Consider the following 72,089-nt stretch of genomic DNA (forward strand, 5'->3'; position numbering starts at 1 on the left):
GCTCTGTAAGATAGCCTATTTCGAAACTTCTGTGCTTATGATATTAAACTATACATTTATGATTTAAATTAATCTTAGCAAGTGTTATTTTTATAACCATAAGTTTAATGACTACAATGAAGATTTATAACATAATTTACCCAATTGTAAAAATATAATATTCTGTATATTGTATATACCAGTTATGTAAGTCGACCCGCTATATTTTTGATTGCGCACTTGTAATTTTTGGTATGTCAGGTGTATAAGTTGACTGCTGAAAAAACCAAATAAGAAAATTTTTAAAACGAAAAAATATGAAAAAATTTTTTTTTTAAGTCTATAAAGACTATTAAGTCTAGAAAAAAAAAACTATTAAGTCTAGTATCTGCAAAATTTTCTTTCGTTAAAAATATTCCACATTGTACTCACTCGCATTTATGTTACATAAAATGAATTGTAATTACTGTAAAATCTAATAAAAAATGTGGAATTTCGAATTCTTTGGATGAGGGTGGAGAAAATTTTGTGTGGAACTCAGTAGTTTAAATTTGAAGCTTTATGGTATTTTTTTAAAAGTTTTTCATTGTGTTATATTTTTTTAAATAACTTCTCTTATTTAAATTTTTCTATCTGAAAGTAATTTAAAGTACGGTTTTTGAAGAAAAAAAAACTTTATAAGTAAAATTTATTGCAAGCATATTAAGAATAGTGTTGTAAAGGGCAAATTGATACAGAGTTATTCATATCTATCTCATTGAGTGAAATGCATCGATATTTCATGATCAACGAATGTCCGACTTTATTACTGGTGCATAAGTGCCTGATTTACGTCAAATTTTGAAGGTATGAAAAGCCTTATTTCTTTTATTATTATTTCTTCTATTATTTATATTTTTTCAACCTTATTTTTATTATTATTATTTCCACCATACAACTAAGAATTTTCTATTAAATGATTATTATTAAATTTTATATTAAATGAAACTCTTAAAAAAAAAATTAAAAAAACTGGAAATAATGAATGAGTGATAGCTAAAATTTTTCAAGACTACTGAAAAATGGTTAAATTTATCTTTCACTCGTAAATTCGATTCTTGAGTTATTTTTTCCACCAATATATATTTCCTTTAAATTAAATATTTTTAACTGCTTAAAATATCTAGTTTTATCTCACATTTGCGACCACTTTGAAAAATTTTCCAGATCCTGGGAACCCTGCAGCAAGTAAGATAAAATTTCCTGCGTTTTTTTTCAACTTTTTAATTTTTTAACTTTAAGCAACTTTAAAATAGTTATTGACTAACATAAAGGAAGTGAGAGATAAGTGTGCGAAAGATTTTAATAATAAAAAAAATTGGGAAAAATGCTAATTACAGTTAACCGTCTTAATAGAGTATACTACAAATAAATTTCTTAGTATAAAAAAGTCAATTTTTTTATCAATTATATTTTTTAGATATTTTAACTCTTCTTTCTTCTCAATATAAAGTTTATTCTATTAATAATTTATGCTTTCTCCAAAAATAAATTTAAAAAACCCATGTAGGAATTTTTAATACATTTTTTTTTACAATTAATCGTTTTATATATTTAGTTTATCTTTAAAACAGTTTTTCATATTTTTCGAACCATAGTTGTAGAGTTGGTAGTTGAAATTTTCGACTCCAAATTTTTCAGAAAGCCAATCACCGACCTATAATATATTGAAATTTTCATTTAATCTTAGATTCAAGACATGCATTTGTAAAAAATATTAATGCACAGTCACGCATAACAAATAAATGTCTTAACCCAAGCTGATTCTGTAATAAATATTGAAGGAAACTAACCATGATACATTAAATTTAATTTTTACCTTTAGAACTTAGCTTAATAAATTTGACTTAGGAATTTTATGAGCTGAAGGATACCTTATTTGTTAAATATTTAATTAAATAATTTATAAATATGTATTATTTGCTATAAAAATTGGTGAAATGTTAACATGGATTGACATGAAATCATAATTATAAATACATTTTTAATTATAAAAGTGTATTAGGATGTAATTATTTAAAAAGTAAGTAATTTTACAAAAAAAAAAAATATTTTTAATTATGCGTCAATGATATGAACCTATCAATCTAAAAGATATTCGTTTAACTTTGTTATTTGTAATGTATTTATGCTTTTAGAAATAATTACAGCTCCATAGACAATATTAATTTTAAAATAATCAAAATCAGGAATTAAAGTTTGTAAAAATACGAAATAGTTTTGAAAGATCGCCTTGAAAGTGAAAATAGAATGAATTACAAAGAATAATAAAAGTAACAGAAACATTTAAGTTCCCTCACCCCCCCTTTTTTTTTTATCTCAAAGGTGATTTATATTTTCGCAATTAATATTATTTATTTTCATTTAATCATAACGTTTTGCTGTTTCCAGGAAATCAATAGCTAGATTGTCCCTCAGTCTCAATAGCTTTATGTGTGCTTTTTTAATATTTTAGTAAAAAAAAAAAAAAGGCTCAAAAACGTTTAAAGATTATAAATTAATTTTGTAATAAGTAATAATTTAAACGATTGTAGTAAGATTAATAAAAGTAATATTTCTATCCTCATGATTATAAACATTCGTCTAAATCATTTTCATAATCGGAGTTGGGCTAATTTTTTTACAATTCCGATTTATAGACATGATTATTTTGAATGCAGAATTTATTGAAAAGTTAGGAAAGTCAGATTACAAATTCTCTCTACGACCTAGCTCTTATTTGATTTTTGTATTTATAAACTTTAAGAAAAGCTTTTTTTTTCTATTTTTTTAAATTTTTGCAACTAATTTTGCTCTATTTGAAGATTTAATTGTTTACACCAATTAAATATTTTTCCTTAAACAAATTTCAATAAACTACACTGCGGTCTGTAAGATATTAATAAATGCAACTAAATAAATGAACAAAAAAAAAATGATTATTTTGAAGATTTTAAATTTGAAATTTTTCTTCTTCCAATTGTCATGTTTCCAAAGAATCACCCATATGACTGTCTAATATTAACATTTCAAGTTACTTATGCTTACATATAAATCAAATGCCTTTAGTCTGAATCTATTGTCTGCAACTGGATCGCAATATTATTAGGCATGCTTAATTTTTAGTGGGATGATAAGTGGCTATGAAGAAAGTTTCAAATAAAAAATTTATGATAGAATTTTTAAATAAAAATGAAAGCTTAATGCAAGCATGACTTTTTATAAGCATTTATGGAGAAAAAGAAATTTGCTAAAGCTATCTAAATTATAGGAAATTTTGCCATTTATAATGGACATTTTAAAGGAATTATTAAATATATTGTGAGAAATGGTGTATTATATTTATATAGTATTTGACTATTTCAAAACCAAATCTTATCAATGAACACACAAAGAATACCTCCCATCCATTAATCATATGGTACTTGCGAACCTAATCCCTGCACCATGACGAAAGTGCTACAGCGGATGTTAGCAATAAAGCCCTGACCTTGGAATTTATGGTTGTTGGTTGATAATAGATAACTAAAAGTTCAATGTAGATTGTTAAAAATTAAATTTATAATTGTTATATAAGATTACAAATGAGATGAGCTAAATTATAATCATTAAGATATATAACCTGAGTTTCATGTCAAAATTACTGATTTAAATAAATTGCAAGTTGCATTTTATTTAATAATAAAAAATACTATTTTCGACTATTCGAAATATTTGTAAACATAGCATAATTTCTCTTATTGTTTATTATACTTTGCTTAGTTCAAGCCTCTATTTACAAACTATTTAAATTAAACCCCCCTCCCTCTCTCTCTTTCCATTTTTAAATTGAAAATAATACAGAGATGAATGTGCTCCGGAAAAAATCCGGGTTTCCAGATGTTTCGCTATTTGCGATCAGGAAATCCACAGTCCAGAAGTTTACAGAAATCATCGATCACATTTATGTATAAAAATTCTTGTATATTTTATTTAAAAATATTAGAACTAGAATTTATTCTTGGCATCTCTTTCATTTGTAAATATTTTTTCTGGTAGAATAATAAATGTGATTAGAGATAAAAGTAAACTAAATACATAATTATTAATTTAAATTATGCTGCATATAATTTATGTTGACTTTCACGTTGTGAAAATATCAATGATTTAAATTTATAAAGATATTAATTTTTTGAAATGCGTCATTAATGATTTTACTCAGGAAATTTGCAGGATTTTTTAATTGGGCTCACAATTACCCCTGATAATAAGAATAGGGGTGGAAAATAAGACACTACTCGTAAGTGGAATAAAACAAAATTTTTTATTTGTCATGCTGCTCGAGAATATTTCAAATAAGAAGTTAAGAAATTCTGTAGAATATTAGCTATTAGTTGTGGTGCAGCTACATTTTCTTACAACTCTGAAATCAAGAAATTGATCCTCTTTTGTATTCTTATCTGTTGCAATCGAAAATCTTCTGTTATAAATAATGTTGCTTGCTAGTTGAAGGCATCACATATGATTGTGATTTTTGGAACTTACAATAACGCTGTATGGCTAGATTAAAACAAGAGAAAAACAAGCTTAATTTCCCGATACATAGATATTAAATAATTTTTTTATATATATTAAATTGAATTTTTACTTACTGTATTGTAGATTTAATAAGATAGCTTATCCATATATTTTTAATGTTTATTAACACATCATTGTTCATTTTAATTGACAGTTTATAACAGCAAAGATATATTTCATTAATAAAAACTAGTGGGACAAAATATTACACGTACTAAGATGCAGTTTCCGTGTTTTGAGAGGCACATGTAAGATATGCAATTTAATCACTGCAGGTGCAAATAATTTAATACACGATTTAAAACGCAAAATCATACTCTTTTTTCTTACTAAACATTCCTTCAGATTTTTGACTTTATAGCTTGAGACGAATAACAAAACATTTCTAACAGTGTTTATTGATAAAGATGTTGAGCCATAAATACTAAATAAAAAGACTCATTCTTGTATTGATATCTTTGTTAATGAATATATTCGGACTTCTCTTTTTGAATTAAAATTTGCCTGGTTTTTGGGAAAGTACTGCACAATTTTCTCAGATTTTTTTGTCCACTCTTTTTGGAAAGCTTATTACGTGTAATATAATAAATTATAACTACAGTGGATACGCAATGCATACGAATCGTCAGACGTAATTTTCATCCTAGAGCCTTTGATACATCAGATACTGTTCAAGCAATTTTCAGTTCGCTTCTATGTAATAAAATAATAATAAATTTGAACTCATTGAACTTCATAGCTTCGAATTTGGAAAAATCATTTTAACACATTATTTTACCCAATATAAGATTTCTAAAAATGCAGAAAAGGAAAAGTTACGTTAAAAATACATCAGGGAATAGAAATCTTAAATACATATTTAATATCATAATAAACAAATATCTGTCTAAGAAATGGGTAAATAAAAAATGTTTTATAAAAATAAATAAACTTACCTTTCTCTCTCCTTTGTCATTGTCTAAAAATGAGAAAAAACTGTTTCTCCCCCTCTCTATTATAAAATAGCGGCTGACTTTGAAGATTTAATTTATTTATTTATTTTAACGAAAAAAACATCTTAAAATTTCCTTTAAAGAAATGTAAGGTCAAGAGGAATTTAAAAAAAATTACACAAGTGAATGAAATGTTTCTTATGAAACTCGTCTCTTAAAGAAAGATTAATATGTCATTAAATATTATTGTTTGAAGTTTTTGATTATTGGAATATGTCTCACAAAAGTGGGATACTAATTTATTTTATTTTGTTAAAAAATCTTTAATGTTACGAGATGTTTAAAATATGACTTTTAACATTATTGAAAAGAAAGCTCATTCGTTTTTACGGGACGTGGTGTAACGCATGATACTTGTCGCCTCTAACACATGATATATGAAATTGAAAAAAAAAATTAGAGATAGTAATAATTTCTGTTATATATGTCAGGAACAATGATAATTACCATATTAGCGACTTGGTTACATTTAAAACGAAACATGGAACTCAATGCGTTTTTTTATTTTTATTTATTTATTCATTTTAAATATTACGACAGTTTCAGAACTGAAAATATTCATTAAATGATTCGGGGATTTTTTTGCAAATTTTTATAAGATCATGTGTTAGAATTTTCATAAGATCATGTGTTTTGTGCTTTTATAAGATCATGTAACACAAATATTAAAACACAAAATTCTCTTTGCAATATTTAGTAATAATTTTAATTAAATCTTTCGATTTTAGTTCTAATCTTAAACTCTAAGCTGGAATTTAATTTTAAAATTTTATGACTGGGAAGAGCATTGACTTGATGTCGTATTCTGATGCATTGATTGTATTGACTTGTTTGGGGTTCTCTCAGAAATGTTTTTTATTTTCAATTTCTTAGTAAAAAAAAAAAAATAATTAAATAGATAAATGAAATATTTTTTTTACTGATTTGATTTAAATTTTAACAAAATCTTTTTATCGCGTTTAAAGTTATAGTTTTTTTTTAAAATTAAACTCCAAATTTATAATTGAAATACGTGCAATGGAAACTAGTATTACTAGTACTAGTATTATACTTTTGCGAACAACTTTTTTTCAAGTTTAAGTGTTGTTTATTATGATGAAAGTTGAGATTGTTGACAATGTAATTTTCTCTATAAATCAACTACAGATATTTCTTAAGATGCAAGCATTCATGATGGATAAAACAAATCAATTAGGTTAAAAATAGCATAAATGCTAAAGAACAAATAAAAGCAGCAAAAGTTCTCTTAGAGCCCTAAAATGTAAATTACATTTTACTTTTATATATACTAAAGTGCAGGTTGGTATAATCAAACTGAAGAAACAAAGAAACACTGTATTGACTTATGTCAAGACACTGTAACTAATTTTATAATACATGTTTATTTAAGTTTTTAAAACTATATACTAAAATATCTGAAATATATTTCTTATTAACAAAATAGTTCACTGTTGCCTTCTAAGGATAAATTATTTTAAATGTATAATTTGCTTTTGTAGATCCATTTACTAAGATATTCTCCAATTAATTATTTTTTATGTAAAAATATTGATTTTTCTGTGAAGATTTTCTTATTATTTGTTTTGAATCTACCATTCCTTTTTTTTCTTATACTATTATATAATATCTTATTTAGTAATGTTATAAGAAATTGCTCTCTTTTTTAGTCGTATAATTACGAAATAAGACTTGGTTCTTGTACTTTATCACTTTTGAAATTGCATTTAAAGAAAACAATGTTAAAGTAAAGTGCTGCGTATGATAATGAAATATATATAAATATTTTTTTAAAACTTTTATAACTTTTGAAACTGTAAACAAATGAATAAAATAATAAGGTTAAAGTAAAGCACTTTAAATGTATTAATTGCTTTCTCAGGTCTATTCCTTGAGATCTATTTTAATTTATTATTTGCGTAAAAGTATCGATTCCTTTGTGAATAATTTCTTATATTTCCAATTGAAAATTATCACCTTTTTCTGATTAAATGTTTAATTTGACTGTACTGTTTATTTTGAATGTATAAAGTGTTTCCTTAACTCATTTCTCAAATCTATCATAGTTCATTATTAGCGTAATAATATGTATTTCATTGTGAAGAATTTTTATTATGCATTTGGAATAACAAAATTTAATCTATTCTTTTCGTCCTAATTACGCATCTGAAATGCTGAATTTAGCGATAAAAGCAATAAGTAATGTATTGCAATAAAAATACATTATAAAATTTCGTTACATTTGAAATTGCAAACTTTTAAGGTAATTGCCATAAGATCTTCATCCTAATTAAAAAATAATAAAAATAAGGTTAAAGTAAAACATTTAAATGTCTAAGCTTTCTTAGAAACGTTTTCCTCAGATCCATCTTAAATGCATTTTGTATTGAAAAATGCATAGTTCATTTAAATCTTCATCCTATTGAAAAATGAATAAAATGTTTAAATCAAATATGAATTATATTTCAGAAACAAAGAAAAGAAACTGTGGTGCATTATAAGACTTTTTAAAATTATTATTCAAATGTTATCTCATTAATTTTGAGTCAAACAGATTTTTTTTAAAAAAGAAGAATAAAAGGATTAATAACTTTAGATAAGACGTTTGCAAAACGTGTGTTTAATCTTTAGGAACTGACACCGTACGTTATTCACGAACTAATATTTTGTATACGTTATTTAAGAACAAGAAATCGGAACCGGTTACTTAATAACTGATATATCTTAACCGATAAGTTCTAAGGAGTAGTCAGGGAATTTGAGCCAATGAGAAGGAAGAGGCGTAAACGTCATGATTCGAGGAAAACTGGTTCCCTCCGCCAGAAACGTTATCTTCCTTCCTCGGCGACTCTTCGCCAACTTGCCGTAGTTATGATAATATCCCCCAGTACCTTCGATACCTTTTAAACGAAAAAAATATCCAACTTTCCAATAGTTTCAGTAAAATCGAACATTTTAAACTTCGTAACCTGCCTAATTAGCCTGTTTTTTATGTTATATACAGAATAATTCACAGAAAGGAATAATTTTTCATTATTATCAAAATACTTTTCCACCCTTCCTCTTACAAAATTACTTTTTTAATTAGCATTTAGTTCAGTGGTTCTAGTAAGAAAAAAAAGTGTTATGTTAATTTTATCTCTTTTTTAATATTTTTTTTTTGGACTTAGAATTATCATGTAAAATAAAGTCTCAGAATTTTTTAGCATAAATTTTAATTTCTAGAAACTTTTATATCTTTACATTATTTTGGTGGGGAAAAAAAAAATTTCTGTTGATTTTTAAATTTTCTCAAGCTCTTAGAGAAATTTTGAAGAAGTTTGTAGGCCTCTCTTTTCCCAGCTAAAAGAAAAAGTTTAATTCTTAGTATTATTCAGTTTCGAAATTTTCAGTTACGATTATTTGCTTACCAGATGTTAAAATTTTGATGTCAATGCTTCTTTTACTTTGCAAAATATCGCGGCTATTATTCATTTGTGTATTTCTTAATCATCTAGGTTAATAAAATATTTCCAAAACTATTTTAATTTCATAATTCAAAATTAGTACTTCGTTTTGAAAAAAATATTTAAATACATTAATACTTTATAAAGTTAGAAGCCTGTAAATTAGCTTTCAAAATTCTTAAATAATGTTGAATAGTAGTAAAAACTTTTATTAAAAATACTCATTTAAAGAGTAATTTTTTGATAAAATTTAATGTAAATATTTATTTCTTAAATAAAAATTTCTATGTGAATTTTTCTTTTTTGTTGTTTCAAATAGTGAATTAAAAATAAGAGACTTTGACATTTTTGCTTTAAAATATCACAAGTTTATACATTTGTTAGTTAGTTGTAAAAAATTCCAAATACTTGAGGATATTACTGAAAATTCAAATTATTATTATTTTTATATAAAAGCTTAGTTTTTCCTTTACTTAAAATGAAAAATTTCACTTTGATTTAAAAAACAATGAAATTTTTTTTTTTTTTTCAAAATGACAAAAACATTTACAATATTTTTAAAAAAAGATTTTAGGAGTTCAAGAAAGGTAAGCTGAAAGACACAATGTTTTGTGTGATAATATTCAATTTTATATAACAAGTTAAAAGGAATGGCAGACAAAATTTCCATGTAATTAAAAATACATAATTTTCAAACAAATAAAATGCTTCACCAGTGTGTGTGTTATGAAGTAATTTGTTTTTAAGTAAGTTTAGAATCTTTAAATAAAAAAACCTGCCAAATAGAATTGTTTTCTATGGTGTTTTAAATCAAATGGGAAAAATTAGATAAATTCAATAAAAATGTAGATGCAAGAAGGCAATGTTGTATGAAAAAGTTCAAAAAATGTAAGGTCTAAACAAAATTAAATGCTTTTAAAACTATATTTTATTAAGATTTAAAGCAAAAATTCTCAGCATTTAAGATGATATCTAGTTGAAAATCGATTTTACAGATAAAGACTCTACCACTCTAAAGAAAAGTTGTAAGTCTAAATTCTTCAATAAAAATAATAAAATTTCATCATATGTTAATAAAATTTAAGTTAGTTTTATATTTTTGTTGTAATACAATAACTTTTTAAAACGCTTCAGAATTTTTTTAATTACATTTTTTTAGTTACACTTAATTGCATATCCGAAAAACCCGCTTATACAAATAAAATTAAATGGTAAAATTAATAATACTAAAATTAAATTTTATAAGAAATGTTTCATCAGCTGGAATTTTCATTTTTCAGTTAAAAAAGGAGAAGACATGGTGACTTCATTAGGGACTTCTTATTCATTTCCTATTCCAAACAGGATGTTGGAATGATTCAAGATTAAATCAAATCGTTATAGCAGTTATATACTGGGTCATCCAGAAAGTTCTTGCCGATTTTTGATAGGTGGAGCTCCCAAAAATATTCAAATGAGAGCAAATTTTATGCTGTAAAATATTTTTTTGTTTCCGATATATGCGAGATGAATATTATCTAAATTGAAGTGGCTGTGACTGCAAAATTAGGAAAACTTCTTAGATGATTAGTTTGCTATTGTATGAATACTTTAGGCCGACCTTTCAGAGCTGTGCCTATTGAAAATGGTACAAACTTTGCAGAAGACCAAATAGTAACTGAGGGATTTTTACCTTTCTGAAGTAAGAAGTAGAATAATTTACATTTAAATGTGTGTTAAAACAATCTTTTACTGATTTATTATACTTTTACATGTATATTATACTTTTTCTTAAAATTTATTTATTTTCATATAAATTTAAATCTGTGTGGTATGAAAAACTAACAACTCGTATTAGAATTATTTAATAATCATTAAAATGAGTTTATTTCTTAAAAACATTATAGGAAGTATTACTTCCCATTTCAAAGAAAAAATTATAAAAAAAGAAAAAAAAATTAGCATTTATGAGTGACTAATGCTTTCCTTTTATAATTGAATAACCTGCTTATTTCAATACAGTTGGCTGGAACCAATGGTATTGCTTTAAAAGAGGCTGACTGTAATTATTACAATAAGACCGTAAAATAAGGACAAACTCAGGGTTCGCTAAAAACAGTCTAGTCTGAATAAACAAAATTTATATATGTTAGCAAATATTTTTTGCCTATCTTAATAAGTTTTCTAGCTATAGATGAATACACAGAGTGTAAATAAAATTAAGGTCCAAAATCGCAATAATTCTAGCCTAACTGTCGGGACCATATTTTTCAAATTGCAACTATATTTTGAGGGTCAAGAATCCAAACTCATGGAAAAAAGGATGGGTACACTTTAATGTCTAATACCAAAACATAGTAATTGTTAGCATTAATTGATTGGCATATTTGACGTCAATCCATTAAATTGTATCCTTGTTTGTGGAAATCCGATCATCAGAACAAAAGTTATTTAGGGTAATATCTTTCTTTTAAATTCACTGTTCATCAAATCTTTCAATACTTGATCCATTTAGAGAAGAAATAACACCTATAAGAAGTGGGATAGTTTTTTTTTAAAAATTAGAATAATATTAACTCAATTTTATGTTTGAAGAGTTTATTTCAATAGAACATATTGATATGTTACAAAAAATTCATTCAGGATTACACAATTTTACAAGCAATATGAAAAATGAGTTTAGTTGAGGTTACAATAACTTTATTATTTATAAATTTAATATAAAAAGGAAATTACTATATAAATATACTTGCTTCGGCAGTACATTATAAGAAATGAAAATTATTGAGAGGCTTGAAATTGAATGTAAATATTGGAATGCTCTGTTTGCTATTAACATACAATAATTGTTTCAGAAATCATGTTTATTTTCTTCAATTTATTAATTAAAATTTTTTTACAATAAAATTTCATAAACAGCTGAAGATTTTACAAATATTTCAGCAATACTTTTTTATGCTGTATTGTTTTTTTAATATATATATTTGTTTTTATATATTTGTCTTTGAATATTGGTATCCAAAAACAAATATAATCTTAATTATGACATTTTCCTTATTCCTTAAAATAATTTTGAATAATATGTTGTATAAGATTCTAATTTCTTTTAAAGAAATTAAGATACTAAAGCTACATGGTTGTATTCATATTACTACATGAATTAATAAAGTACCTTTTTGATTATCTGCACAGTATTACTGAAGTAACGATTGGAAGATTTTGAATAGCGTTATTCTTATGTTGACCTTAACATCAACCTTATCTTCTACACCTTAGCAATATTGCTATTATTATTGACATTTTTATACATGCACTGTGAAGAACAGATAGCGTTGGAGTTAGGAGGAACAGTGCTGTTTTACACAATTTCTCTAATAGCTCTTTCTATATAAAACTGAATATAAAAAGCATTTAAAAGATAAGTTAAATTGGGGTACTTCTTATAACAAAATATTATAATAAAGATAATTTATAGAGAAAAAATTCTAATTAAATTCTCAAACACTTGATTTGATTGTAAAATAAAATTATCCTAAAGAAATATTTTTTTTAAAGTTTAAAAAAATTGTTTCAACAGAATTTAATAAGTTATTGAATGTTTTAGAGGCATCTCAATTATAATTCATTTTATGACTTTTTTAACAATGCAATATTCTATATTCTTTAAATTAATTTTAACTAAATTGAGATGATTGTATAAGAACCAGCCTTATGAAATTTTTAAAACAAGTGAAAATATTCCATTCAGCTCTAACTACATAGTTATATTTATGTTAATAGCTTACAGTAGAGGGTGTTCTCCCCTTTTTTGTATGCTAATAAATGCCATTCTTAAGACACTCTCTTGAAAAATTCTCTCACATAGCTCTATCTCTGATAATTTTCAAACAAATATTTATAGAGCTTTTGCCAGTTTCTGCAGGCCCTTTTAGAACTTTATTGTTAGACTGCAATAAAGCAATAAGATAAAAAAATAAAATGGTAGCAAACTTACAATAGGTGGATAATTTCTTCTTCTAAATAACACTTTATTTCTTAAAGGCAATCAAAGCTAAGTTATAATTTTTCTCTGTATAATTTTATTTTGCTACCACTTCTTATTTTTCAAGATGCATGAAAACATCAAATTAAGCAGCATATAACTGTCTGCTAACAAACAATGTTCTTCTTCAGTTAAACAATGGTTGTATAATCATTCAAACAAGTATAATATATATTATAAAATGTAATTCGCGATTGCAACGCTTGAATACGCCCTCTAGCGGGAAGATATTTTCAGGCTTTTATTTATCAAGTTTTCATTTAGTTCTATCAGAATCATTGGTTTAGGAAAAGGTTTCTTTTTAGTAACAAAATTTCACTAAGGAAACAGCAGAACTTGAAAAAATGACCCAGAACATTGGTAAATCATTCAGAAACAGAACGCTACCAACATTTGAAGAACAATTTCCCAATGTTAAAGATGTGCGTATTAAAGTAAAATACATTTGGTTTGTCTACAATTCATTATAAATTAAAGGGAAGTTATTAAATTCCATATTGCTTACTTCATTCTAATGAATAAATGTGATTTCAGAACGTGCAGAACTGTAATAGTTATAGAATATTCTTCTTTAAACTAAACTAAACGTGACAGCCCATAGAGGGCTAAGGCCTACTGTGCCCATCTCAGTTTTCTTGACCTTGGGCTCTGGGGTGCAGGAGCAGATGTTCTGGTTAGGTGGTCAGCCGAACACGAAAACCCCCATTGTTTAGTTCCCAAGCATGCTCGGTACTCATTTATCGACCCATTGAAGGGATGAAAGGCTGAGTCGACCTTGCCCGGAGGGAGGATCGAACCCAGTACCTGTGGTACGGGAGCACAAAGAGCTACCACTCAGCCACCGGACGTTCTTCTTTATAGAACAGTAATATATATTTCTGCATCTATATAATACGGAAAACAGCAATAAAGAATAATCTAAATTACTTGAAATAGCATAATTTGTGTTGATTATTAATGCATTTTTATCGTTTCTTGGCGAGTATTTTTTCATTTTGACTGCTTAATTTCAACTAGAATTCAGCTATTCTATTTTTAAGTTACATAAGCTCGTTGCTTATAAACTATTAAAATTCATAACACGATCTTACAATATTAAAATTTTATTGTGTGGTATGTCATCTTAAAGTAATGAAAGGATAATCTATGTATATATTATTTGAGAATAACATTTTCAAATGAAGAACATTTCATTTTGGATTTTTCCAGATTCTAGCAGGCATTAGGTTCTATCTCTAATAAGATACATATTTTTTTGTTTATTTACAAATATTTTTCTGGTGCGTTTTAGATGTTCCTTTTCTAAAAAAAAAGCGATTAAATTTTGTGTTTGCTTGCATTCACAAATATTTCTTTAATTAGAACTGGGCAAAATCAATCAAAATGAAAGAAATTTAATATTCATTAAAAATTTAAAAATGTTTAATACATTTTCATAGTTGCTTCATACTTAATTTAATTTATAATATTTTGTTAAAAACAGAGGGATTGGATGTTTTGGTCTAATGGTCTATTAAAATGCATCAAATTTTCAAATGATTACCACACACTTGACATAAAAATTAAATTTGGAAAATGTCATAAATTATATTATACAAAACGTGTTGACTAGTATACTTATACTAATACATTGAATCTCAGAAATCATTATGAACATGAGAAATCATCATTGAATCTCAAATCACTGTGAACCCCTAGTAATCTGTGTTTGGGATTTTTAAATACATCTTTTTAAGTGCATATAATATTTCACTGAGACAATAATTTTTTATTGCTATAATCTCTCTTTTTGGCTCCGGGCACCTGAGAAAATTTATCATTTAGAAAACTGATAATTTTTATTTAAATTTTTAAAAAAGATTTACGATTTTTTTCAAATTTTATTCCTTAAAACAAGCAGCTTACTTAGAAACTTTCTTTAATGATTTTTCTAAATTTAAAAATTTTAATTTAATTATTATAACTGATATAACGGATGTGAGACTTTATGATAAAGAATTCTCCGTTTAAGGGTATCAGCTGATTAATCATAAAGATATATTAAAATATATATTTTTTATTCTATGATTCAGTGTCAAAAATTTTGAATTTTTTATTTGCAATTACGAAACTTTTTTCCCGCCTTAGTATGGTTTTACTGATAATTTGAAGCCTCATTAGGTCCTTGGATGAGCAATTGAAAGATATATGATTTTTCCTAAGAAATAAAAGCTTAACATTTTTCATCCATTAATATTATATTTTCAAATTTTGTATACATTTTCAATTTTTATTATTAATATATAAGGTGCCGGGCCCTTAGAAGTATGGAATTTTTCAATAAAGGGCCCATTTCGATAATCATCTAAAAATGCTTAAATACATATCATTTTCAAATTTAATGATTGTGATTTCCATGAATAGTTTTCTCGCGAGTTCGGTCCTAAATAATGCGGAGACCAATACCTTTATCAGAAGCCATAATTCTCGATGAACATCTTTATGATTGAAAGAGAAAATTAAGTTTCTTAATTTTCAATGCTAAAACTAAATTTTTTTTTAAAAAAAATCAACTTTGATTTATAAAAAAATATTTCAAATAATTTTGCAAAACTCCCTAGAGTCCAAAAAATAAGGGGCCCTGAGAAATCTCTCCACCTCACAGCAGCTTTGAACTTTTACTCCGTAATATTGCTCACATTATTTTGTTATCATTAAATAGTCTGTGTTTAACCTGTTAAAAGCAATCATTCTTTTCAATTCTGAAATTTCGAAAAAATAAAGACTCATTTTAATCTAACTAAACAAGGGATAAAACCAGGATTTCATTTTAGAGTAAATTCATATTTTAATACATATGGTACATACAGTTGATATTGCTAATTTGTTATTATTTTATATTATTGATGATATTACTACTTAATATTATATTTATAAAGGAAATGTGAACAATTTTTATATCAGAATTTTTAAAAATTTTACTTCCATTGATAACTTTACTTTTTATAAATAATATTAATTTTAATCATAAAAGCTTGGAGAGGGGATTTAAACCTGTAAATCCAAAAGCAGAATATAATTCTGCACGGGGCATCTATATATACATTTTGTAATAAATAAAGACAACCATCAAACAAAATTTATAATATATATAAATATGTTCAACAGAATCAATAAAGATGTTTTACAATCATTTGAAAGACAAGGCACCTCAAAATATACAGTTGATTTTTTAAAAATCAAATGCAACTATATAGCTTAAGATATAAAATGAGCATTTGGTTATTAGCTAACAAATAAAAAGGTGGGTAAAATGCTTATACCTTTCATATTATCACAGTTAACAAAACTCAAAAAACTAGTATTAGTGGCCAAGAAGAAGTTCACTAAGGATATAATGATCTAGGCTAACATTTATATTCATAGGTTGGACAGATGTTTGTGGCCGCAATCTTTCATATTTCACACAACATGATGAGCGATCTTTCCATCTTGTGCAGCACTTCTCCAATACTGCAATTGCCTCAAAGCAGACACCTTCACGATAACGATTTGCTGAAAAAAAATCTAAAAATCAATTATACACATAATGTTTTCATAACATGAAAGAAAAAGTATTAAGTGAATAAATTCAGAGCAAACCATTATGCAAAATAATAATATGAATAAATAAAATCTCACCTTAATTTTAAAAGGTTCTTGAATTTAACATCTATTTACTAATATGTATACAATATTTTTAACAGAGCAAATTATAATGTTTAAAATCATTTAGCAATTAAATTAGAAAAACAATATTTATAGATAAATACATTTATAAAAATGTTAACATAATATTCCCGAAAAGCAATTTATTAAAAGATGCGTAAGATAATAGTACACACACAATTTAGAAAATACAGCTATTGCACAAATAAAAATGCTGAAATTCGCCATTGTTTGAAATATGATAAACATAAAATATTCTTAGCTTAATTTTTGCAGATAATATGAGTTGTAAGGGAGATAATGTAATTTTAATGGGTTGTTGGCTACAATTTAGGATTCATCCTTAATGTTAATCTGAAAACAATAATTGCACCCAAAAGCACTATATCGAAATTTTGATTGGAAAGCAGATGGTTAAAGTTAGTACTTGACCTCTGCCTGATGGTTTGCAACTACCCCATGGATTTAGTTCATTTAAAAGCCATGAGGATTCAAAACCAGACAGGTTTCGACATAAAGGTAGAAACAGCAGTCCTCTCAAACACCCAGCTTAAGCCCATGGTAAGCAAAGACAAAACTTTCACACTAACTGGGGAACGTTTACTACAAAAATAGCGGGTCAAATTAATAGAGAAATAGAAAATTTTTACACATTATTTTTGACATTTAAAATAATTAGGGGAAACATGGAGGTTTGACCAGCTTTTTACAAAAACATATTTTCGTGTAATTGTAAAGAAATTTCCAACTTGACATTATTTGACAGATTATATTGTTTTTCATCAGTTTATGTAATTATTTTTCTCATAAATTATGATTTTATCAATGATTTTTTAAGAGTATATAAACTGGGTCAAACCTCCTTCCTTCAGGGTGGTTTGACCCACAGAAATTTGAAGTTTTTAAACCTATACAGAAAAAAGTAAATGCTATGTTATTACAACCAATAAATGAGTCTAAAGAAATACCAAATATTTATTTAGTAGTTAAAAATAACAAGTTTGAACAAAAATTGTTCAATTAAATCGAAATCAGTTTGTATCAGTAAATGTTTTGATATTTAAAAATATCAGTCAAATTTCATTTTTAGAGCAACTCTTTCAGTGCCTTCACTGATCATTGGATGAGGGAGCTTAATGACATCTCCTTTGGATACTGTTGCAACATCTTCTTTTTCAGGGTAAATGAAACTGAAGCTACATACATTTGCATTTACTTTCATGATGCAACTAATATAGAGCAGGAAACTAGATTAGGTTGTGAATTTGAGGTGATTTGCAATATCTGTTTCTCATTTTTTAAAGCAATAATTTTTCCTGGTTCGTGCACAGTTGTAATGCTGCCAGTCTCATCAACAATTAAAATTGCTTCTGGTGAAAAAAAAATTTCTTTTTAAGATGCAGCTTAAATTGTTGAAAAACTCAACAGTTGTTTTGTTGAAAGCAGTGGCTCTGGACAAACTAGTTAATTCAGGTCTCTGCAACAATAAATTTGCTTGCCTGTGTAAATAACCCTTCAACCAGTCATAATTTGCAATTTTGTCAGAGCAATTTTCAAAAATGACTTTGCTTTTCACTTAAGCATATTGGTATGCTAAAGCTCGTGCTGCTATTGAAGTTAAACTGTAATTTAATTTTTGAAGCAAACAGTAAATAAACTTCGAGCACATGTTCTTCTTCACGAGAAAATATTTGGAAAGAAATGTGGTTTGCCTTAAATTCAATGTCCTCAACTTCTGACATTTTATATTTGTCCAATTTACCTAAAGTTTTTCTGTCAATTATTTACTCAGCAGTTACAACTTTTACACTTTAATCATTATCAGTGACTAATAAAACAGCAAATTTCATTCTGGTTAGAGACACCTTTTATTTCCTGATTTCAGCAAAAAAAGGATCTGAAAAAGTTAACCCATTATTGAATAACCATAAGAAAAATGCAAATAGTATATGAATATGGAATTGGACAAATAATTAATCGAAAAAATATAGAAAGAATAAAAAAAGATACAAAAAATAGTTGCATTTAAATAATTAGAGAATAAAAATAACAAAAACAGAAGAATAATAGAAAAACAGTGAAAATTTCAAAGATGGGTTGAATATTTTAATATTGTAGTAGCAAAGTGAAAAAAATAAATTTCATGTAAAAAAAAACACATTAAAACAGAAAATAATATTAAATAATGAGTATACTAGTTTCTAGTATATTAATCTAAGTACACAAATAATTGAACTTACTTTTACTTATTTTAATCTTAGATGGCACAGGAGAGAACAACTTCCAGCAATAAAAGTTACTTTTCATAATGAAAATGCTATAATACAGGGGTGATTGTGAGCCCAAGTCAAAATTCCGGAAAATTTCTCGAATAAAAAAAAAAAGAAAAGAAGTTTAAATTGAAAAAAATTTAAACAAGTTTTTTTCTCCCATTTTCTCAATATTTCTTAGTTTACTTAAAATATATTTAAAATTTTACACATACCTATACCATTTACACATACCTATGATGACCCGGAGAAGTAATTAAAATTTTCAGATATGTTTTTCATTCTTGAGTTTATGATTATAACAACTATTTACTGATAAAAAATGAATATTAATCATGAATATAAGCTTATAAAATATCTCTCTGGCTCTCCCTTACAAACAAATAAAATAAACTGTGTTTTTAAGCTCCACCTTTAAAAATTTGATTTCCGGAAACTTCCTTGATCAATGATTTTTTGAAACGTCTGGACCTTCGATCTCCGGAAACTTCCGGATCACTGTTAGCAAAAAAATCCAGAAATCCGGATTTTTTCCGGAGCACAATCAGCCTTGATATGTGATTTGCTCTTGATTCTACTTGCAAATGGCTAATAAATAGAAACAAAAAGTGATTCTACTTCATATCATGCTGCCATCTTGTACTCATCAGTTAAATAAATACTTAAATATAGAGAAGATAGGGTGGGTCAAACCACCCTATGGTTGAACCTCCCATGTATTTATGTTTAGATTGCTAATTATTATTGAAGATCTCAGTGGAAGAAGTAGGTAAGTGACATTTTAGTCAACTTGAGTAAATGAGCTTTAAAGTTTAAACGTTCCTTTATTTTGCTCAATATTTATGTTGTCAATATATTTGTGAAGACATAACTGATAAAATTTTTGGAAGTAAATTTATTTGATCTTTATTCTTTTAGAAAGAGAGATTTTAATGAATTTTGCACATAGCATCTGCTTTTTTTTTCATGAAGGATTTTTAATGTTTTTCAACAATTATGATTTTGTTTGAAAAGCTAACATAAATGTAAACATAGTTAAGGTTATATTCTCAAAATAAAATTTTCCAAGCTCAATTTGAGACAAACTAGCAACAAGTTTTGTCTAGTCCTGTTAGTTTAAAAACCATTCTGAGGCAGTGTGAGTTTATCGGTATTTATCATTTTAATTAGCAAGAGAATTCGATAATTATGGATTTAAAAAAGGATTCTTTTAAATAGAGCTGCCTGTGGTCAAAATGTTTTGTCATTTCCTATCATCTAAAGGGAGAGTTGTACTGGCCACAGACCAGAAATTGCAATTATAATATTGCAATATTGCCCTAGAAAGATTATTGCAATTCTAGGGCAATATTGCCCTAGAATTGCAATATTGCCCTAGCTGGTATGAAGGAGCCACCCACCCCGCAGTCATTTAAATTAAAAAGGGTATTGAAAAATGCAACTTAGTTTTTGAACATATTTAATGGTAATTTGTTTCATTCTCATTATTATAAATTAAATATTTTTAATTAGACTGAAGAAGTGAAAAAATACAAGAATCCAATTGAAAAAAAAATTGATTTAAGTCATAATGTTTACGTAATTACCACCTGATTAAATTAATTAAAAACAATATTATGACATTCTATATTTTAAAGATTTCAAGAAATAAAGGTGACGAAATAAATCTTTCCTACTTTCCTTCTACGAATAATAAAATTTTTCGAAATGAGACAAATTAATTAATTTAATCAAATGCAGTTCAGTATTTGAGCACCGTACTTATATCATTACACCATACTTAACCATTTTGTGCCAAATGCGACACAGTGGTTAAGGCACTAAGTAAAACAATGACACACAGTGTTTATTGTAAAAGACTAGCGTTTTATCACCAGAGTTGGTTTAAAGTCCATCAAGCTTTCGATGTAAAGGTATCAAACTATCTATGAAGTGAAAGTGATCAGTGTAGAATGAGGACTACATTACCATCATTTTGGTTAGAACTTGAAATTATAAAAACTTTGCAGACAACAGGCAATTGCAGGAGTGCTTTATTAATCACCAGAGTCCTCCTCTTGTAGTTTAGCACAAAATCCTTGATTAAAAAAGATGGTAGATGACATGGTAGTTGGAAAGATAATGCAATGGTAGAAGTGGGTGAACAAAAAGTGGGGGATAGTATCTGGCTCTTGGTAGAAAGAGCATCTCTTCTTCACCCGAATAATTTTTTTTTTTTATATATTTTTATTAAAAATGTGAACACTTTTTCACCTTAACCCTTAATAGGAGAATTTTTTATAGTGATGTTAAGTAAAATTATTTTTGAGTTTGATTTATAAAAGGAAATTTACTCTACTTACTACCTAAAAATAATTTGATTTTTGAAACCATTCTTTTGGTCTGAAATTGTTGGGAATTTGCAAATTTTAACCCATTGTAAAGAGCGTGATACAAAGTCAATGGTTGTGTGTTCAAAATCCCTCAGGGCATGGTTGTCTCTCACTCTCTGAGTTCGTCCTCTGTTGTGTTATAAGTTTTTGTGACTTATCCCATGAACAGGTATTTGTGGCATGGGTAATGTTGCTTGCTTCCACGATTGGATAATGTTAAATGCGCAACACTTACATCATCTTCTGTAAGGAAGAACATAGAAGCCTCAGCCATCAGAAAAAGAAAAAAACTATTGCAAAGAATTGGCCATAAACTTGAACTCCTCTGCTTATAAATAACTGAATTTATAAATTTTTCTTAAATACAATAAACTCAACATGAAATAACCAACTGAAGGAATGCTTAAAAGAAAAGAGCTTCATAATAGTGTCAGCCTTTCTTCTTGGCCATATGGAACCTTTACTGTTACCCATATTAATGTAAACAAAGCCCTGAAGTTATCAACAGATATGAAAGCGAAAATCTGAAGTTATCAACAAATGGCTGCACCGATCATAAGTAGGAAAACAGCTTCCCATCAATTTTAAAAATTAATGATTTGGCGGAAAGAATACTTACCCCAGCTCAATAAAAGTTAAACAAGATCCTACAAAACACACTAGATTCATATTCAAATTTCAGCTGCCTTCCAAGTTGTATGTGTGCATATTCAGCATTACAGCTCCCACTACTAAGTCATGATTTAACACTTAGTAATGGATTAAATTGAACTACTCTTACACCCACACACTATATGAAAATAATGCCTGATTTTCTGTTGACTTTTAAACTCTTTCTTATGTCTGTATGGATATCATTTAGAGAGCTGAATACACATATGCTTTCTGCAGTAGAGACCACAAATGTATTCAAAATATAAAGAAAATTCTCTTTTTTTTTTCCGGATAGGAATGCTTTAATATGCTTTTGGAAATCTCATAAATTTTACTTTCTTGAACTTTAAATCTTCTGCACATTTGCAAGTTGGCTTTCTCTCCAAATAAAATTTAGAGTCTACATCTTGTGACCATTTCAAAGGATTGATCTTTTTAGTTTTAGCACCATATTGTAACATGGGATTTTAAAACTAAGATTTCTTGTAGAGTTTTATGCTTCATTGACCATGTCTTCCTTTCTCTGTTATTGATTCCATAACATATATTGGGCGAGTAATTAATTTGTGTGCTTCAGGTAGTCATGCTTTTGAGATCATATTTTTTAAGATCAATAGAAAAATTTGCAATTCTGTAAAGGGATCAAGAAAAAGTTCAAAATCTTAGAAAAAAACAGTTTCAGTAAGTCGTTTAGCTTTATCTTGAAAATTTAGCTCTCTCGGTTGAATTTTGAGATATGTCTTATGAATCATTATAAAAGTGTTTGAGCAGTGCAGCATAATTGCAACACTAGAACACGTTGTACGACACTACATTTCAGTGAGTGCAGATAAGTAGTTTTAGAAATAGGAGTATGGATTTCAGTGGAGCTAAGAAGTGGGAGAATGAATTTTAGACGAAATAGAAGTAGGGGAACACATGATTATTTTTTTCAAAAGCGGCACCCCCCATCTATCCGCAATTCCACCACTCGCTGTACACAGTAAAATGCTTGTCATAAAAGGTGGAACACGACAAATTATGATTAGAGTTCAAAATGAACCTTTCTAAACACAAAGGGCAGTCAAGAGAAGAGAAGACACTGAACCACGTTCACAATGAGAGCATTTTAATAACTTTTGCTTCATTACATTTGCTGGGGTGCCAAAGGTTTTTGAACATGCTAAAGTTTTTTAAAAAATATGTAGTGGTTTATCTAGCAGTGGTTATGAATTAAACTTCTGAGTTGGGCGGGAAGATTTCCATATCCTGATCTGTGGCAGAACAACTGCCATGTCTTGGCAGCTTCCCGGCAGTTGCCTGCTAGAAACTTTAAAAAAAATATCACAGAAAGGGACCAGCTTGAAATGTTTAACTCGTAGACACCCCCTGAGAAAACATCCACATGTTTTTTTTAAAAAAATTGCAAGTTCAAAATCTATTTGACACCTTGGCGATTGTAGTTGGCCCAACAGATCACGATATGGAAATATCCCCAGTTGGCCCTCTATCGAGATGTTTTAAGCTTCTAAATAAATGATTTCTGGATTATTACCTGTGACAAAACTTGGCCATTATTTAGGCGCAGGTTCTGAACTGCAAATCTTTGATTCAGAAATCATTTTACTAATATGCTTGCAACATTAAATTCAAATGTAGACATGTAGGTAGGTACTATATTTACGTTGCACTAGAGCACAATGGGCTATTGGCGACGCAAATGTAGACATGAGATATTTGGTCAGAATTAATATTAAAAAGACAATAAAATTCTATTACATATTATAAAACAAATTTTTCTAGTAAAAAACTATTTCCGTTTAAAATTATTCATTAAATTATTTAAATTTAATGAATAATTAAAATTATTTAAAAAACTATTTCCGTTTAAAATTATTCTAAGTCAAAGAAGGAGATCGCTGATTATTTTTGCTTTCTCCCGAATTAGGAGAAAATATATCTGATGCATTTTCTCCTGAACTGGAAGAAAATATATCAATTTTTTAAAATAAAAGAAATAAAACAACTTGATTTACAAATCTGAATTAAAATGTTGTGTATTTGCAAAGTTAATATTTAAATTGAATTCAATTTGGATAAGTAAAATTACATCCACACTGTAAACAAATAAATAAACGGAATTCATGAATATGACGTATTCACCTTTTAAACATTTCTGCATCTCTACTGCTTTAGAATAGCAAGGATCTGGAGTCATTAACTCACAAAGGACAGATGCCCAGGGTACTAACCCACAACTCATTTTTTAGTGTTTGTTTTCAATTTAAAATCAAAACAAAACCCAAGGTTTTCTTGGGTTTAACCCAGGATTTTGTTGGGTTTTGTTTTGATTTGAAACTTGAGGGGAAAATTTTGAAGTAGGCGACAAGTCTTTGGAACAGCATTGAATTTGCTTAGGATCCTTATAAATTAATTGGATAATACGAGCAAGTCTTGATCTTAGCAGAAATGGGGAGGCTAAAACGATTCGCGGTACCTTATTTAAATTTTGTTTTCCGTTCCTGTTTTTGCAGCCTTAATATGTGAAAGTTTTATTTCTTTATTTATAAAAGATGTTATTAAAAATTAGTTATCGAATAAAAAAATAAAATAAAATATAAAATGTTTTGTTACTAAAAATTAATAAGTAGTAGTAATAAGTAGCATTCTTCGAAGCATTTGGAGTTTTGATTCCGCATTATTCTTTAGACTCTATTGTTAGTTTTAGGATCAAAAGAAGATGTAAATGTTTTTTAAATTTTAGAATATGAAGATAAACACCAACTGCTGAAACTAATAGTATTTTATACATCATTTTCTTTAACATAGAACACTAATCAATAACATATTAGAGTAGTGAATTAATTTATTTTTAAAAACAGTTAAAGATCTATATTACACACAATAAAAAAACCACAGTTCTCCATAAACTGTATTAACATTGTAGGAATAAACGGTAAAAATTGTAGTTAAAAATTTTTTATTACTAAGCAACAGGCAACAAAAAAAATAATAAATAAATAAACATAATAATTTTGCTAAGATATTACTATCTCTAAAGCCATCCAAAATTGTTAAATTTGTTTATTATTAGTGCTAAGGTTCTTGATAATTTCAGTTTATTCTTTACAATAAATAAGAAATACTCAAGCATATATTTTTTCGTTTCAAAGCACTTAGATTTAAAAAATATTTTACAGAAATAATATTGATCGGTTCCACATATATATTACCATGGTTAGTAGCTAAGTTTGATGATATGTAAATTAACTATAAAAAAATAAAAATTCTATGTCACAAATCCTCACATTTCAAGGTTTATATTATAAAAATATTCTACTGTGTAGTTATAATTAAAGTGGAATTTTTTAAATACTACTGCATTTTACATTATGTTAAATTCAAAATATTCAGTTTCTGTTTTGTCATTTATATACAATATATTAATATTATAGTTTCATTAATTTAATCAGGTAGGTTTCTCTTCTACCAAAAACCTTACTTTAAAGTGCTTATTTACAGGGCTGTTTTTCTACTGCTTGCATGTTATTTGAATCCCCAGTAAATTTTTTTTTTAATAAAGAAGTTAATTACGACCATATTTCCTAAACTCAAAATTGATGACTTTACATGTTCTGTTGCTGAGTTAATCCCCAGAATATACACAAACACTTTTATGAGCCTGCTATATTGGTAAAAGAGGGGCAACTGAGTTAGCAAGAAGCTGAAAGAAAATCTAGCTCACCAAAATCAAGGAGCTGGCCATCCATCAACTTAAACAATTAAAAAACAATAATAGAATGTCTGTTAAATGAAGTATATTTCAGGGTTCTCACGGTCCTTAAAAACTGCTTTATTTTCATTTTAAAAATCAAGAGCCCTTAAAAGTTTGTCATTTTGGTTAAATGTTTTTAAAAGTTTAAAACCTTAATTTCCAGTATCACTAGTTGATTCTAAGAATTATTTAGTCTTACAAAAATATTTATAACAAAATATCCGAGTTTCCGTTTAGAATCATGCCCTTCATCGAGAGTACAGCATTTTGAGTAATATAAACATCTTTTCATCCTTGCCTCGTTTTAAAATCAATTACCCTAAGAAAAAAAAGTAAGAAATTTTTTTATAACTAAATTCCATTACAGAAACTTTTTAAAAACGTGAAAAGTTAAATTAAAGTGTATGATATTATAAATTAAGTAAATGTTTATAAGTAATTGTAAATTTTTTAAAACAGTAGCATTTTAAAATTCTAAATTTTACTAAAAAGTAAACAGTTATGTAATAAATACAACTTTATCAGTACTTGCAACATACTGAAATAGTTTTATTTTCTTAGGTAAATAATAATTGGCACTGTTACTGTAGTATATGTATATTTCATGATAAACAATTATATTATACTATATTTAAGATCCTTAGTTTTTTCAAATAAACTCTTTAAAAATCTTTAATTTTAACTTTGATAAAGAGTGGGAAACCTGATGTTTGTAGGTTTGAGCGAGATTTGATTACCCTTATGATAAGTAAAAACTTTTGCATTTTATATTAGAGAAAATTATGTTTCTTTTAAGGAAGGCAAACCAATAGATGACTGGCTTAATTTCAGCGACATCCTTACTTACCCTTGAAAAAAGCTGAGCACCTTCTGATCTTTGCACTAGTCTATTACAATTCCAAATATTGTCTATGATTTTTAAAAAAATTAGAAGCAGTGTATAAGGAGAAAAAACTGATATCGTCAATTAAAGCCTGCTTAGTATCCAATACAGAGGAGCTAGGATTCAATCACAACTCCACCTATGTTTATGGAATACGTGAAAAGATTTTGTTACTGTTTCTAGAAAGAGTAACCAACAGTTCTTGAATGTGCGTCAGCTAGTGATTAGTACCCCACAAGAGATCAAAAGTACACCAAATTTTTACTTTTCGAAATTTTTGGTGGGGTAATTATGACCACCGCCTTTAAGATCCTAAATAAGTGACTTAGAATATTAGCTATTCTTTTTTTTATGTTCAAGTCAAAGGATCACCATTAAAATATTAAACTTTAATTGCGTGTCATAAAAAAGTTTGAATTAAAAAAAGTGAAAAGGGTCATAGTTACCCTAATTGACCCCTTATGAATTTTTTAAACCCCAAGCTCCTTACTTTTCCTATAGTTCTTGAAAAGTTTTTTTAAAAAAAATTTATGTGAGCATAATGTAGTGGTTACTATCGCTGATGCTCAGGGGACAATATCTCTGATCTGCATTAACTGAACTCTCCATTGCGCGATGCTTTTTTGTGCAGAAAATAGCTTTTTTAATAAATATAAATCTTTCCAATTATTTTTTTGTGAAATAATGCATATACACATGTACTTCTGTTTTGAACTTGTTAAAGAAATTTTTTATAATACCAAAACAATTCCAGTTATGTTGAGCTTTCAAGTTGGTTAAATTCTATATAGTCTGGCATTTACTATAATTTATTTATATGTGTCTGTTTTCTTGTTTAACGATTTATGGTTCAGAGCAGAAAAGAAAAAAAAAGTCAAGAAATCAAAGGAAAAAAAGAAGCAGTGCAGTGGGTATCAGACACAAATCACATTAACAATCACTTATTGTGATGATCTTATGGTCAAATCAATAAATATGACATATAAGAAAAAGAATGAAATTCATTGATTCAAGCTCAGACAGTGACACTGAGCGAGAATAAGCACACATGTTCAGAAAATTCCAATTATTGATTTTCATGGTTGAGTGTCAGTGTTGATTTAAACTTTTAAAATTTTGATTTTAAAAAAAATCGTTATGAAATGTTTTCTCTAGAAATCTTTAAGTTTGTAGCTATACAATCAAAAGTATCATCAGTCAAAATATTTATAATTATATGCTTTTCAAAATATAAAGATTAATGTATGCGCAGCTTCAATAGACACTGCATATGTGTTTCTATTGAAGCTGTGAGAGAGTGATAAGTGAACTTTATTCCTGGAGACTAAGTTTAATTTTAAGTTTCTTCTAACTTCCATAGTTGACTTTTAAATTTTTGATAGTTTCCCTTGCACTAAATTTTTAGCGAATAGAACCAAAACTTTAAAAAAAAAAATATTTTATCTTATATTTCTGTAAAATATAAATGCAATAGTCCTAATATTTAAACTTCAACTGAGGTTTCGAGTAGTGCCAAAAAATATAAAAAATAGGGATGAAATATTCTGAAAAATCGAATTTTAGTAAGCAATTAATTTTTTAAAATTTACAGACCATTGTACTTAGAGCTATATATACATGCTGAGAAATTCTAAATATGTCCCAGTAGTTAAGAATAAATTATTTAATTTAAAAAGAAATGAAATTAAGTTGTTTTAGTATCACAATACATTTTTGGGCACAGCTTGCCTCCCTTCTTTCATAATTTTCTTAAAAATAATTGTTAGATAGAAAAGAAAACTTATATTTTCAAACTACAATGTAATTTATGTGTTGACAATGGTAATATTGTTAAAGAAGCAGTACTAATTGTTAAGAAACTTAAACAATATTTATTACCTTTATAATCAATTTACATTATTAATTTTATTGCAATAACTTGGAAATATATGATTGAAAATAGATTTAACATATAATATATAATTATTTGCTATGTGAAAAGATACTGATATAACTTTACACAATATAAACAAACTGAACCAAAATATGTTTTAATTAGTCATAAAATATGGTGCAAAATTGTTCATCAATGTATAGATATATATATATATATATAGGTATGTGACAAGTATATAATTTTTAAGTTTGTAGTAGAAATTCTATTGTAAAACTTTTGCAACTTTTAAATAAATTTTTTTTCTGAATAATAGTAAATTTTTAAAATGCACTTTCAGAAAATTGTAGTATTTATAAAGATTAAATAAGTATATTTTTGCAGTGTATTAAAAAAAATTAACTTGTTTATGGAGGTAAAACAGGGTCGTTTAATACTGCAGAAATAATGTTTTATTTATCAGGTTGCACACATGAAAAAATATTGTTTTCAAAAGAAAACCAATTGCTTCAGCAATGCAGTAAAATAAAAATAAAATAAAGATATATATATATAGATATAATGAAATGCTATAATACACACAAAATCACAGTGTTTAAGTAATGAACACTGTTGTATCAACATAAAATTTTAATGAGAGAATAAATGCCTGTTAAGTAAATATATTAAATTTTTAAAAATTTTAGTTATCTAAAAGGGAAAGTAATAATTTAATGAAACGCTTTTAGAAATTCTGAAGTCCTTTTTAGTAGCACCTAAAAACATGATTGTTCAAAAACTGTAGATTTAAATATATTACAAAAGTAATACAAAATTATGATTGCTTGAAAGAAACAATAAGGAAATATTTGAGCTTTCTTTAAACGAATTTAACTAAATTGTTAGTTACTACAAAAAATGTAAAAGAGTATTATAAGAAAGTTTAATGATTAATTCTCTAATCAATATTAATGAACCTACAATATTTTTAAACCAATACATAAAGACAGAATTTAAATCTGATGTTAGAAGATGCAAACTAACATACTTTAGTAAATTTTAACTAATTTCAGTTTTAATAATAACATTTTTCAAAATAATTTCTTCAGAAGTTTTGTAAGAGAATTTACAAGTTGTTAGATTCAAACTAAATAAATGTTAATACTATTATCTTGCAGCTTTCAATTTATGAGAAAAATAATCCAGCCTAACCACTAAGTATATGTTCTACCACTACCAAATATATCACTTATTTTTACTTAGGAAAAACTTGAATCCCACACTTAACTAAATGTCTAAGATTTAAAACTGTTGTTACAACTAAACATGCATTCAAACAGAATACATTCAGGGATATAACATAAAACAAATATTAAGAAATTGATGTATATGCTTTGCGAACACTGTCACAAAAAAACTAGCCAGAGATAATGCATGATTGTACATCTCAGGCTAATTTTGATTCAAATATATACAGGGAGTGGACAAAATAGTTGAAGCACTTCTATACTATTAAATTTTTTCATATTTCTCAAAAAATACTAAAATATCAATTTCATAACTTCAGAAATGTTTACAACATGCGATTTCTCATACTTATCAATGAAGTTGAAAGCTTTTAGAGGTTTGAGGGACCGACAATAAGTTACAAACGGAAAATAGTGTTTTTGAACACCCTATGTCAAAAAACTTGGAAATTTTTTTTTAACTTGTAATAATTATTTTGGTTATATGAAATAATTAGACATTTTTAGAATTTTTTTTGTCTTGCGTTTTTTTGCTACAATTTAAAAAATATTCAATAGAATTAAAGAAAACTTTCAGAATAATTTAAGATTAATTAAAAAGTTTTTGCTTTAAAATTTGAAAAAAATTGCTGAAAACTGTGCACTATATAAGTAATTAAAGTAGTTCTTATATAATGCGCATGCACAGAAAAAATTTAGTATTTTTTCTTAATTTTGTAGGGAATCGTATTTGGCAACTAATGAAAAAAGTCCGATTTGAATATCTTAAAAATTTAAGAAGTTTCAAGCAACTGTAGTTTTTGTACTTTTTAAAAGAAACTCAAAATGATAACAGGTTTTCTATAAATATTATTTTGTATAAGATAAAACTAAATAACTTACAATAAATGTTCATACACTGAAATATGATTGCATGAGGAAAAAAAAGATGCTTTTATGAGGATAATCCTTAACAATGCTCGTGTCATTTTTAATTAATCTTATTTAATAGTAGAACTTCCTTAATAAGAATGCAAAATCGCATAACCTACACACTTATAAAATGATTCTTTAAGTATTTTTTTGGGAAAGACCTAAAAATGTGTTGGTATAGGAGTGTTTCCAATATTTTGACCAACTCCTGTATATTAAAAGTAAAGTGGTATATAATTTTTAACATTTCACATAATTGTTTCTTCATTGCAAATTAACTTAATACAAAATTATCAAGTGAAATCTTATGGAGCTAACATTCAAAACTATATAGTACTGAATTTTATTGATTTATTTAAATTTTGGCGTGGTATATTAACAAAATATATAAACAAAATTGTGATATATTTTTAATATATTAACAAAAATTAGTTGAATATTAGTTCTGATGATTTATTAAATAAATAAAAAAATCAATCAGTATTTAAAACAAATTTTTTTATACACAGAAATGAGACTAGAAAGATTTGAAATATGTTCTACAATCTAGGAAACAAACAAAAAAAGAAAAAAGCTCCACAGACTAGCAACACAAAAAATTCACTTTAGATACATATATGTATAATGAAGGAGCAACACATTTTGAAATTTGTTTATACTCCATGAAAATCAGCAACATATGGTGGGGGTGCATACATTGCAGCATGAGGTGGTGCTTTAGTTGCTGTATCATAATCTGGTGGCAATAGAGCCTAAGTATATAAAAAATGCAAGCAATTAGTTTATGTAAAAACTACAATAACACTAGGAGAATAATTAGTTTTTTTATATTTATGATACAAATTATAAACCAAATTTATTTAAATTACCTTATTTAAATAAAAAAATATTAATTTTGGATAATTTTTAAAATCTTAGACTCTGTTTTCAGTTTTGAATCTCTTTTAAGGTATCATTATAAGAATTTAAATCATTGCAACATACTTAAATTTTTTAATTAAGTTATAATAATCTAAAAAAGTTTAATTTTTTAATTAATTATAACCCACTTCAAAGAAATTTTTTTTAATGTGTGACCAATTCTTTGTTTCTGATTTTCTTGGCATTCTGAGATAAAGATGGAATGTTGCATCATTATGAAGCATAAATAATCAAACCAAAGTGGCTGTCTTTCCTGCTTTGTGGACAAGCTAGCTATGTTTTCATTAATATTGATTTTGATTTATACTAGATTCAGTTTTTTTAAAGATCTGATTTTGTATAAAGTTTTACATATTTTATAAACATAATTAAGTATTAAGATAATTTGTTGGAAAAAATTGTGTCTACTTTTCTAAATACATATATTTTTTTACATACAAATTTTACAACATATATAAATTAATTTGAACAAAACTTGTCGAAATGGCAGAACAGAGCCTAATTCATGTTACAATTAAAATTATGTTTTGTTTAGAGTGCATTTGATTTTAAAATTTTATTTTATATTTGAATATTAGATTGATAAGTTTCATTGTATAAAGAATTGATAAGAATAATGGAAGCTCAACTAATTGATCTTTTAAACATTTGGCCAAACTTCCCTGCTTACCTGAAAAATTAATTTTTACTCACATTACTAAATGAAAGATCAGTGTATATGTAGAGATGAAGTTTTCCTAATGATATCAACATCTTAACATCAAGAAAATTTTGAAGTACTTCTAGTTAAGAAATTTATTATTTAACGTTTATATTGAATAATTTTTTCATTGCCTAGTAACCAAACTTTGAAAAATAAATTAGCAATCAGAACACATTATAAAATGATTTAAATAATGCTTACTTCATTATCTGCTTCAATGTAACTTCCAACAATTTCAGCCATTTGCAACAGTTTCAAGTATTTATAGCAAGACCAAACTACTCCCATGAAGTATGCCTAGAAATCATACTTTAATTGATTATATTGTTATTTTCGTCTTATGAAAATTACAATTTCACTAATCTATAATCAATTCAAAGTTAAAAATAAATAAAAATGAAATATTAATTGAAAATAAGGAGACTCATTCCTTTTCACTTAAATTGATGTGGTAATATAATATTAATCATCTGAAAGTAATTTTTTAAAATCTTATTACAGGTTCTGTAATAAGAAAAACCTTTAATTTATGATGTAATTAATTTAGGAGTATATACATTACATTAATTTAGGAGTATATACCTTATTTATACATTACCGTAACTCTTTTTTTATGAGGTCTCATACCCTTTATCTGTAATTTAATGCTATTAATCAATTTTTTAAAATCAATCTCTTTTATTCCAATCCTTCACAGCTAAAAAAATAGCAATGTATATATAGATAATCAGTTACTATATTCACTATGAGTAAATTTTTAAAAAAAATTTATTTATTATTCATTATTAACATAAGCGCTGCACTATATTGTACTGGAATTTGAAAATAATGAAAGTAGATGTATGCGTTGAAAATTTTCATTTACTTATTTATTTTATTTATCTAAGTTATTAAAGAGGTTTGCCTTTATTATTTGCTGTTGGGAGTTAGGATGGGAAAAACTTTTATTGCTAAAGATGTCTGTGCAAAGGCAGGGTTGGCAGGTTTTTGACATGTGACAGCTTTTGACAGTTTAAACCATGGTTTAAACCGTCACGTCAAAAACCTCACTGTCAAAAATGTCAAAAACCTATATTCATATGTGAAATTTAATTAATACATAAAATTTATATATTTTTTAAAGGATAGTGTTTCTAAATATGTTCTAGAAAAAATAAATTTAAAATTTTGAAGAAACACTTATATTTTGAATAGTAACCAAAATCTTGTACTTTTGAAAACTCACATCTTTTGTAATATTATGTATTCATTTTCATGTGTTATTAAAACTCACATCTTCTGTAATATTCTGTATTCATTTTCATGTGTTATTGAAAATCTGCAGTGATATTATTAAGAAATTTATTTATAACCAAATTTAGTGTATAGTATAGATTATACTAAAAATTAGACATTTTTAAAGATAAACATTAGCAGATTTGTACATTAGAAGATGTTCTTTTAAAGAAAAATCTTTTTAATATTCTTTTAAATCTTCTTAATAATCTTTTTAACATAAGACAATACAAATTTAAGTGCTTTCTGCTAAATACACAGAGTAGTTAGTGTCGATTTACAGTATATTCAGCCTATTCATTTACTATGCTGAAAATTTAGTTTATCCAAATACTTGTGAATTTCATTTTGCTGAATACGATGTAGTTTTGTTAAATATCTAAATATTCAGCTGTTGAATAATTACTTCTTGCTTTCAAGATATGCATTATTTGTATTCTTAATACAAGTGGAGAAAAAAAAAATTAAGAGATAAAAATTGCTTTAAAATGATAAGTGTAATAATTATAAATAAATATAATAAACAATATGAATTATATTTATCATTATTCATAAATTTAACTACTTTTAAATTCAAATTAACATACTGGATAATAAAGATATTCGGTATAACATTAAAATTTTTTTTTTATACACTTGTATCTTATATCAAGTTTGTATTTATACAACATAACTTGTAAGTTCCTTATAAATATTAGTTATATGTTCCTTATATGTCAAAAATGCATAGTAATAAACTTTTAATTTTCTTAAGTATCAAAAAGAAAAAAAAAATTTTTTTAAATATAAATATTTAAACAATTTTTGTGCAAAAAATTGCTGATTACCTATAGTATAATTAAATTTCAATATAATGCATGGCAACTGTTGGTAGTTTTGAAGTTAATATATTTTCTTGGCAAACTTCAGTTTTTGACATTTTCGACGGGTTTTTGACGGTTTAAACCAGTATTATACCCCTGTCATGTCAAAAACCACTTTTTGACGTCAAAAACCCAACCCTGTGCAAAGGTAAAAACTTTTGACATGAAAAATGAAATTAATCTGAATTATCATACTATAAGAAAAAACATCATTAAATGATATGTATAACTCTCAAAAAGACTATTGGTACTACTTTAAAGCTGAAACCCAAAAATAATAAGTCAAATTTTCAATAAGATGAAGTTTTTCATCAGTCCTGTCAGATTTCAATTCTCATGGAAAGGCTAATTATATTATTTGAAAACTAATATAGTAATGCTTAAATGGAGTTGCCTGTGATAGGTGTCAGTAATTTTAACAAATTTATCATATAACTCTAGCTTTAACATTCATGAAAATTGTTTTTATTTTTTATCACAAGCATTCTAGTATTGAATTTCAGAGAAGATTTAATTAAAGTTTTTTTCCAGGTGGTTATAGTTATTCGAATGCAAAAAATAAATAAACATATTTCTAGAAGTTGTTTATAAATACAATTATAATATAGATAAATACCAATAAGGAATACATAATCTAAAAGAACTATCAGTAATGCAAAATCATGAACACCTGAGATGTCAAGATATAATAAGTAGCAAACAAAAGTCATTGTGTCTTTCTTTAACTGTAACTACCCAAAGAAACATTGATAAGAATAATACTTCTGCAAATTTTTAAGCTTAGTGTTTGGGAAATAGAATAAAGATAATAACAATATCAGAGAAAATTTTATTTGTTTCATAATGTTACACTAGAGCTATACTAATAGGCTATTGGCAAAGAGTGAGCACAGATTTTAGAATTAGTTTAAATGAAAGTGAAATAAAACTGGAGTCAGCTACTTACGAGAAATGATACTGATTTGAAGTAATTTATAATGAAATATAAAAAATGATTTTTTAAGAAAAAAAGCCTGTAAAATCCAATTTTATAGCTTTTTACTGTCTTAATTGTATATTTTACACAAATATTTTCAGAGAGTATGACGAATTAAAGTTTAAGTCAAGAAAAGTATTTTAGAATAGTTAAATTGGATTTTACAGATAACTACCGTAAAATACCGATAAAGCGCCCCAACTCGATAAAGCGCCCCCCTGTAGTTTCACATCTATGCAGATTGCCAATCAGTACCCAAAAAACGCCCCCCCCTCCTACATGCAGCGGCGCTTCCGACGAAATATTTTTTTGTAGCAAAAAAATTTGTCAAGGAAAGTTATTTAAGAAATAATTTTCTGACTATTAAAAAAAATTAATAACGAAGTCGACGAAATATTCGCCCGTATCGCGATCTGCTGCAGAACATCGCCAATTCTTAGCTAACTTTCGGCAGCAGCCTGTAAGAAAATAAATAAACGAAATAATAATTTTAAAAAAACATCGCATAAGGAGAAAATTTAAAAGGTATGCATCTTGTATCCACCCCCAGCTTGAAGAAAAATCGCAAGCTAGAAATCTATTTAGCGCCTTAGCAATTGTAATTTAAGTGAACAGAAAAGGAAGAATAGGACCCTAAATCCGACACTCACGGGACTGACGAAATGCCGCACTTCGGATCTCTTTCGGAAATTCCAATATGGCCCCCAAATATTACTATAATTCAATTCCACTGTTAATTTCAGAAAAACCAATAAATTTAGTCAAGTTTCGATCATAGATTATGATGGGGTGAATTTAAAACTGGCCCATCATAAGAGAAGAAGAAATAATCAGAATCCTATGAAGAAGAAATAATCGTTTCTTCTTTGGAGCGAGATCATAGTTCTCGTTTTTTCTTTTAGATAACATTTTGTTTTAACAAAAGACGCTTACCTCGCAAGAAAAAAAAAAAGCTTTTTAAACTAAATGCTAACAAACTAACAATGAATAGCAACAAAAAACAAGCTAAAAATTAATAACGATAAAAAAAGAAAAAAAGCAAGCAAGCAACAATTAACAAGAAAAAATAAAAAGCGGCAAAATAAAAAAAATTAATGAATCGAATAAAAAATCGCAAAAGGGATAAATTCATTTTATTGTCCATGTGGTAGTTTCAATGTCAACTGGGTGTGGCCAATTTATGGTCAAACAGAGGAGGGAAATTCGGGGGCAGTAAAGCACAGCTGTCAAGATTGATTGATCAGTTTTTTCCAACTTCCATTTCTTTATTTTGTTCATTGGAAATGCGGGTGTTTTTACTTCTCACTTTATTTTAAACTGCTTTAGAAACAGATGTTTCCTTTGATACAGATTTATTATTATTTTTTTCTTCAGGCTTCGTTTTTATTTTTAAAAGATAAAATAAAGTAAGTTACTTCAACAGAATAAAATTCAAAATAAAAAGAATATAGCTGATTTTTTTTGTCTTAACAATATAAATTTCTTAAAAGAAAAAACGAAAAAGATTAGAAGTCAAGGTCACCTTGATTGGAATGTACACTCACTGATAAGAATGTGAGAAAAATTTAGGGTGTGGTGGGAGAGTTGAATGTAAAAGATTGAGCAGAAAAGAAAGACGGTGCTTAGAATTTTCTTGAGTACCGTTTATCGGCCCCCCTCTATATCACGCCGATTTTCGTCAAAATTAAGGGGGGCGCTTTATCGGTATTTTACGGTATGTATTTCAATAAATTATTAAGTAAAATTTATTATTCATTATTATAGGCTAACCAATTAAATGTACTGTTATAGGATGAATATAATTTAATGGTAACAGAATTTCATCCTTGGATTTCTTATGATATATATGCATGTATAAACAGTTTTACCATTAGTAAACAACAACAAAAAAATATCTTTAAGTAAAAATAATTAATATTGTAAAGCAACCTAACCTTAAGCATCATGCATATAACAACAGCAATCATCAATATTGCACAGAGCCATTCTGGATTTAAATGTAGCAACTGTTTTTGCAGAGGTAAATCTGAAGCTTCCTCTAGCATTCTCCGAACATCTGGCACAGATGAGAAGTAACCCACAGCTGTTAATGCAGATATAATGAAATCGAATACTTGTAGACTGAAGAAGGGCATCAAATAATTTGGTTTACCCTAAAAAAATATTTTTAATATAATATAATATACAATAAATAGTTTCTACCCATTAATTAGTTAAAGGAATGCCTATAAAGACATGAAAAATAAATATTGATAAATTAAAATGACATAAAATTTAAGATTGCTCAAAAATTATTTACACAGTTTCAAACTTATAAATGTATAAAATCTATTTTACTATTTTTTTGAAACTAATAATGATTAAAAATATGATAAAAATTTTGAAATCAATGTAAAATTTCTTATTTATTGAAAACATAAATTTTCTATTGATATAATGATTTTGATGATTAGAGATAAAAGTTTAGTGCTTTTAATGTCATGGTTAATGAATAAATTGCTTAAATGAATACTGATATAATAAAATTTTATAACTAGTTTTAAAATAGGTCTTTTTGCTTCAAAAGCCTTAAAATATTTTAGGTTATTTTTTAAATAACTTAAGTACAAGCTTTAAATCAATACAGCATAATATTAAAATAAAATTTAGTATAAGTATATAGCTCGTGAGAATTATGTAATTAGTGCAAGTCATATAAAGAAACACTAGTGTAAATGAGCTTAAATGCTGAGTAATGGAATGCTTCTCAAAACAAAGAAAAATGAACAAGAAAAGTAAAATTGGCTGAAATATCTAATAGCTAGTATGTTTGGTTAGGTTTTCAAATCATTCTAGTATAGGCAAGAGCAACTTTTGAATCAAACTTTGAAATAAACTAGCACATTAATCAACTGGAACAGAACTGAACTTATTAAGTAGAATGCTATTGAATGTATCCCATAACTAAAAAACAACAACACCTGTTTAGAATAAGATTAAGTACTTTGATTATCAAATGCTTGTTACATAAAATTATGTACAGTTCAGAACATTAAAGATTTTTTCCCATTGACAACACTTAAAACAGAATGTATTTTTTGCCATACACAAATAATTTTTAACTCATTGAAAATAACAATATACCAATATATTGCAACTTAATTTTAATAAAGTAGTTATTTTTTAATTTTTAAAAAAAAATCATCAAAAATACTTAAAAATTTTAAAGTTATAATTATTGGGAATGAGAATGAGATGAAGTAAAGCTATACAAGTATCCTTTCTAATAAAGGGTGAGTATTGTGACACGGAGCCAGTAGAGTGTGTTCCAAGTTATTTTAACTTTAAAGCTGCTTGACTATAGATTTCGCTAACAATTTAGTTCATAGTTTTCATATGATGGCACGATTTCTAATTAGGTAATTTATCTTCTTATTTAAAATAATTCTGCATGAGAAACATACTATAACGGTACACAGTGTATATATACATTGAAATGATCTATACCTTAATATTTAACTCATTCCTACTGCATCTGGTTTGATAATTCTGCCTAAACAGTACCCATCAGATTTTCAATTTTTGAATACATTTTTCTATTGAATTATTGTTTCAATGAAAATGATAATAATAAAAATCACAATATTTCCTACTACAAATAAAAGTTTGGTATTAAAATACTTTATTTAAAACTAAATCATTTGTTTCCTTGAAAAAAAGGAGATATTTTCTCTCTCTTGTTTTTTAACCAATTGTTCTTGTTTTTTAACCAATCCTCAGTTCTTTACATATGACAGCAACGAGAACAGTTTTGAAACACTGAAATTAAAAAATGATTTTGTTTCTCGTTATTCATTTAGGGTTATTTTTTATATGTTGATATTCAACTTTATGAATTAATGGGTTATTTTGCTTGAAAATGGGTTAGATGGTTATACACAGCATTATATCACATTTCTTACATGGAATTTAAGCTTATTTGGGATCATTTGTACCTCAATAGTTTTTCGTTAATACAATATCAATTTCTATATATATTAAAAATACAACTTTTTTTGAAATTTTTCTCAGAAACTATGCAGATAATTTTTATTTTTGGAATTATTGTATTTGGTCATTTGAAATTATTAAGTTTAAAATGAGATAAAATAGATCTTTCTTTCAAAACATTTTCAGCCATTAAATTAAATAATTATTAATCACAAAAAAATTTCTTTTACATGGCACCTTTGAAAAATTAGCTTCATAACTGTGCAAAAAATTTCTTATAGATCCATATAAATAGTTTCAGAGTTATGGCAAAATATACAAACAGTTAAGTTAAAATTAAAGGGCTCATACATTTGGCATCTATTTTGACTATTCAGCGCCACCATACTTTGAGGGTCAAGAATAAAAATCTGTCAAAAAGTATACACTACTCTACAAAAATTGAAGCCACATTTAGTTTTTGACATTTTTTAAAATTTCTCAAGAAATACTTAAATGATTATTTTGTAACTTAAAAGATGTTTAGGTCATGCAATTTCTCATACTTACCATTTAAGTTTAGAAATTTCAGAGGTTTGAGGGTACACATTTTATTTTATGTCACGGGACAAAATTTAATAACAAATGATAATATCTTACAATGATCATCAGTACACCAGAATGTGATGGTATAAGAAAAGAAAAATATGTGAAAGAAAGGATGGAGGAATAATCCTCTCATAACGCCAGTGCCAATTTTAATATGTCTTGTTTAATAGTACAAAACAATATTTGTGATCATTATTTAGAGTTTTCTTTACAAAAAACTACTCATTAAATCGCTAATTTTCAACATATTCAAACTGGATTTTTTTCATTAAATATTAAATGTGATTCACAATGAAACTAGGATATATGCATAATATATATAGTAATAAATAGATCTGATGCATTTTATAATAACAAATTAACAATACTAGATAAAAAAATTATATATAATTTAGAGTGATATAAACATTACATTTATTAACCGGTGAATTTTCTTTATGGAACTTAAATTCGGAACTATTCTCACATTTCTATAATTTATAATTCATTTCATTACTTATATATTATTTTGACCATTCTTTCTTTAAAATTAATGCAAGCACTATGATTAATCTAATGTGCTGCCACTAATTTTTTCTAAATCATCAAAAATAAAAACAGCAAATTAGATATTAGAATTTTTTTGTGTGAATATTACAAAGGTATAATTATAGTAAGGCATATGATGAAATAAGTTTGAACAATGCTTTGTTTAAACATCACATTCAATTTATAAGAAATTTATATTTTTAAAGTAAAAGCGTAAACTATCTAAAACAAAACCAAAGGAAGCCTTGGTCTTTTGGGGATTTTTAAAATATGCTAGGTTAGGTTATTCGTAACAAGCCTCCCATCAGATTTTTTCAAACTTCAATTCACAATGAAGAAAGAGGAAATATAACAATAGGTATTAAAATTTATATTTAAAAAATTATTTATAAGTTAAATGACATACTCTAAGTGTACCATAAAGTAGAAATAATGTTAGTACACCAGTGCACACAGTTATTGCCAAAGCCACATGAACATCTTCTGAAAAATTAAAAAAAAAAAGTCAATATAATAAAAATGAATTTTTGACAAGTCAAATTATTTCTTTACTTTAAAATATTTACAAATAGAATAATATCTATACAGTGTTAAAGCATATAAGACCATTAATTTTTCATTTATTTATTAAACTTCGAAATAATAAACATGGAATTATCATACTTTTATGCGATTGCTTTTGTATTTAGTCAAAAAGTATTCATGCCATGAAAAATAAATATCACGCATTTAGGGGGAAATTATGCATGAAATACAAGGCTTAATGTTTGTAAAAAGAAGAAATAACATTCAATGTTATAAAAAAAGGCATTAAATCCAATGCCAATTGTTAATCATTAATGAAAATTTTTGAGTATTATATTAACTGATTGAAAAATTTGACCATAAATTGAAAGTAGAAAATTTCATTCGCTTTTTATATGTTCTATTTTAGAACAAATTCATTTTATTTATTTATGAAAACTTAACCTCACAATTGAGCTATTTCAGGATTAACAGCCTACAGGAGATGAATTTTTGCCCTCCCAAATTAGAACAGTATTTTTGAAATTAAAAGTGCTAACTAAATATTTGAAGGGTATTATTTTAAGCATGTTACTATCATATAGTTACCATTTTCTCGTTAACAGGCATAAGGATGAGTTATTTTTTTACTAATATGTATCTTTTTAAAATTTTTATTAGTTGTAGTTGTCACAGATATATAAATTCCCTCATCAATAAACAAATCATGAAGTAAATTTGGCACCTGTTTTAATTTATAAAAGTATTGTCCTAATTTCCAGGATAACTCGACCTTTGCATTCTAAATACAGAATAATAATAATATTTAGTAGTATGTTAACTTAATCGATGTACTCCGTTGTTACAATTGTTTTAATTGCCTTTTTTAAAATAAAGCAATAATAGGATTGATATAAATTTAGTTATTTTCATTATGCAATGAATATTTAATTGTTATTCAATTTTATTATAAATCGAGAAATAAATAAGTGGCAGCTTCATTGAAATGGAACTTACTGAGTTGGTGTTTATCATGCCCAAATGCATAATTTGCAGCAGGACCTGCACTCAAATCTGGCAGTTGTGGACTGTAATACTCAGGAGTTAACAAACCATTAACATCATGTGGTGTTGCTGTGCCCGATGTGGCCCAAGCCGTGAACCGATTTCTGGCTTCAGGATGTATCAAGACACTAAAGAGTAGTGTCAGAGCTAACAGATGTAATACCTTAAAGTATAGTTACAGATTAATCATTAAAAAGAAAATTTGTGAAACATATTTTCTTGTTGTGGAAATTTTTTTACAATGACCTGATTTTTCTTTTTCTACTCTTATAAATATAATAATTTGCTTTATAAGACTGAGGAAATTTTCTACATTCATTTAATAATGTAAGGTATTACACTTTGATACTAATTTAAGATCAAAACTCTTTTTGTCATTAAAGAGAAGGCACTTACTACCAATATCACAAGTATTGCACTCCATATAGTTACATAGGGATTTTTAGTTTTAATAAGAAACCATTATACTCAATACACTTATAGTTTTGAGGTATGTTCTAAATATAATTTTAGAAACTCTATTAAGCTTCTTAACATACATATTATTTTCCCATAGCATTTAAATTAATTTTCAATAAAATATTTTTGTATTCAGCAACTCAGATCAGACAGTTTTATTTATTTTTATTTTTGCCTCATAATTCAAATGTCACTGTCAAAGGGCTTTAAATAAATATTTCAGGTAGATATACTTTGTTATAAGACTTTGAAAATATAAAGAAAATAATAAGTATTTGAGTTAATTCAAAATATGCTTATAAAATAACATTTACTTGGTTATTCTCAAGTGACAGAATTCAATAATGACAAAGATAAAAAATAAGTGTTTGTAAGCAAGTTTGCCATGTTAAAATAATTTTAAAAATAATAATAGGCCACTTTTAGCGTCTAAAACCATTACATTTTAGAATATTTAAAGTTTAATACATAAGACGAACAATATTGTTACTTCATTAATATTTCATGTTTGCAATATTGTAAAATAATGAGTTAAACATCTATATTGATATTTATTTAATATAGAATGATCTACATGTTTTTGATACATCATTATTTATATTAATTTGTAAATGATAGGAAATGATTTAAAAATAAAATGGAATATTCGAAGTTGTATTTAAGTTGAATGAATAATTTAAATTTGCCATAATTTATTCTGAAGGTTGGAAGGTAAATTACATCAACAGCAATGAGGCAATTATTATTATGGATTTCAGTGAAAATTTTTCTTTTGTTCTTCAAGATGAAGCACAAGGTTATCACTGGACTCACAATTGCTGCACTTTACACACAGTTGTATTATATGTAAAGCAAAATGAAAATTTAATTAGTGAAAGCTTTTGTTTCCTCTCAGATGATATGGATCATGACGTATCAATAGTATACCAGACACAAAAGCTAATGATGCAATATTTGAGAGAAAATTTTCCTAATGTGACCAATGTTGAATATTTTACTGATGGCTGCGCTGGTCAATACAAAAACTGCTAAACTCTTTTGAATTTGTGTAACCATGAATTTGAGTTTTATGGAATAAGTGCAAAGTGGAATTTTTTTGCTACCAGCCAAGGATAGTCTGCTTGCGATGGAATAGGTGGAACAGTTAAAAGGCTTGTGTCAAAAGCAAGCTTGTAAAGACCATTGCATGATCAAATAATTAATGTACATAAGATGCATGAATATTGTAAGAGTAATATAAAAGGTATACACCTTTTTTTCATCAGCAACATTGAAACGATTAAACTGCGTAAAGAATTATTTAGGCGACTGCAGCATGCAAAAACAGTTTCAGGTACAAGAAGTATGCATTTTTTTCAACCAGAAGGTAATATGCAAATCAAAGGGAAAAGGGTAAGTTTTGATGTAGAATTTTCCATCACTGCCTGTTTAGATTCCAGTACTACCAATAATTTTGATGTTCCATCTGTACATAGCTATGTGGCATGTGTTTATGATGCAAATTGGTATATTGAAATGGTTTTGAAAGTTCACATGGAAGAAGGAGACACCACAATTAAATTCATGCATCCACATGGCCCATCCCTGTCATATTATTGGCCAAAAAGTGATAGTTGCATAGTTCCTTTTACAAATATTCTTCGTACAGGTGATATTAACACCAAAACAGGAAGGACATACATGCTCAATGATGAGTCAAACACTTCAGTGTGTAAACAATGGAAAAAATATTCTTCTGCAACAGGAAAATAGATTTAAAGAACTAAAGGTGCTTGATTTTTATTGAAAGTTTTTGAATTAATATTGATTTTTTTTTTGATTTTTCAACAGAAATTTTGAGTTTCTTTACTTTTAATGTATTTACTTTAAATTAAAAGCTAGCTCATTCAAAATATATGTTTATTTTGAAAAATTATAAGCATTATGCTGTTGCTATTCAGAATGAAATCTGCCATTAAAAAATAATTCTTTTAAAAAAAAGTGTGAGAACCGTCCATCAAAATTTTTACATCAGACGTTAGTATGCACTTTCAACTATCTTTGTCTAAAATATTTTTGAAATTGAAGGAGGCGAGTTGCCAGAAATTATCTCCTGAAGTTACTAAACTCCGCTGATCAAAAAACTGCAAAACAAACACATTTACTTTACACGTAAGATAATTATTTGCAAAAAAATATGCTTAAATGACAAATTACTTTATTCTGAACAAAATAAAAAAAATTATTATTCTATGACAAATATAAGGTGAGTTATAGACAGTAATAGCCTTTGATGTGTGAATCAAAATGTGCCATCTTGGCAAAAAAATAAATATTATAACTTTTAAACCCCTTAACTGATTCAAATATAGTTGTTATTTTTGAAATCAGCATCAAAAAATTAATAAGTGTACAAATTTTCCTCAAAATCTGAGGTGGTGGGTGCCATGGCTGGATGAACTGACATGGAATGACCCAGCCCTTACATTCTTTGTGAAACCATGTTTTGTAAATGCATAACAAAATTTTATCAGTGGCTACTTCGTTAATCTCTTATCAGTGAAATACAAGCAATGGTAATGATTTGTTTCATTTTTTTTTTTTGCTGTTTCTTCTCGTGTGCAATTGCATGTTTGTGCAAATTTAATAATTTAGATAAAACAATATTTCTTTCTGTTTTTTTGTTTTGAAATTCAAACATTATGTCAATTTTTGGGCAAACATTGTTGGTTCAGTACATATTAGCTTTAAATAATTATGGAATTATTAAAAATGTCATATGTGTCCACATAAAATTTCTACAATCTAAAAAAGTGACAATTTTTAAAATTAATCAATGCTTTCCAGCTTTCACCCCCTGAAAACATTTCGAAGGGTGCCTTTGGGATTTGTTTCAGGTTTTTTGCTAGGTAAAATTTCAGACACTGAAAAAATAAAATTATGTAAGCATTTTTCCATTTAATTACAGTGAAAAAAAGAAGTGGAAGAAAATTTATGGATGTAAGTAATTTGTTTATATTTAAATTATTTTCTTTATTATTGAAATTATTACAAAATATGATAACTTAAAAATTAAAACAATTTCATTTCAGCCATGAATAAAGCTTTAAATAAAGCTACAGTTTTATTTTATGGAAATAATGACATATAGCTATATTTTAAAAGTGTGAGGGGAAAAAATATTTTTTTAAATATTAAAATTTCAACTCACTTCAAATGAAAATATAACTTTACAACTATATATGCGGTTTTCATTATAGAATTTCATTATGTGAATAATGAATGATCACTATAAAATTACTAATGGCTAGAATAAAATGAGAGATAGAGAGACTGATATAAATAATGAGAGACTTTTATAAAACACGTTTTATAAACTAACAAGATCAATTGAGATTTTGATGAAATTGGTTCATTTCTAAAAAAAAGTTTAGGAATACATTCAAAATTAAAAACAAACACTTGAAAAAGATTAATAATATAAAATTTATCAGAAAATTCTTTGGGTAAAGGAAAGAAAATTATGAAGAAAAGTTTATCTATTCTAGTATTAATACCGTAATTTCGCGGAGATATGCCGCGGCGTTATTGATTTAAAACTTGAAAATTTAGTAGGAAGGCGTATCTAACGGGGCGGCCTATATAGTATTACTTTTTTTTTTCTTCAAAAAATTTTGCTTTTTAGAAACCGCACTGGAAATTTCATCTTCATTTTTTCCACCTGTTATTGTACTTTTTATTTATTTTTTCATGCTTAATGTCACTCCAAAGAATGGTCAGCGCACCTGGAATTTCCCCCTCCCTAATCCTTTCTTGGAATCATTTTCTGGAGACCACTATCCACAAGAGAACAAAGTCTCTCTTTCCCTTCTGCCATATGGACAGCTGTTGAGTGTAGGAAATGGGCGTGGAGTGGAGAAGCATAAATCAGAAAGGAATGAATGAAGAAAATCAGGGTGGGGCCAGTGATAAAGTAACTGTAAAACAAACGCTTCCCCCCCCCCGTTCCTTCCAGGAAATATGACTCTTCCACTTGTCATGGATGCCTCTCTCCACTCCCCTTTTTTCTTCAGCTTGTTGTTAAAAACATGTGAATGTTTGGTAAATAAAGCATGCTGATGAGCTTGGAATGACCTTCAATAATCTTACAATTAGAATGTTCAAAAAGAATTTCAAACTTTCCACTGAGGGTCAGTGCAGATAGAAAAAGCAAAGTGTGTGAGAATTTTAGACAGGGATAAAAGAAAGACCGTCCTAGGCGGAGTCAGTTGAAAAAAGAAACCTGATTTGAGAAACGAAAATAGGGGGGGGGGAATTGCTAAAAATAGAAATTTGTTTTAAATGCTTGGGAGGGAGCTTTTTATTGTTTATTTTTTTTTCATTGCTCATATTTCTGTCTGATTTTGATTTCGATCATGTTCCTCAGCTTATTATTATTAAGTTTTTTTATTTTTTATCGTTTTATCTTCAGTTCCCATGCGTTTTTGTTTTATTAATATTTTTCTTTCGTTAATATTTTTTTTTCGATTTGTTTTAACATAACTTGTATTTAAGTTATCCATTTTAAATGCCTCCCATTAAGAGGGAAAATTATACCGCCGCGTTTTCGCTGTCAGCAATTAAAAGAGAAAAAGAAACTGTGATAAATGGCTTCAAAAAAGCGGAAATCATCCCGGGACAAACGAAACCGAAAGTGACGGAGATTAACCCGAAATATACAATTAAATAGTAAACCTAATTTGCTCTGATACAGAGAGTTGTGATTTTGAGGAATATTTAAGTGCAGTGATATGAATATATAGTGATACGTGATATCTAAATAAATTATTCTTAAGTTTTTCTTTGAGCAAAATTTGTTTGGATTTATCGTTTATTTCTAAAACACGATTTTGGGTTGTTAATTTAAAAGTAAAATCGTTTTATTTTTAAAAAATTTCATACTTAGTTTAATGGTTTATGATATATTAATTATTTTATTTATGTTTTAATGATTACTTCACTTTAAAATTAGAAAATACTTAATTTTACTTAGAAAATTATTAAAATCTTTTATATATACTGGGATTGTTTCTATTTTTTTTTAAATATTTAATATTCTTTTATTCATTTTTATTTAACTATTTAAATTATATACATATGCATATTTAGAGCATGTGTTAAGTCTTCAATCAATACCTGCGTTAAGTTCAAAATTCTTTCATTGTTAAAAATTCGGCGCGGCGTGTACCATGGTGCGGCGTGTCTGGTGAAAAGTTTTTTTCTGTCAGTCGATTTTTGAGGGAGCGGCGTATATACCAGGGCGGCGTTTCTCCGCGAAATTACGGTACTTAAATTTGAAATATTCATGCATAATAATCAGTTCGACACAAAATATAATTTGGAGTAAAAAGGAGGAAAATGAATGGTGGCAGAATTCGGCAGTAAAATTTCATTTAGTATTTCGGTATTGTTAAATAAATAATGCGTGAATGACATAAATACTATTTTATGTTTTATTGCTTCACAAAAATACAGAAAATTAAGTAAAATAATATTGCCAAATTATTCTACTAACCATTCAAATTTCCGTCTTGCTTATTTCAAACATAAAGAAAAAACGACACAAAATAATAACAGAAAACATAAAATCTAATATTCTAAAGCATTAAATAATTAATGCAAAATAATATTATGAGAAACACTAGATAATATTATATTGTATATAATCTAACATTATAGAATGCAGAGAAAACAGTGACTTTTTGTATCTTACTATTCAAAAGTTGTGCAAAATAATGTTAGATTTTCCGATATTATTTTGTATCTTACTATTTTCTAAAAGTTGTGCAAAACAATGCCAGATTTTCCGATAGCTAATATTATGTGATACTTGGGTAGGTAGCAATTTTTAAGAAGATTAGAGAACTCAATGAGGGGTGTAAAGTAGGTAGAGTAAAAGGATTTTTCACATTCAATTTTCTTCAGTGAAGAGAGCATTTTATTGCTCATTTGAGAGAAAAGTTAGATTGGTCATGACAATTATATTATTTACGTAAATGCTTATTTTGTTATTTTTAATGTAGTTCAATTTTGAGGTGTATTTCTTTTTTATAAATATTTTTTTATTTTTTATAAATTGTTTTATGTAAATGAAACATATTTCATTTTTCAGGAAAAATAAAACAGAAATTTTTTTTTCTTCTCAAAATGTTGATTTTTCATTCCCAAAGACATTGAGGGGGTCCTGACACCTCAGATCTTGCAATTGTGACACAGCAGTTTAGTCGGCCATCGGGATTTAAATTTTAACTCAGAGCTCTTCACCAGCAGGATCAAACAGGACTTCAGGCATTGGTCATTATAATGGAAGGGTTATAGTAACAGGGAGTCACACTAAAGAATGTAGACTCTATATTGAATAGATTTTTTCATAAGCATACGTACGTTTCTTTAGTCTTTATCAGTTTTGATAATCAAAAATGTATTAACTCTCTAATCAGTAACGAAATAATGAAGCAAATTCATTAGCACATTTAATTTTAAGAACACTTGTAATTTTTTAGGATAGCTCTCTGACCTATGTCACTAAGTTTTCCTTCTGTTATAATTTAATTCCTTTTCAAAAAAATATCAGAATAGATTAGTGTAGCATTAAATAGATTAGCATAATAATATAAAAATAAAACTATAGTAAAAGATACACTAAGATAAAAAAACAAACAATTACTTGGAAAAAAAGAGGATAAATCATAGTAATAATTGTAGCTCAAAGCTTACTATATATTCGATACTTTTTTAATAGAAATATAAAACAAATATAAAAATATAGATAAGTAAACAACTTAATTTGCATAATAAAACATAAGACCATAATAAATTTTTTTTCAGATTTCTACTCACCAAATGCCAAATTCCAAGAATTATAGTGCCAGTACGTACATGAAAACATATGCAGCAGCGGAAGTTTTCCCCACTATTGAAATCTGCTTTAATATGCATTTAGTCAACAAGAAAATGACCACTAGCAGATAAAAACTACAAGAGAAATACGTAAGTTATTTCAGAAAGATTTATTTATTTTTTTTTTTTAAAATTAGAAATCAACAAAATTTTTCAATGATATTGATCTATGGAAAATAATACCAAAACAAAGATAAATATATTTATGTACATGATTTTAACTAAATTAACTTTATAATTTAAACAGAAAGGCTTACTGCAAGACAATGATAGGCTGAACTTCCTCTTTTTATGGTCTATAAGAAAAAAAAATGATGGTACCGTACCATAAAATACAGAACAAGTCACCAGATTTGATAAGGCCCCTGACCATAGTTTCCTATGAATATTGACAAGCAATAAAAATCAAATCAGCCCCACATCCAGAATTAGATAATATAGATGCTGGGCGCCTAGACATGCATAAAAATTCTTAAACTTTGCGGATAGTTTTTAAAAATTAACAGGAGTGTCCACACGGTCTAAAAAAAAATCAAGTATCAGGATATGCCACTATTTGAAAATTACAAATCGTTGTTTAAATTTGAGTGATTTAAAAAACAAACACATGATTTTTATTCACATGGTTTAATAATCATGTATTGTGATGTGATTTGTATGTATGTGTTTTTAAAATCGAATATCGCAATTCATATTCACATGATTTTAATATCATGCATTGATCTAAGTGATATAAATATTATATATTGCAGTTCGTATTCACACAGTTTAAAAATTACATATCACTATTCGAATTCACATAATTTAAAAATTAATCGGTACTATTTGTATTCACGCAATTTTAAAATCAAATATTATAACGTAAATTCATAAACTTCTTTCAATATATACGTACCAAGCTGAACAACTAACAATCAGACAAAAACATTAGACAATACATACACTTTAAAATACAACATTGTACATATTAGTCAGATAGGAGCACTTGGTGGTATTCTGAAGAACCAAAAGAGCAATAAGTCAAATGAAGATAGCAGAATAAAGCAGAACAATGTGAATAAATCACAAATAAACCTACAGAAACGTACATATTTTTATCAAATCCTGTACATTTGTGCTTTATTCACATTGTTTTGATTTATTCAAAGAATGATTAGGCTAGACTTAACAGCGATAATATTGACAATGAACTTAGTCTAAAGATAGACAGGATATGGTTGCTCTCAGAATCTCACTCTGTCACCAGGTTTTTAACATTTTACTTCGATGGTAAGACATGCAAAGATATTTTAACACCATAAATCAATACTAAATTCCTCTACCAGGCCAAGAATTTGTTTTCCTCACAGTAAATAACAAAAAGTGAACAGATTTTTTTTATAAAAATGTAAAATTAGCAAAGTAATCCTGGTTGATGATTGGCATTTGTTGACATTTTGAACAAAAATTAAATAAATGTAATACAATAATAAAATATTTCTTAAAGGATAAAAACAATTCCATTAAATTGAATTTTTAAGTAGTAAAACATTTCCCAAGTAAATTTATATAAAAACTAAAATTTCTCTTAAACTAATGAAACTTAATATCTAATAAACGATTACACTGCGTTCTATCAGTGGAGAAACAAAAACTTATTCAAACTGTATCACACATGTTAAAATTAGTAAATGATTTTAAAATACTTTAATTAATATAAATATAAAAATCGAATTAGTAAGCTGCGAACTAATATGCTTTTGATTTTGTGAATAGATTATAATTAATAATAAAAAGATAATATAAACAGAAAAGCATAATTTCCCAACAATGAACAGTTATGTTAAGTTTGATTTTGAGTAATGATGTTCAATTCTGAAATATTTCTTGATATCATTACCATCTATTTATCAATGAAAATAATTAGACAATTTCATTTTTATTATATATTATACTAGCTAATGAGATCAAAGAAATATTTTATTATTCAGAAAGAGCAACAAGTGTAGTTTATTGTTTCATCATGACAAAAACCAAGATAACAAATTTTAAATTTAGAGTGTCATTTAAATTCATTAAAGTCCTTGGCACAATAATATTCTTGAAGAATGATAGTAATGTTAAACTAACGTTCGTTTATTCATTCTTATTTCAAACAACTGTTAAGGTTTATAAAATAAATAAAAATCAGTTTTTACAGATATTTTTAACTGTTGCTTGATTTGAATAAGGAAAACTATGTTAAAGAAAGTAATGACTTTTGAATGAAAAAGGATGAATTGCAGAAATGTTCGAAAATCACTTATTTTAGATCAAAGGATAGAAACATTAATAAGATTGGGAATAAATGAAAAATTCAAAAGATAAAATTGTTATAAATAATATTCAGTTAAATTAAAATTTTAAAGAGAAAACAATAAGAATTTCAGTTATTTACCAACAGGATAAGACAGTTTCTGTTACTTGAATTCACTTTATAACAGAACCAGAACAGTAACAGACTATTGAAAAAGATGTTGCCAGAGAAAGAAACGGAGATAAATGAGAGAAAATATACTTTAAGTATGAACTCTACTACTGCAACGCAGCCAGATTCATTCTTAACACACATGCGCTAATAAATAAAAACTCTGATTAGGGGTCAATCACTCAGTATCCGATTGTCTCAGACGCGAGTAAGAATGCTTAGCAATAATTAGTAGCAATAATTAGTTGCATTAATACGCTCGCATATAAAAATTGCATTCAAATAAAGTTCTATTCTCAGTGCATGCGTTTCTCTTACTTCAGATCACCACCGAAGGAGAATTCGCGATTGCAACGCTCGAATACGCCATCTAGGAAGAAGACTGGTTCCATGGCTTGATCCTTCTCCCTTCTCTTCTCAGTTGTATAGGAATATTACGATATTTTTCCCTTTCTTGATATTTTTCGTGTTTAATTCTTACAAATATTTTTTAAGATTTCCATGACGCTTTCTTTTGGAACTATGTTCAATGTCCCTTATGAAAAAATCGAGGTATAAATGAGGTATAAACGAGGTATATTTTAAAGGTATAAAGAAGGTTGTGCTTTAAATACGTCGTTGAGGTTGAAAAGGGTGCAAATGAATACCTCAAAACCAACCTCAAATATACCTTAAGTATACCTCCAAAGGTATATATGTTTCAACTTGAGGTGTTTAATTTTACATCTGGGGAGAGGTAGATATTTACTACTTTAAAGTGTTTCATTTTCAACCTTAGGTTATTATTTATCAGCCTGAAGTATATTTTTTTACACTTGTGGAAGTATTTATTCAACAACCTATGGTGTGTCATTTTACACTTCAGATTATTATAAATCAACCTCAGGTGTATTTTGTACGACTTCAGGTAATTATTTTTCAACCTCAGGTATATAATTCTATGCTTGTAGAGGTATATATTTATCAACCTCTGGTGTGTCGTTTTACACTTCTGGTTGTTATAAATCAGCCTCAAATGTATTTTGTTCTACCTCAGGTAATTATTTTTCAACCTCAGGTATATAATTTTATGCTTGTAGAGGTATATATTTTTCAACCTAAGGTGGGCCATTTTGCAATTCTGTTTGTAAATCAACCTGAAGTGTATTTTCAACACTTGGAAAGATTATTTTTTATTGGCACCATGTGTTCCATGTTCTACCTTAAGTTATTATTTCGTAACCTCAAGCATATATTTTTCTATTTTTAGAAGTATTAATTTATCAACCAAAGATGCGACATTTTACACTTCAGGCTTATGTAGCTCAACTTAAATCTGTTCTTTTTTAGCACTTACGAAGGTGAGGTGTTACACGGACCACCTAGTTTATTAATTTTTAGACTCAATATATAAAAAATATAATATATATAAAGATATTATTTATATTATATGAAGAATAATGTATATCATTATATTTTTTTCACTAGTAGAGATCATTTATCAACCTGAAATTTTTAATATTAGACCTTCGGCAGTAATTGCTTCTTTTGTTAAGCTATAAAGGAATGTTTCAAATGCATAATTCTTCTATAATTTTAATAGATTGATTTAAATCATCTTAAAATAACACTTATCCAAATTCTGCAGTTAGTAAAAATTATTTATGGGAACTCATACTCGTATTTTTAGAAGATAGTTGTCTAAGGTGCTTGAATTTTTAAAGCTATAAAACTACAAATTTAAATAATTAGTCAGCTGAAATTCAAATTACTTTTATTTAAAACTAAAATTTCATTTCTTTTACAAACCAACAAAATTATTTTAAATACTGTTTCTGTCTACATGTTGAAACTTGTAATTATTGGAACCTAAAAGGAAAAAAATACGAATTAGTAAGAAAGTCATATTTATAATAATACTGACTGGTTTTAAAATATTAAAATATTAGAAATTGTTTTTTTTATGATTCAAATTAACTGGATGAAATTAACTTTCTTTTTCAGATAAATAGTATTACTCGTCTGTCATTTCAATTCAATCCTCGTAGCTAAAAAGCATGACAGGTATGACAGCCACAAAATAAAGTACACTGAAGACAGTACTACCATTAACAACATTTACAGAAATTCAAATACATAATTCCAATCTTATTTTGCAATTTTAACACCTTTTATTTTTCTATACATCTGGTAACATTAACTTGTAAATTTGATAATTAGATTTTCTTTCTTTGTTTTTTTACAAATCTTTAAACTCAATGAACCAAGTCTATATTTTTAAACTTTTTGCCAGACCTCATGAATCTAATAGCTTTTTTTTAAATTTTTAACGCTGATTCTGAAAAGGACTTACGTTATTGTCAATCACATCAGAGTTTCTTAAAAAATAGTTATTTTAATATTTTTTAATTAATGTAATCAAGAATCAAAAATCGATTAATAAATTAAAAATTTAATGTTATGTGCCAATTTTTATTCTCTTTTTACACTCAATCGAATAGAACAAATTACAAGCTGATAAGGAGCATTTATTTTAAAATTGTGAGTAATTTTTATGTGAAGAAAATGTCTAAGAGAGAATGATTTAAAATAATACTTTTAAAATAAATTCAGAAGATCTTCTATATAACTTATAATACCGAGCAGAATAAAACCAATAGTTAGTTGTTACAAACACTTGTTTAAATATAAATACACATCCCATAAGATAAAATTCCAAAAAATGCATATTACTTTCAACAATAAATGTTTTTATTTGCAATTGATTTTATTCAATTCAGGATTAAAATTGCATACTATACAGACTTATTTCTAAAAAATTTAAGATTTCCGAAATTCGCTAATTTTTGAAGTAGTGAAACATAAACAGCGGCATAAAAATGCTCGTAACCTTGAAACAAATTGTCATATAAACTTGAAATCGGATTTAATTCTGCTCAATATTCTAATAAGTAATAACAATCTACTTAGTAAATAATTAACGTGGGTAAATTGCGAAAAAATAACCTGTAGTGAAAATAGCAGTTTTTTGATCAAACATGAAGAAGCGAGCAAGTACAGTTACTAGTTTTCAATTATCAAACTATTGTTATCAACAATTACATAAATTCTGTAGTTTATTAGGAGAGATTACTTTTTCTTTTAAGTATAAATTCAGATCTATTTCCTAGGGGAAGGCTCAGCAGTAGCTTGCTAGTCTCTTCTTCTGCGCCGCTGCGCATGTGCTATTTACAGCCTAGGTCATCTTAGCAATATCAGGGAACTGTGGATAAGCCCTGTAAATATATATATATATATATATATATATATATATATATATATATATATATATATATATATATATATATATATATATATATATATATATATATATATATATATATATATATATATATATAATTTATATTGCATGTATATAAACAATATAAACTTTGCAACAGATATCCAAGCGATAATCATACAGCTATAGTAGAATTTCAAAGCAAAATTGCTATTTAAAAAATATTTCAATTTTCAATGATTTATTTATAAGAGAAATAATGAACATTTTACTCAATTAATCAGCTTGCATACTGCTAAGTTAAAACATATACATTTAAGCAAAATAAAAAGAATAGTTCTATTTGAATAAATTATACTGTGCATAACCTGCTGTAATGATTCACCATTAACGTTACCCTAAACAGCGACGAGAAATATTTCGATTGTTCTCTCTTATTGCTAAGCCTACAACGATAGCCTCTAAAAGTATCCTCCAACTTAAATTATTTAAGATCAGGACGTGTCTTTAAAACAAAAATAATAAAATTTAAGTTTGAAAATTGAAGCATATTTGATTAAAAGTGATAAAACCAAATTAATAAATGTCAAGCACACTTACAGAATTTCGAATAGACTTTCGATTGTCAACACACACGCCATTTGCCGGCTCGCATGGAACTCTGGGAAGTGAGCTAGTTAATATGAAGTGTACTTTAAACAACCTTAAAACAAGCTTAGGTATAAATAAAATGACTTCATACACCTCAATAAATACTTCACTCTCCTTAGTTGAAATAAGGTATATTTTTTTATACCTCGCAAATACCTCATTCTCGTTAGTTGAAACAAGGTTGATTTTTTAATACCTCATAAATATTTCTTTTGTTACAAGTGTAAGAAAAACAACCTCGTATACCTTAAAAATCACCTTATCAGTCTGGTTGATTTGAAGTGAATTTAAAACAACCTCAAAATAAGCTTAGGTATAAATAAAATGACTTCATATACCTCAATAAATACATCACTCTCTTAAGTTGAAATAAGGTATATTTTTTTATACCTCGAAATTACTTCACTCTCTTCACTAGAAAAATGGGATATTTTTTTATACCTCGTAAATACCTCACTCTCGTTAGTTGAGATATGGTTGATTTTTTTATACTTCATAAAATACCTCTTTTGTTACAAGTGTAAGAAAAACAACCTCGTATACCTTAAAAATTACCTTATCAGTCTGGTTGATTTGAAGTGAATTTGAAACAACCTCAAAATAAGCTTAAGTATAAATAAAATGACTTCATATACCTCAATAAATACCTCACTCTCTTTAGTTAAAATAAGGTAAAAAATTTTATACCTCCAAAATACCTCTTTTGTCACAAGTGTCAGAAAATCAACCTGGTATACCTTGAAAATCACCTCATCAACCTGGTTGATTTGAAGTTGATTTTAAACAACCTCAAAATAAGCTGAAGTATATATAAAACAACCTCGTACACCTTAATTACAACCTTTACGAGGTATAATTTTTATTGCTGTTTTCTCAGCAACCTTAAATATACCTCAAATCAACCTTAATACCTCAAAAATACCTCAAATCAGCTTTAAATATACCTTAAATTTTCGTAAGGGCTATAACCCATTTTGATCGCCTATAAAAACCTAATTAGTGAGAAATATTTTCCCATGAATAACTCTACACGCGACACATGGTTCCATGACAATAACTTTATTATTTAGTCTAGCAGTAGTCCCCAACCTCTTTGTACCTAAGAGCAAATACCAGAATATTGGTCGAATGGCGGGCACCATTTATTTTTTCAAGATACATTTATAGTTGGTAGACATAGATAATATTACACACTACATATAGTGAAAAATTTAATTTTAAAAATTAATTTAACATATGAATATAATTAGTATTAATTTTCTTGTGTAAAATAAATAATTACTAAATTGCAATTTCTATCTTCGATTCTTCTCGCTTTACTTGAAGAAATTCTGAAATGTATGTTGCTATTACGGTAACGTTTATTTGGTTGGTAAAAGGATTAACAAAAAAGTTATCAAAGGCTCGATGATATTAAATTGTTGAAAGAGCTTTTTAAATTGATCTTTAAACAATTGGAGGTTGATGACAAATGTTAATAAGTCAATTTCACTGTCACCTAACATTTTTTTCATGTTTGGAAAATGCACAAGAGACTTCATTTTCAAATGTGATATCCACAAAACTAGCTTAGCTCTGAACGAGTTTATAGCCTTTATCATTTTTACTTTATGTTTGTCTTTTTCCTGCAGCTCCAAGTTTAAATTATTTAGTTTTTTCCATTATGTCCATTATGAAAGACAAATCTGCTAGCCAAAGAGGATCTCTCAGTTCCAAAAATGTTTGATTTTTGGCTGCAAGATAATTTTATATTTCTCCAATTAAATGTAGAAATCTATCAAGTACTTTGCCATTACTGAACCAGCGTACCTCAATATGTATTTGCATAGCATTTATTGGGAAAATGGAAAACTGAAATATTTTATCGTTGGGCACAAGCAGCGGGCGCACCTAGATCGATCGACGGGCGCCATGGTGCCCGCGGGCATAGGGTTGGGGACCCCTGGAAGGTGACCAGATTTTTAAAGTATGAATTGAGGACATACCATTGGAGCCTCCTCAAAAATTTTTGTGGTTTGAGGACACCCACATATTTAAAGGTCACCTATCTGACTTTCATTCTCATCCGAAAAAAATGCACGCAAAGAGAGTGGTACTTCATGAAAAATATTAATTCATATAAACTGCTGTTTGTAGAAAATGCAACACCATGAAAGAATCATCAGAATCAAATGAAATTTAATGCAGAAACGACTTGTACTGATACAAATAAATGATGAAATTTTCAAAACAAAAGAAACAAATTAAGCGTCCGAAATCAGTATTTGGTGCAGCCACCACGCGCTGCAATAAGTGCTGCTATACGACGTGGCATGGAGTCAAACAGATGTTGAATATCTGCTTGAGGAAGAGAATTCCATATCGCTTGTATGCGCAACCAAAGTTCGTCTTTGGAAACTGCAGGACGCGGATCACGAGTGAGACGCCGATCAACCATATCCCACACGTGCTCAATAGGCGACATATCCGGCGAATAAGCAGGCCAAGGAAGAAGTTGCATGCGTTGTGCTGAACAGAAGTCTCTAACAGTCCGCGCAACATGTGGGCGTGCATTATTCTGCTGAAAGATAGCTCCAGGGATGCCTTGAAGGAAAGGAACGACTTCGGGCTGTAGCACTTCACGGACGTATCTGTTGCTATTGAGATTACCCTCAATTCGTATCAAATTGGATCGTCCATGATACGAAATCGCACCCCAGACCATAACTCCGGGTGTTCGACCACTATGTCGTTCAATAATACACTCAGGAAGGCAGCGTTGACCGGCATAACGTCTAACACGAACACGGCCATCATGGGTCCACAAATTGAAGCGTGATTCATCTGAAAAGACAACTTGGTGCCAATCAGCTCGCCAGTCTCTGTGCTCAAGAGCCCACTGCCGACGCAACCGTCGATGATCCGCCGTGAGGGGAATCCTGTATAATGGCACCCTTGCACGCAATCCACGGCGCAGCAGACGACGACGAATTGACGAAGCCGACAATTGTACACCTGTAGCAGTAGACCAATGTGCTGCCAGCTGCCTGGAGGAAGCTGTGCGATCATTCACCGCCATGCGGAGCAGGTGTCGATCATCGCGCTCTGACGTCACCTTCTGTCGTCCAGTGCCTGTTTTTCGAGTTGTTCGGTGCTCGTCGGTCCACTGCTTCCAAACTCGCATCACTGTGGAACTGTTCCGCTGCATACGAGCTGCTATTGCGCGATAGGAAAATCCTCCTTCTCGAAGGCCGATTATCCTCCCTCGTTCAAACTCCGTAAGTTGCTTGAATTTCTTATTCTTCCGTCGTGGAGGCATACTCAGGTCTCACTAAACGTTTGCCACTAACAAATAATCATAGACTATTTTCAACGTCCCGCTACAGCACTTTATTTATACGCTTTCAGCATCAATTCAGAGGGCGCTGCGCGCGCCACGCACGCGCGATGGCTCTGAAACTTTATTAATTTGCATAATATCCTATAATTGACATTTGCTGCGAATTTCATTTGATTCTGATGATTCCTTCATGGTGTTGCATTTTCTACAAACAGCAGTTTATGTAACAAAAATATGTTGCCATACGAGCACAAATGGTTATAGACAATGAATATTATATACTAGCAGCTTGCAGCACCCGGCTAATGCGTATTTTTGAACTGATCAATGTGCTGCTCAGTGTTTCTGTTTCCTCAGCATTTATTATTTAGTATTTGGAGGCGATTCATTACTATGCAGTTTTGACATATTATGTAATATTCTCCATTTGCTCAACACAGTAAAACCTTTCGGGAGACTTCTTTCAATCACCATTTCACAGTAAAATGGCCATTGATGGAGGTTGGTCAATCTTTGAGGTTACCTCCATTGACTTCTAAATTGTTATTGAAGGTACGTGATTTTTCGCAAACGATTTTAATTTTAGTCAGTGTGATTTTCTCGGTGTGGAAATGCCACTTCTGTTGGCGTCATGAAAAGACGAATCTCTGAATAAAATTAAGAGTCTATAAGAATGAACCAAACTGATATAATTATGGGTAAAAGCAATTTTACCAATTATGAATGATAAAGCTATTTTAAATAAATAAGCATTTTTGTTTAAGTTTGCATTAAACTTTATATCATAAAAATTAGTTAGCTTGAAAAGAGGAGAAGAACTTTGTTTGAGATGCTTGTTTTTTTAAAAATATTTTTCATTATAATTGAAATTTCAACTCTAAAGATAAATCATTGATAGCATCGTCTTTAATGTAATCTGACTGATTGTTTCGTCAAAAAGAGCTCTTTAAATAAGAGCTTCATACAAATATTTTGAATACATTTTAATCTACTTATTTGTAATGCATTTTAATCTATTTATCAATTTTATATTTCGATATTTTTTGTGTTTTCTTATTTAACCATTTCTGCATTTGGTGCAAATATTTGCCCGATTACTGGGACGTGTTTTAATGGTCTCTCCTAAAGGTTTTCTTCTGCACAAAGTCTATGGAAAAAATTCCGTGCCTGCTATGTTCGTAAATAGAGGTATTCGCTACATAGAGGAGGTTTTGTACTTGAAAAATAAACGAATATATAAATATATTTTTTTCGCTGAAATTATTTTCAGAGGAAAATAGAGTTATCGTATGATAATTGCAGCTAATTTTTTAGTCTAACTGGACCCGCACCAGCCTGGGAAACATCCCTGAGGATGATCTGAAGACATGCCATCACAATTTTGATCTCTGCTCTTTGGTAGCCCAACGACCTGCGCGTGAAGACGAACACTTTACCGTAGAATAGTTTAAGGAGGGCCGCCACCGCACAACCTCGGTCCCTACGCTGGCTGATCAATGTGGTCACCCACCCACTTATTGACCGCAGCCAGTGATGCTTGACTTCGGTGCTCTAGTGGGAACCGTGTCTTTACGATCAGTCCAGAGTGGGATTGTCAATTTTTGCATGGGCCTTTTTCTGGTTTTCGTTGATATTTTCTGTAAGACAAAATTATCTTGTTATTCTGTAAGACAAAAATGCACTTTTCTGATTTTTTTAAAATATTTCACTCGGTATATATCCAAGGGCATTTGAGCCCATATCTTCAGATTTGAGAACATTTTCCATCCTCAAAGAGTTTGAACGTTTTGAAGGACAATCAATAAAATTGATGGATTCAAAATTTTAAGGACGTCTGTTCCCCTTAATTTAGTCACACTAAAAATGTTGAATAGACCATCTGAAGGGTGAAAAATATTTCATTACTTGGAAAATATATTCAATTTGTGGTATAATTATTTAAATAATTTATTCTGAACTTATTTTTCTTTTAATTTTTCAATTTGAGTCAAAATTTGCCTTTATGATTAAATTATTGGGAAAAAATATTTTAATGAGAACAAAACAACACATTGCAAGAGTTTAGAGATGTGTGAAATTTGCATAAAAGTCGTTTAAAGCTTTTTGTAATATTTTTGTTATCAGTTCGTTATTCTCCAGTTAGGATTATCTACCAAACAGTATAGACTCCGTAATAATAATAGACATTTAACTATGCTATAGCTACTCTTTAATACGACCGTTTATTACGGAGAAACTTCCATTATAGTGACCGATTATTATAGTCCTATTTGATCTATAAGAGCAATATTACTTTAATGTCTATTAGAACATCTGCAACTAACCACTCATTCAATAGGCCTGAAATTTAGTCATTTGATTAAGAAAAATATTCAAAGAACTTATTTGAAACATTATTTCCTTTGATGTTACCATACTATAAATGTAACACGTCTTGAATCTCTTTTGAATAAAACCAAAGAGACATAACCTCATAAATTTTCATCCTAAGTCCTAGATTCTCTTTTCAAAGCATATAATAAATTTATTGATCATAGTTTTTGTGTTTGAAAATTGCCTTCACTCGTTTTGTGAAATATCAGTCTCTTCGCATGACATATTTTCCAGTTAAAACATGCGTTTTCTGCAGTTATTTTGACTTATGCATACCTGCCAACTTTTAATCCTTTCAAGGGTGATTTTCGCCAGTGGTAGTCAAACGGAATATAAAGTGCAATTATATGCAGAAAAATACTGTGCAATTTGAACTAGCTTATGCATCATTCATCGACAGTATTGCATTTTAATATAAAAACTTATATTTTTTTAAAATTAGTGGTGGATTAAAAGAATTATAAATTAAGTTTATAAATGCCAGGAATATATAGAAAGCATACATTTTACTACCACTTTAAATATAGAAATAAAATTTTACGCCAAATTCGTAAAAGTTGGCAGGTATGCATATGTTATTTATCGAAAATGGCAGTCCCGAACCAGCATATTATTTTTATGCATTTTTCTCTCATGAAGTATTATTTTGAAGTGTACTTTTAAGTATATATTAATATAGAAGAAAAAGTTGCATTTGTATAAATATTTTTGTATGCTATCAAATTTTTATTAAAATAAACATTCTTTGTGAAAATTGGTAAAGTATCTTTTTAACTATCAGTTAATAATTGCAGTATTTTTTTGCACTTACATTATAACATTCGTTTTCGCCCGGACAACGATGATCATTACATCAAGTGCCGACTGTAATATTTATTAATTTAAAATACAAGGAAAGGTGATATTTTTATTGCGTTTTAAATAAGGAAATTAAAAAAAAAATGAAAGTTAGCAAATTTAAAAATGTTTAAACTTTTTTTTCTATAACCGTAGTTGAATAGCCGACCCAATTTTTGGGTTCACGGCTACTAATGTTCAACTCCGTAGCCTTGTAATTTTGAACCCAATCCAGAAGACAAGGGATCTCCCGAATCAAGTATTGGGAGAAATTTGCCTTTGTGGAGGACTTTTCGATGGAACTAACCCGCATTTGCGTAACATGAAGAGGAAGGCCACGAGAACCTCCCACGGTTAGCCTAACGGCAAGAGGACTCTAACCCATGATCCGTCTACCACAGAGGATATTTCACGTCAGCACTGTGGTCGGTGCAAGCCGAATGCGGAATTCGTATCGACCAGCCATCGCCGGGATCGAACCCCGGTTCACCTCATTGGAAGGCGAACGCTCTACCCCCTGAAAATTTCGTTTTATCATTTTAATTAGTTAATGAGTTTCAAAACTTCTTGACTACATTAGGAAAAATGTGTCATAACAGGCTGCCTCGTTTAAAATAAATTTTAACAACACTAAGCACATAACTACAAAGAGCTGCAAATGTTTTTACATTCTAAAGAAAAACATGGTGATATTTAAGAAATTGAAAGATTTCTTTTTTTAATCGTATGTATATATATATATATATATATATATATATATATATATATATATATATATATATATATATATATATATATATATATATATATATATATATATATATATATATATATACATTATTGCAAAGTCGGACACTTAATGGTTCGGCAATTTTACTGTAATGAGAAATGAATTTTTTGAAAATAACCAGTTAAATTAAAAATACTTATTGCTTGTTTATGAGTCTTTCGAAGTTGAAGTTTTCAGATGAAGAGAAGAACACCATTTTCAATTGTGTAAACAACCAAATCTATTCTGCAAATTTTTCTTCTGAAAGAAAATGACATTTCTTAAAATTTATTTGCAATCCCTTTTTTGAAGCGGATTTGAAGGCACGTTGTGATTTAGCAAAACCCTCTACCTTCTTCTTAGCAGGAATAAAAATATCATCGAGGCAAATAACTTGTTTTATCTCTTATAAGGTCTCTCTCCAAATTATAAACACATGTAAAATATCTCTGAAAAACTCCAGGGCTATTAGCTAAACCAAAAAGCAGAGTACAAAATTCATATTGACCATTATGTATATGTACTGTACTGAAAGAAGTATACTTGCGACTATTTTCAGAAATTTCGGAGTGATGAAAAGCTGACTTACGTTCAATACATGATATAAATTTAGCATTACTTAATTGATACAAAACACTTTCCATAAGAGGCTATTGAAATCTATCTCGAATTATTCCCCCCCCCCCTTAGTTTACGATAATCTATGCAAACGTGGAATTATCGCTTTTCTCGTGTTGAATTCTCGTGTTGAATTATCTCGTATTGAATTATCGTTTTTCTTACTCAAAACTAAAGGAACCCAAAAATCAGATACACCTCCCTATATAACTCTATCTTTTAGCCAAATTTTGATTTATTTTTTTATTATTTCTTGTTCCGAAAACGCAAATTTCCTGTTTAGACACGAATGCTGTTCAATGGGAATTTCGTCTGTTAAATAATAGTAATTTTAATACCCAATTTTGTAACTGAACAAGATTGATAATTATTTATCAAAAAAGTTAATTTTTTCTTTAAATCCCTATTAATGATATACGACAAATCTATTTCATTTTGGTCAATACTATTAGATATCTGCGTTAAAAAATAAAAATTTCAGATTCATTATTAAAGAGGAATAATTTTTTTCTCAAAGCAAGAGAAGAATAAATAGCTTCGTTTGGATCATAAATATGACATGAAGTGATTTTGAATAAGTGCGGAAACCTTAAAAGTATTAATTGGGTGTGGTAATGTGCAAACGTTAATTGATTTCGCTTTTGAATACCTGGGATATAAGAAATTGAATGAAAATGAACTGATTTCTCTATGCGCATATTTTTTAACAGTTAGTTCACCTTGTGAAAAATTAATGTCTAATAATCGTAGGATGTCCATTCTTATAATCAAATCAAATTTTCTTGTTTTCAATGACATAGATGTTCGCGTCTATTACACAATTATCAATTCACATATCTGGATTAAAATGATCAAAAGGGAATATTTGATCTCGACTAATTCCCGACAAAGTAAAACAAGACGATTTTAACGTCGTGAAATTAAATGTATCATATAAGGACTTTCTACACGTAGTTATTTCACTACCAGCGATACAAATAGCACAAATTTTAATATCAGAAAGAAAAATACTTTTTTCTATTCGGTAATTTTTGCAAAGTGATTAAGTACTGATTTGTTTTGATATTCGGAATTTTTATTGCATGCTTTACATTTACTAACATTTTTATCACAATTTGTACTAATATGACCATAATTATTACAATTGTAACATTTAATATTAGAAAATTTATTTGCGGAAGAATTTTGTTCACTTTTATCTGACGAAGTATTATAAAATGATTGATTATAAAATGGTTAAACAAGAGAGGAGGTTTGTATATCTTTTGAATTTTGTTTTGTGGTAGAATTCAATGTTTAAATGTAAAACCAAATAATTACAAACGGAGCAATTCAATTTTTAAAAAAAGTTGAATTGCTCCGTTTTTAATGTCAGATACAAAACAAAAAAAGAAATTTTTCCATAAAAGTTCGATAATTTCTCTGTATTTATTTGGTGGAGATGCTAAGTTTTCAAATTCAATTATTAATAACTTAAACATCAGAGAAAAGTGGTTGCGTCAGAAAAAATGTTTTCAATTTCTTTAGGTTTATTTATCGATTCAAGTGTATTTGCAATATTTCTCTCTAGATGGCACTACAAGCATGAGTGAATAGTTGTTCCAATAATATGAAATGTTAATGAAATCAAACGAAATGAAATTATTACAAAGAAATCATGCTAATAAAGAAAAATCCTTTCTTTTTGTTTCAAAATTAAGTTTCTTTTTCATAGTGAAACATAGTTTAAAAATCCATATTAAAACGCAATGCTTCTAATTCATATTTTCTTCAGATTATCAAAATATATTTATTTATTAATTTTATATGCAATTTATTCCCCAATTTCTTCCCCCCGAAAAAAACAAGGTAAAAAAAAAAGATTTCTTTAAAAGAGGATTTAGTAGTAGTATAGCATTTTTTTAAACTTTTAATAAGGTAACTTTAAAAAGTTGTTTTCCAAAGATTTACATTTTAATTAATTTATTAGAATCATCGATTTCTATTTTCAGAATCATTAATTCGTATTTTGAGAATCATTAATACGTATTTTTAGAATCCTTTTTAAAAGTAATGCAAAAAATGTACACATATTAACAGTCGCAAATGAATATTTGAGCGAGGAAAAAACAAAAACGATATCGAAATCTAGCGAATCACGGCTGAGGAAGGCGAGACAGTAAATATCTAAATTTGCCTGATTGCTCAAGGAAGCAGAGAAATGTTAAAAGATTATTATTATAATCATTCCAAAGTTTAAGGAGGTTAAACTAATTTTGCTGTTCTTTATCTTACCTTTCTTCTTAGTGATTCGATAAACATGGAGAACATTTTTGTTTATTCTTTACTTAAATGTTAAATTCGTTTACTAATAGGCATGTCTCTTGGGCCATATTTTTCTCAAGAATTCTAACAGTATATTAAGGTCAGTCATTACAGAACATCCTGCATATTTAACTTGAAGTATCATGGCATATTTTTAATTTTTGACTGAAAAATTACTGACACAATTATTTTACGATTGTCTTCGTTATGAACGGTATCGTAATCACCGTTCTTAAGATTCCTGTTTCCTTAGTTAATAAAAACTATAAAAAACTATTAAACGTTTACTAAAACTAAAAAAAAAATTAAACTTTTACTTGAAATGGTTCGAGTGGCGTTTGAACCATCGTTAAAATATTAATACAGACTATATTTTCCGTTACAAAATCTGACGAAAAAACATGTATTATTCTCTTTATAAACTTATTTTTTATTGACTGATTCGAATTTTTGACCTTCAAAACATGAATGCTTACCACATTCTGAAAAATATGGCCTTAAAAGTTGAGGATTCAAAATTTTTTTTTTCAAAGTTTGATCTCCTAAAGTTAGATATATAAATACCTTCTCTGTTAGTTGGCCTCTGTTTAGAAGACGCTTTACCGCGAGAGAAACTTTTCATCGCGAATTCTGTTTCCCCCTGCCCCCCATAACTAATTTAAAATTTAAAACGAAGAAAAAGTTAGTTCAAGCAAACCTAGATTAGGCCATGAAGTTTCAATTGCTGAAAATTGTTTTTCAATATATCAAATTGGAAATAAATTATTGGAAGAGAACTTCCCCATCTCGAAATCCTAAGTTATCTTCTCATAATTTATTTCTTCCGTGTTATAGCGTCCTCTTAACCTATCAGTTGCTAATGTTCTTCTTCCTCTTCTTGGGCACTACAGCCTATGACTGGCCAAGGCCGTCCCAATAAGTTTTTGCCATCTTGATCTATTCTGTGTCATGGCCTTCCAGTTAGTTATTCCTATTATCTTTAAGTCCCTCTCAACTGCGTCCAGACACCTAGTCGGTGGACGACCCCTTTTTCTTGTACCTTCTGGTTTAAAAAAGGTCACTTTTTTGCGGGATTTTGGTCTTCAGATCTATAAAGGTGTCCCAGACATCAAATGCAATTATGCAATTGGCCTTAATAACATGAACTATGTCTGGTTGCTTATAATTTTTATATAACTCATGATTGTAAAGGGTGTGCCATTTTTTTGGTACAGTTGCTAATGTTACCATTTTAAAAACTTATCCTTCTTTCTGTAAAAAGTTCGATACTCTTAGCATTTATTTTCAAAAATTAAAATGTTCCTTAGCACCATGGTACCTTATTAATATAAGTAGCTTTATATCAATAAATCATTCGAAGGTAGTTTATTTAGTTAAAGGGAGTAGTTAATAATAGATAATATTCCCTTTCTTTAAGCGCAAATGTCTAATCACTATATATATATATATATATATATATATATATTATATATATATATATATATATATATATATATATATATATATATATATATATATATATATATATATATATATATATATATATATATATATATTGGGTATCGTATGTGGGGTACATGATGTTGCTTCTTACGTGAACTTGAAAAATAAATAAATATCTAAATAAATAAATAATTGAATATTACCTTCGTCTGATATCCTCAGTTTGAACTAAATGCATTTAGCTTTAAATTAATTTTTAATTATAAATGAGTTACTTAGTAACTCTTTATGATTCCAACACAATTTAGGAATTCTTTAAGAGTTAAAAATTAATCGTCTAAGCCTGCCTTTTTCCCCCCTTCCAAATTCATTCCTTGTTCATAGTGATTACGATCCATAGGGAATACTATAAAAGGGAATGACAGCTGTTCTATTTTTTGCAATATCAATCTGATCTCTACTGTTCAGATCTGGGTACCCTATCTCCAGGGATGTTTTTTGACGAATCCGGAGGCTAAATCCATTCTAGTATATCCTCATAAATATTAATACAAAAAAAAAGTAATGAAAAGCTATATTTATGTAAAGTCCCTCTAAGTTAGTTTCCTCATTAACTCATTAATTAATTTTTTTTAATATTATTATAATTAATATTAATAACACGAGCCTACAAGCAAAAAAGTTCTTAGAAACCAATAGTTGATTATGATAGATTTTTGAGTGCTGATTTCAAGAAAAATAATGAAATTTTTTCATCATGTATACATTTTATAAATTGAAAATTTAAGCTTTCGTAGCTACCAATCCTTTGTATTGTAATCTAAAGCAAAGGATAAATATTAATACTGGTATATATAAATACTGGTACTATTTAGCCATGAGGTATATAGGCTAGTCTATTAAACGAATAAATAAAATCAAATTTTGAAGTAATAACATTATCATATTGCTTTATGTTTTATGTTAACTGTTTTCTGTTAATTTTAGTTCGAAACTGGTCTTATTCGAGAGAAGGAACTATAATATTCCTATCTACACAAATGAGGTATTGTTTCAAATGTTATTTATTACGTTACATTGCATGAAAATAATCCCAAGTTGATAGAACTAAAATCTTAGAAGTTATTAAGGATTTATGCATGAAAAGTACTGTTTTGTACTCATTTGTACTGACTTAGATATTTTTGCGTGTCTGAGGTAGCCCTCTAGACAGGTGAGATATTATTTCACATGCACTTTTAAATGCTAAATCCAATAAAATCAAAGTTAAGTTGATAGTTTTAGCGACTTAAAAGAACTGCAGGATTTATGCATGAAAATTATAGTTTTTGATTTATATATATCTAAACATTAAACCCATAAAGCTTCGAAAAAGTTCCTTTGATTGGTCCAATTTTCATTTAATTGGATTTATGATCAAAATGAAGAAGAAACAATTCCCCTCTTGTCTAAATAATGTTATATCCGTCGTTGAACAGCCGACCCAATTTTGGGTTTACGACTACTAATGCTCAACTCCGTTGCCTTGTAATTTTGAACCAACGCAGAAGACAAGGAAACTCCGGGATCAGTACCCCCAGAGGTATTGATTTGTTATGGGAACATGGTGGACTTTGCGACTCGACAGATTTAACTCGCATCAGTCACCATTTACTACACGGGGAGTTTTCGGCCGGCTGGGATCGAACCCATGAACTCTTGGACTTGGGCTCAGTGTCCTACCAACCATGCTGTCCCGGCCTTTCTATATAATGTTATTTTATTTAATTTTATTTTATCCCTCGTTGAACAGCTGACCCAATTTTGGGTTTACGACTACTAATGTTCAACTCCGTTGCCTTGTAATTTTGAATCAACCCAGAAGACAAGGAAACTCCTGGATCAGTACCCCCAGAGGTATTGATTTGTTATGGGAACATGACGGGCTTTGCAACTCGACAGATTTAACGCGTATCTGTCCCCATTTACTACACGGGGAGTCTTCGGCCGGCTGGGATCGAACCCACGAACTCTTGGACATGGGCCCAGTGCCCTACCAACCAATTTGTCCCGGGCTTTCTATATAATGTTATTTTATTTTATTTTATCCATCGTTGAACGTCTGACTCAATTTTGGTTTACGACTACTTATGTTCAACTCCGTAGCCTTGTAATTTTGAACCAATTTAGAAGACAAGGAAACTTCTGGATCAGTTCGTGGGTTTGATCTCCGCCGGCCGTAGACTCCCCGTGTAGTAAAAGGCGACTGATGCACGATAAATCTGTCGAGTCACAAAGTCCACCATGTTCCCATAACAAATTAATACCTCTGGGGGTACCGGTCTATATAATGTTAGACGTGTAAATTGATAAAAGTACCAAATTGTTTTCAAAAAAATCTCTAAATTTAAAGTTATTAATCCCACTGCTTTAGATATTGGTGCCAGATGTTGGTCACAATACCTCATCTATCTGTATAGTAATGGTTTACATCCAAAAATTAGTTTTTTTTCACCATATATACAAAACCCAATGTGTGAAAGATTCTTATATGGCTGAAAAAAAGGATACCATATTTGAAATCATATCATCAAATGGTATAAAAAAAAGTCATTATACATTGCATTACTCGAATTTTGCAGGCCTGTGTAAGGCATTAACCATAATGGATCTCTTATAAAATCCAAAACAGTAGTTTGAAATCCTTTTTTTTCAATAATTGATTTTGTAAACTAAAGAAATATCAATGATGAATAATTGTTTCTCGTAGATCTAAATAACTGCAATAAGTGCAAATTTGAAAAATTACTGTTTGGAAGCAAGCCGTGTTGGAAGATTTTACCTTTAACGCAGAAAAAGACACCTTTGTTTTGCATAACCGTAAATTATAAAAAATACTAAATGCAATATTTTTCTCTTATTTTGACCTAAATTAATACAAAATAATGACAAAAGTATGAAAATATGTTTGATAAAAATTCTGCGTCTAAAGGTCAGAGCTAAGGGAATAGAGCGGTAACCTCCCAATGAGGTGACCCAGGTTCAAATCCCAGCCGTGGCTGGTTGAAATGAATTCTGCTTCTGGCTCGCACTGACCTCTGTGGAACTGTAAATTATCCTCAGTGGTAGACGGATCATGGGTTAGAATCATCTTGTCGTTGGGCTAAACCGTCTGAGGATTTTGTGTTTCGAGGTTTTTCTCTTTATGCAACTCTAATGCGGGTAAATTCGATCAAAAAGTCCTCCACTAAGGTTAGTTTGTCCCATTGATTGATCCATAAGTTCCCTTGCCTTCTGGGTTGAATTCAAGTTGAATATATGGTTACTGAATTGAACATAGATAATCATAAACTCAGAATTACGTCGGCTGTACAACGTCTGTAATAAAATATAAAATAAAATAAAATATAAAATTTAAAATCAGAGGACTTGTTTGTTGTTTTCACAGATATATTTGCTACGTAACAAAAATATGTAGTCATTTCTACTGAAACATCAATGTATCGAAGTTTGATCCAATTTCATTACTACTTCTGAAAATTTTTAAAGGCCCTCACAATATGAGGAGTTGTCGCAATCTGGGAAATATAGGGTTAATAAAGTTTGGATTACTTAATGTTTGTTTCACATTCTGTGTATTTGGCTATTGGTAGTTGTATTTTTAATTTTCTATTTATCAATAGTTAATTGATCGATTTCATTCAAATTTCGGATTTTGTCATTTAAAACTACGCAAAGTGATTTGATGTAAAAATTTGAAACCCTGTACAAATGCTGAAATGTACAAACATTAAGGTGTTCTAACTTTCGAACTATTTTTCTGATCTAACTAACATATGCTTCTGATTTTTGGTACTCCTTCCTCATATTTTGAGTGACAGGAATTCAAATCAATCGTAAGAAAGACAAGTTTATTTAGAGAAAGTACGTTTTGTTTGGATTTCTTAACTTTAAATAACGTCTGCTAAAAAAAAAAGAAAAAAAGAATTGAATATTTAAGGTTTGACCCTCGAAGTATTGAGTCCTTGTACGCTGGAGTTCCAAACATTAGGTAAAAAATTAATCAGGGTGGTCAGTTTTTTTTTTTGTGCACTTTGCAGTGTAGAAAAAAAAGAGCCCACCCTGAATAACTTTTGATCTAATGATCGGATCTTCACGTTCTAGGACTCAATCTTAATGGTTCGAGGAGGGGACCACAGATATGCTAATTAATAAGTGCAGATGATGTTTTAAGTTACAAAATCATATACCAAGACTTAAATTTTTTGTGTGAACATACTTTTTTCCGACTGACCTCTAAAATATCTAGTAGCCGCATTCTAGGAAATATAGTTTCAATAATTTGGTCAGGAGAGCGATCCAAAGTTTGGATCCCTTAATGTTAAATTTACTTTTCGCGTATTTCGCCATATCTCGAGAACATTTTAAGCAAATCGTAAATTTTTTGCACGCAATTATTAAATTCGTTTATCAAAGATATTTCCACGCAATATATATATATATATATATATATATATATATATATATATATATATATATATATATATATATATATATATCTTTTTTTAGGAAATATTTATTATTTTATTTAATGATAGTTTAAAAAAATTGAATTTAAAGGTCTGTGTGTATAGTTTTTTTATCACTTAAAAGACTAAAATTTCATGTGGCGAAATGCAAA

General features: G+C 28.0%; 2 protein-coding genes across 4 annotated transcripts; both read right to left on the reverse strand.

The window, feature by feature from the left end:
• Positions 1-11,545: 11,545 nt before the first annotated feature.
• Positions 11,546-24,355, reverse strand: LOC122272513 (cx9C motif-containing protein 4-like). 2 transcript variants are annotated; one of them, XM_087155860.1, is made up of 2 exons: positions 24,136-24,355; positions 11,546-16,556 (listed from the first exon to the last, which is right to left on the reverse strand). In XM_087155860.1, exons 1-2 carry the CDS (start codon positions 24,233-24,235, stop codon positions 16,354-16,356), a joined length of 303 nt encoding a protein of 100 aa, XP_087011986.1. In that variant the 5' UTR covers positions 24,236-24,355; the 3' UTR covers positions 11,546-16,353. The 2 variants fall into 2 exon arrangements, with proteins under 2 accessions (XP_087011986.1, XP_087011987.1); XM_087155861.1 differs by having other exon boundaries at positions 11,546-16,544; positions 24,136-24,346.
• A 4,120-nt stretch (positions 24,356-28,475) lies between these two features.
• LOC107455083 (lysosomal-associated transmembrane protein 4A) lies at positions 28,476-51,949 on the reverse strand. 2 transcript variants are annotated; one of them, XM_016072506.4, is made up of 7 exons: positions 51,827-51,949; positions 49,351-49,485; positions 41,986-42,196; positions 40,871-40,947; positions 37,314-37,532; positions 32,467-32,562; positions 28,476-31,393 (listed from the first exon to the last, which is right to left on the reverse strand). In XM_016072506.4, the coding sequence occupies exons 2-7, from the start codon at positions 49,447-49,449 to the stop codon at positions 31,295-31,297; spliced, it is 801 nt and encodes a 266-aa protein (XP_015927992.1). In that variant the 5' UTR covers positions 49,450-49,485; positions 51,827-51,949; the 3' UTR covers positions 28,476-31,294. The 2 variants fall into 2 exon arrangements, with proteins under 2 accessions (XP_015927992.1, XP_087011988.1); XM_087155862.1 differs by having other exon boundaries at positions 51,831-51,881.
• Positions 51,950-72,089: the final 20,140 nt, after the last annotated feature.

This window comes from Parasteatoda tepidariorum, chromosome 12 (genome assembly GCF_982258835.1).
Source record: "Parasteatoda tepidariorum strain Cologne lab strain chromosome 12, Ptep-v5.0, whole genome shotgun sequence".
Taxonomy (NCBI): domain Eukaryota; kingdom Metazoa; phylum Arthropoda; class Arachnida; order Araneae; family Theridiidae; genus Parasteatoda; species Parasteatoda tepidariorum.

Coding starts and splice junctions, on each gene's coding strand:
- LOC122272513 (XM_087155860.1), bottom strand. CDS start 24,235: ATGAGTTGTGGGTTAGTACCCTGGGCATCTGTCCTTTGTGAGTTAATG. Junction 16,557..24,135: donor GATGCAGAAATGTTTAAAAG/GTGAATACGTCA, acceptor ATTGATTTTTAG/ATTTTTTTTCAGCAAATCGT.
- LOC107455083 (XM_016072506.4), bottom strand. CDS start 49,449: ATGCATATTAAAGCAGATTTCAATAGTGGGGAAAACTTCCGCTGCTGC. Junction 40,948..41,985: donor GCATGATAAACACCAACTCA/GTAAGTTCCATT, acceptor TTAATTTTTCAG/AAGATGTTCATGTGGCTTTG. Junction 31,394..32,466: donor ACATTGAAGCAGATAATGAA/GTAAGCATTATT, acceptor TTATATACTTAG/GCTCTATTGCCACCAGATTA.